This window comes from Nomascus leucogenys, chromosome 6 (genome assembly GCF_006542625.1).
Source record: "Nomascus leucogenys isolate Asia chromosome 6, Asia_NLE_v1, whole genome shotgun sequence".
In the NCBI taxonomy this organism is placed as follows: Eukaryota; Metazoa; Chordata; class Mammalia; order Primates; family Hylobatidae; genus Nomascus; species Nomascus leucogenys.
Window position 1 is genome coordinate 26,750,133 of NC_044386.1, and position 72,089 is coordinate 26,822,221.

At 35.3% G+C, this 72,089-nt stretch overlaps 1 pseudogene; it reads left to right on the forward strand.

Annotated features, from left to right (window-relative positions):
- The first annotated feature begins 71,260 nt into the window (after positions 1-71,260).
- The window catches only part of LOC100590230, a 1,554-nt pseudogene continuing 725 nt past the window's right edge, over positions 71,261-72,089 (forward strand).

Below are 72,089 nucleotides of genomic sequence, written 5' to 3' on the forward strand. Positions count from 1 at the left end.
ATCAATGTATTTTTTTTAGTTTCTATAAGATTATCATATTTACAATTTTCCATTATAACAATAATTAATGTTTTTATTTATTTAAACAAGGCGATTTTGCTGAAGACAACTGTATAAAAAACAGAGGAATTCGATTTTTTAAAATCATAGGACTATTCCTATAGAATATTGATTTTTACTCATTTCTAATTATAATACATGTAGGGGCTTTTCATTAACACATTAATATTAGTGTTTTTAAGAAGTAATTATTTTTATCAATAAAATGCAAAATATTCTTCTGTATATAATTGCATCTACTAGGGTATTTGCAGTAGTGTGGTATCTCGAAATATTTTTTTAGATATGAAAGACTAAGACAAGACTTGGTCAAGAAATTATGTATTTAGTCAAACCTTCTTCTCAAGGATATTTTTCATTTGGGCAATGAATGAAATCAGAATATTAGGTATTAAAAAGCCATCTTCTACATTGTTGCCTCAGTGTTGAATAAAATTCCAAATTTGACCCATTTTTGTGCTTAAAATATACTAAAATCTATTCATTCCTTGTATCATAATAAAGCACAACATCTTTCACTCATAGACTCACTACATATACATTGTCCCCTACCATATTATCATATCTACTATATCTCTTTTAGATATTAAAGACCCAGAAATAAAGAAAACAGTGATGGTCTCTATTTTAAAGAGCAGGTTAGTAAAATGGTTTCAAGTGTTATGAAAGCTATCAGATTTGAAAGACAAAAAGAAATTTGGAGTTGGTTAAAGAAGCCCTAACGTGAAGGATGAAAAACTATCTTGTTATTTGAAGAGTAAAACAAAATAGCTTTCTTCCAATCAGAGAGAAGAATAAATAAAAGCTTCAGTTAAAACTGGGCTCTTTGGGTTCAATGAGCAGAAAGCGGTTCTGTTTTCTTGGGACTTGGTGAACATTTTTGAAACAGAGCAAAGTGAAGTCGAAAAGACCATCTAGAAACCTTTCAAGATTATTTGTTCCATGGGATTGACCTTAGATCCTATATTTAATAGAGAGGTGTTGAGGCTTTTTTTTTTAAGACGGAATTTAGCCCTTTTTAAGCAAGGAAGGTATATGATCTGATTATATTTGAAAATATGAAACCAGCTATTCATGAATAAAAGATTGTACAGAGACAAGAAAACCTGTAGATAGACTGGTTAGGATAACAGTGAGATAGACTAAGTGACAGATACGGTGCTTTGAGCAAAAATGATGAAAGTGAAGATGGAGAAAATTACCTAAGTCATATCATATGATAGTGATATATTCAACTGCACTTGAGAATGGATTGCACAGAATAATGAAAGGAATAGATAATGATGTGATAGGTCTTTAACTTGATAAATTAATTCCATTACTGTGCTTTTCACTCAGTTGGCAGAACTGGGAAAGGAAAGTAAGGAGTATCACAGCATTCATTATTTTAAATGCAAAGAGTCTATATTGTGGGTTTTATGTTTTCTCTTCTGCGTGTTAGACCACGTTCTGACTGGCTGGATCAAAATTAAAATGGAAAGAAAGTTGGTTGTGTATCTTTGACACAGAAAATATTTTAATCGTAGTTATAAGGTAAAATCCAAATGCATAGGAGAACTTCCTAGCAGCTGAAAATGAGAACTCGGGACGCTGCTGAGTAGGTTGGGGAAAATTTAAAATGTTGGTTGTAGCTCTGGGGGAACAAGAGAGATAACTGAAAGCCGTATCTATCCAAACCGTGTGGGTTCTTCATCACAGATGGATATTTGCATCGCTTGTCTTAGATTAGTTAGTAAAACAAAAGGAAGATATCTCAGTCCCCACTTTCCAAGCAGCCCCCACACCAAAAGTCCAGAACATATCTGATGTTATCATCATCTCTATGAGCCAAGCATAGTGCCTACCATATAGCCCAAAACTGTTCAAACTGCAAGAACAAAGATCAGTGTCCATGCATACATTATTAGTAAAAAAAAAGAATAATATCTTTATATCATGTTCTACTGCTAGGCAAGTTGGCCAGTGCTTTGTAGGATCTTCCTGTTAAGCAAAGAAGAGATTTAAGGAACGTACTATTTTCACAGTTTTTAAGATAAAGCATCTGAAGGTCAGAGGTGATGTCCAAAGTTACAAAGCCTAGCTGCAAACTAGCGGAGTCAGGCTCAAATAGATATCTTCAGATTTCAAGTACATCAATCATCAAACTTTCCTCTATACAGTCCACCCCGCCCCCTGCCACCTAGGAGAATAAATAGTTATGCAGGATTGCATAACTTGACCTCATTAGGACAAGAAACTCTCTCTGTCTTACAGACACTCTTATCCAGGGGTTATATTCACTGTAGGCTGCTAAGGGCTGCATCAGCTCACCTCACAACCCAATCATTCATAAAAACTTTGAACTTAAAAAATGTCAGGGACTTCACTACCTTGAACACAGGTCATGGATATATTTCATTACTCAAAAATTGTTACTCAAAATTAAAATTCTGAATATGAATATCATCATCATTATCAGCATTATCAGGTTTTATTTCTTTAAATATGATTTATAGAAAAAACACTGCTTAATTTTCTTCCTTTAAAGTCATATATACCATTGAATTTTGAAGTAGCTCAGTTTTAGTCAAAAGCACACTAACACAATTATTTTTCATGGGGTGAGCATGGCCCTGTCTCTTTTACAAGTATGAAGCAAATTGCTATAAAATGCCACTGGCATCCCTCTAAGGTTAAAATTCTCATGAGGAATTGGAAGGTAAAAATTAGTCCAAATGTTTTAAGCTTAGAAAATTGAATGGAAACATAGAATGAAATTAAAGCCATTCCACCTTTTGCGATCATGTGAACATTATTTTTCAACTTTCTGATTTTTGAATTTTGAGGCAAACAGGATGTCAGTGTGATGGTTCTGAGTGAGCAAAGAGAGGAATGGTATCAAATGAGATGAGAAACAGCTAGAAGCCGAACTCCTTTTGTGTTCTGATAAGGAGCTTAAATTTTAGTCTAGGACCAAGTAGGCTAGTTAGAAAAAGTAGATTGAGATAATTTGATTGATTTGATAATTTGATTGTAACTACCCATTGGAGACATCAATAAGGGTTGCTTCTGTGAGTGGTCTGGAAAGTGTGAAATTCGGATTGTAGTGGGTTGGCCTGTGACAAAGTATATGGCAAGAGAAAAAGCAGGTATGGGAAACAATTGGATATACATTTTTTTATGAGTGAGTGTACAGACTGCCAAAAAATGTAGAAACTACTAGCGACGTAAGTCAAGGAAAAAATAAAATTCTGCATCTATTTGAGTGTGTGTGCTGAAACCAGAGATACTAAAACATGTACTGGGGGAATTACCTGCTATAGAGAAAGTATTGATTTAAAAAATACAAATTAGTCTACGAGAGGTGAGAAGATCTGAGATTTGAAGGTCAGGGAATATCATTAAAAAAAGGTACAGGCACAATGGAAAGAATTTCCTGATATACTTTCACACTGTTACCAGAATAAAATATAAAGTTTTTTCACCAGATATTCCATAATACCCATTTCACATCATAGTCTGAATAGAAACTTTGGAATCAGTCAATCCAGATTTCAAATCAAATTCAGGTAATAAGTACTGAATCTGTTGCAAATTGCTTCCAATTGATTTCATTCTTTTCTTTTTCTTCTTTCTGAACTCTTCTCTACCCCCAGCAGTGATGTCTAACTGGCCAGAGGTTTTCTTTCTGGGTCTGACTAAGGCCTATGCCCAGAGAAATCCTCAGGCTCTCTACTAATTCATATCTCATTTTTTAACCATTTCATTTGTTTAGAAAGAATTATAGAAAGTCGCTTAAAACTAATTACTGTAATGAGATTACAAGATTTTTCTGAGTTAATACATTACCCATTCAATGCTTAAAATATGCTTTCTAAAATCAAGGTCTTGTGTAAAAATATACAGATTTAAAGGCAAACGTTTCCTAATACACCAAAATTAGAAGGCTTCATTAGGAAGAAAGGTCATCTTCCCTCAGATGGCAATATGATGATGGATTTCTAAATTTGATTTATGTATAGATTTAATGCTTAAGTATACTCTGGAAAATAAGTGTTTGTAGAGTGATATAAAAAGGGGGGACGTTGTTGAAAAACACAAACCATTCTGAAGATAGTAATAAATCTACTGAGAATCATGTAGAAAATGTTTTTTTTTTTTTTTTTTTTTGAGGCGGAGTCTCGCTCTGTCGCCCAGGCTGGAGTGCAGTGACGCAATCTCGGCTCACTGCAAGCTCCGCCTCCTGGGTTCACGCCATTCTCCTGCCTCAGCCTCTCTGAGTAGCTGGGACTACAGGCGCCCGCCACCACGCCCGGCTAATTTTTTTTGTATTTTTAGTAGAGACGGGGTTTCACCGTGGTCTCGATCTCCTGACCTCGTGATCCGCCCGCCTCGGCCTCCCACAGTGCTGGGATTACAAGCGTGAGCCACCGCGCCCGGCCGAAAATGTTTTAAATATGATTAGATACTTGAGTAATGGATTTAAGGATTTCGTCATTAAATTTTACAAGATTAATGGGAAAATACATGAAAATCAAAAAAATATAATTAGAGAAATTTATCCATGGTTAAAAATGCATTTAGATATTCAGGCCAATATTTAATATCCCTTTAACAGAAATGCATATATAGGTTATATATATAGATATATATATATCTATATATATCCTACATAATTGTATACTATGTACTATAATTACTTATATATAATTATGGAATATATATATCCTCATATACAATTTATGTAAATATATAATCTATATTCACTTATATATGATTATGGAATATATATATATATATCTCCTACACAATTTTATACGAATACATAGTATATTTCTGTTATGTGTATGTGGTGTGTGTGTGTACACACACAATAAAAATAAATTTACATAATGTATGTGGACCATATTTTTCTTTCACTATCTTTCTTGTTAACATTTAGTATGTGTTTGTTTTAATTTGGCAAGAGCTTCAAGAAAGTATACCCTTTGTAAAAGTATAATGGGATATAATTCAATTACTTTATTTGGGGAATATCTAAAGATGAAAGTTAACATTTTTTCCAACAATAGCAGAATAATCATTAAGGAAACACAATTTCCTCAAGCAAGAGTTGGAAATTATAACCCATGGGATGGGCAAACTATATCAATTACATGTTGATCCTATTAGAGTTTAGCTTTGGGCATTATTTGAAAATTCTCTCTATTGCTATCAATATTTTATTGCAAATGTCCTCAAAACTTGTTCCTATTTATAATCATACTTGCATATGTGCCATTAACATCATATGATAAAGCTTTGAAAACCACTCTACCCTGATGTAAAACACAAAGTTTAAACATTAGATCAAAATTTTTTATTATACTCTATATACATTCATGAATTACAAAAAATAAAATGGTAAATTCTCTTTCTTGTCATTTTTTTTTTTTTTTTGGTCCCAGCCACAGGGCAAAAATCTAAGTATTTTTTTCTTCCCCCCACCCGGAGGAGAGGGGCTGCTTTATAAGCACCATAATAATTTATGATGTCATTTTATCTTAAATTATCTTAAAGTACAACAGTCAGATTTTTTTATTTAAATATCTGATTCTACACACACACAGACACACACACACATCATATGTCAGCTTGTGTTTTAAAATCTTAATAATTAAGAAAAAAGTTAATTTGTATTTGGGGCAAGAGAAAGTTATTCTTTAGAAAAGAACAACATGGAATTTTGGGAGGTGATAGAAATAATCTCTGTTGTAATTGTGATGGTGATCATACAGAACTGCATATTTTAGTTAGCACTCATCAAATTGTAGAATAAATCTGTAAACATTTGTATTTAAATTTTGCTTCAATAAATACAACTGAGAATAGTAATTTCACTAACACGATGAATGTTCTAATATCTCTGCTTATCATTGATAATATTTATTTTGGTAATATTTATATAAATTTCTGACACATTATAAGGAAGCTCATATTCATTTCAAAATGAATATTATAGTAAACTGAGGTAGATTAATAAAAATTATTAAAACCAATAATATTTATTTTTGTTGAGTATGTGAAGAAATATTTATGTTGGAAATGTAAATTCACATCATAGTTTTAGATAGAAATTGCACAGTTTCTGTCAAACTACAAAGACATACTTTAAAAAATTTTATGTTAAAGTATTAATGAAGCTATTACATATTTAATAAAAATATTTAGAAATGTGACCATAAAAGTACTTTTTATATTTTATGGTTCTCAATGACTAAGAATTCTATAGCATAAATAAAATATGCCCACAAAATGTAATTATTGTAATCTGTCTGTAAAACAAATTGTAGATCTTGTCAATAATGTATTGTAGTGTCATTTGGCTGCTTTAGCACCTGATCACAAGCTTACTTGCTTAAGACAACAGATATTTATTCTCTCACAGTTTCTACAGGCCACAAATCCAAAGTAAGTATCACTAGATCAAAATCAAGATGTCAGTAGGTACATACTCCCTGCAAAGGTTCAAAGGAGAGAATCAATTTCTTGGCTCTCCAAGCTTCCAGAAGGCTAATATTCAGCATTTCTAAGCTCGTGGCTACATCACCACAACCTTGAAGCCAGCATCTTCAAATCTCTGTCTACTCATCTTCCGATTGCCTTTTCCTCTCTGTGTGTCAAATTTCTCTGTGCCTCCATTTTATAAGGATACCTGTGATTGCATTTAAGGCCCAGATGGATAATTCAGTAGAACCATGCCACCTCAAGACTCTTCATTTAATTACTTCTGCAAAGACACTTTTTCCAAAGAAAGTAATATTTATAGGGTCTGGGGATTAGCATCTGATATCTCTGAGGGCCATTTTAGTAATAGGATACCTTTATGAATAAGATATATATAAATACCTATACAAAATTCTGGAAGAACCCATAATAATAAAAACTGTTAAAATATTTAACATTGCAAAAGGCAAATGTTTATACTGAGAAACTGTGTTAATAAGCCTATTTATAACACTAACATTTAAAGATTAATAGTTACATACTCTGGCATAAAATACCACGTGTATTAATATAGAGTTTAACTACAATGTGTATTAACATAGATTTCTTATGAGTGATAATATGCATGTGACAATATAGATTGATTAAACCCTTAGATTGTTTAATAAACTCAAAATACTAATTATACCCTTAAACTAAAATAACATTATAAAACAAGCAATTGTTAAATATTTTATTTATTGTATGTGCTTAGTATAATATTTTTAAAAGGCTTTCATGAGTTTATTAAAGATAGTCCTAGCAATTTTTGAGATTAAAAACATTTATGCTTATAAATGGTACTTTATACTACTAGAACACATTTTCCAAAGGGATATCTTTTTAACAAGCTGTCAGTGGTCATTAGAGAAATGCAAATCAAAACCATGATGAGATACCATCTCACTCCAGTTAGAATGGCGATCATTAAAAAAGTCAGGAAACAACAGATGCTGGAGAGGATGTGGAGAAATAGGAACACTTTTACATTATTGGTGGGAATGCAAATTTGTTCAACCATTGTGGAAGACAGTGTGGCGATTCCTCAAGGATCTAGAACTAGAAATATTATTTCACCCAGCAATCCCAATACTGGGTATATACACAAAGGATTATAAATCATTCTACTATAAAGACACATGCACACATATGTTTATTGAGGCACTATTCACAACAACAAATACTTGGAACCAACCCAAATGTCCACCAATGATAGACTGAATAAAGAAAATGTGCCACATATACACCATGGAATACTATACAGCCATAAAAAAGGATGAGTTCATGTCCTTTGCAGGGACATGGAAGAAGCTGGAAACCATCATTCTTAGCAAACCATCACAAGAACAGAAAACCAAACACTACGTGTTCTCACTCATAAGTGAGAGTTGAACAATGAGAACACATGGACACAGGCAGAGGAACATCACACACGGGCCTGTGGAAGGGTGAGGGTTAGGGGAGGGATAGCATTAAGAGAAATATCTAATGTAGGTGACGGGTTGATGGGTGCAGCAAACCACCATGGCATGTGTATACCCATGTAACAAAACTGCACATTCTGCACATGTACCCCTTGGAACTAAATGATAATAATAAAAAAGGTGTTTTAATAAAGTATTTTTATATTTAATTTCTATGATTTACTAAAGTCTCTGGAGAAATTAAAAAAAGAATACAAGTAATTTATTTTTTTTCTTATTAGGAAAAAATATTTTTCCAGATGAAATCATCGCATAACAATGACACACATTATTGCTATCAAAAAAAGATAGTTGTCTTTTCAGATTAATATTAATGAGAAAATTCCAAATTTTTCCCATGTAGAAATAATAAAGGAAAAATTAAACATATTATTACCATTATCAAAAATTTATTTTGTTTTTCTTGTTTTTTTAACTTTTAATTTTTATGGGTACATAGTAGGTATGTATATATTTGTAGAGTACAGGAGATATTTTGATTCAGGCATGCAATGTGTAATAATCCCATCAGTATAAGTGGGATATCCATCACCTCAAGCATTTATCATTTCTTTGTGTTACAAACATTCCAATCAAAATTTTTTAGTTATTTTAAAATGTAAAATAAACTGTTGTTGACTGTTATAACCTTATTTTGCTATCAAATACTATACATTATTCATTTGATCTAACTATACTTTTGAACCCATTAACCATCTCTCCCCACCTGCCCAATCCTCCACAGTCTCTGGTAACCATCATTCTAATCTCTGTCTCTATGAGTTCAATTGTTTTAATTTTTATCTCCCACAAATGAATAAGAACATTCAATGAAGTTTGTTTTTCTGTGCCTGACTTGTTTCACTTAACATAATAACCTTCAGTGTAATCCATGTTGTTGCAAATGACAGAATCTAATTCTTTTTATGGCTGAATAGTACTCCGTTGTTTATATGTACCACATTTTCTTTATCCATTCCTCTCTTGATGGACACAGGTTGCTTCCAAATCTTGGCTGTTGTGAATGGTGCTGCAATGAACATGGGAGTGCAGATACTTCTTTGATATACTGATTTCCTTATTTTGGGATATATACCTAGCAGTGGGATTGCTGGAACATATGGTAGTTTTATTTTTAGTTACTTAGAAATCTCCATACTGTTCTCCATAGTGACAGTACCAATTTGCATTCCCACCAACAGTGTATGAGGGTTTCCTTTTCTCCACATCTTCACCAACATTTGTTATTGCTTGTTTTTTATTTATTTATTTTGATAAAAGCCATTTTAACTGGGGTAAGAAGATACCTCACTGTAGTTTTGATTTGCATTACTCTGATGATCGAGGATTTTTGAACACCTTTTTATGTAGCTGCTTGCCATTTAAATGTCTTCTTTTGAGAAATGTCTATTTAGATCTTTCGATTACTTTTAATCAGATTACTAGTTCTTTAGAGTTGTTTGCACTCCATATATATTCTGGTTATTAATCTCTTGTTTGTAAGTAATAGTTTTCAAATATTTTATCTCATTCTGTGAGTTGTCTCTTCACTTTGTTGATTGTTTATTTTGTTTTGCAGAAGGTTTTAAGCTTGATGTACTTCCATTTGTCTGTTTTTGCTTTGGTTGTCCGTGCTATTGTGGCAATACTCAAGAAATCTTTGCCAGATAAATGTCCTTGAGGGTTTCCCCAATGTTGTCTTTCAGTAGATTCACAGTTTCAGGTATTATATTTACGTTTTTAATCCATTTTGTTTGGTTTTTGTATATGGTGAAAGACAGGGGTCTAGTTTCATTTGCCTGCATATGAATATCCAATTTTACCAGCATCATTTTTTGAAGAGACTGTCCTTTCCCCCACTTTGTGTTGTATGTTCTTGGAATCTACTTTTGTGATGTAGGTGCTTATTGCTAAAACTTTCCTCTTAATAATGCTTTTACTATATCCCATAGGATTTGGTATGTTTTGTTTCCATTTTAATTTGTTTCAAGAAATTTTTTTAATTTTCTTGTTAATTTCTTCATTTACCCACTGGTCATTCAGGAGAATATTGTTTACATTCTATGTGTTTCTATAGTATCCAACATTCTTCCTGTCATTGATTCCTAATTTTGTTTTATTATGACTAAATAAATGTTTGATGTTATTTCAATTTTTTCTGAATTTTTTAACATTTCTTTTGTGATCTAACATATGGTCTAGCCTGATGATCCACATGTGCTGACGGGAAGAATGTGCATTCTGCATCCATTGGAAAAAATGTTCTGTAAATATCTATTAGGTTCATTTGGTCTATAGTGCAGAATAAATCGCATTTTGGTGATTTTCTGTCTGGATGATCTGTCCAGTGCTGAAAGTGGGGTCTTGAAGGCTCCAGCTATTATTGTTTTAAGGTCTATCTGTCTCTCTTTAGCTCTAATAATACTTGCGTTATAAATCTAGGTGCACTAGTATTGGGGGCATATAATTACAATTGTTATATCCTTTTTGCTGAATTGACCCCTTCATCATTAAAATGACCTTCTTTGTCTCTTTATTGTTTCTGTCTTGACATCAATTTTATCTGATATAAGTATAGCTACTCCTGAACTTTTTTTTGTTTTTTTTAATTTGTATGGAATGTCTTTTTTCATGTCTTTATTTTTAGTATATGTGTATCTTCATAGGTGAATTGTGTTCTTTGCAAGCAACAGATAGTTGGGTCTTGTTTTATTTTCCCCAATGTAGTCACTCTATGTCTTTCGATTTAAGACTTTAGCACACTTATATTAAATGTTGTTATTTGTTTCCCGGTTGTTTTGTGGTCTTTTATTCCTTCCTTGCTTCCTGTCTTTTCTGCGAAGGTGATTTTCTATGGTGGTGTGCTTTAATTTCCTGCTTTTTATATTTTTGCGTGTGTATCTATTGTAATTTTTATTTTTGATTTGAAGTTGCCATGAGGCTTGCAAAGAACATCTTATAACCCATTGTTTTAAACTGTTGAAAACACTGATTGCAAAACACAAATAAACTAACAAACAGGCAAAGAGAAAACTTGTACAATTTCTATATTTTAAATCAACATTCCTCATTTTTTATTGTTCTATTTATATCTTATTGTCCATGTCTTCAAAAGTTGTTGTAGTTACTGTTTTTCCTAGATTAATCTTTAATCGTTCTACGCAAGATATGAGTAGTTAGCACAACATAACTATGGTTTATAATAATCTGTGTTTGTCTGTGTACTTAGTATTAACATTGAGTTTAGTACTTTCAGATGATTTTTTTTTTTTCTCAGTATCAACATTTTCTTTCAGTTTAAATAACTCCCTTTAGCATTTCCTGTAAGACAGGTCTGGTGTTGATGAAATCTCTCAGCTTTTTTTTTTTTTTTTTTGGTTTGTTTGTTTGGCAAATTCTTTATTTCTCCTTCATGTTTGAAGAATATTTTCACTGGATATGCTATTCTAGATTTTTCCTTTGGAAGTATAAATATGTCATGCCACTCTCTCCTGGCCTGTTAGTTTTTCACTGAGAAGCCTGCTGCCAGAAATACTGGAGCTCCTTTGCTTGTTATTTGTTTCTTTCTCTTGCTGCTTCTAGGATCATTTTGTTATCTTTCACATTTGGCAGATTGATTATTAAGTGTCTTAAGGTCTTCTTATTTGGGTTAAATCTGCTGTTTGTTCCATCACCTTATAGTACTTGAGTATCGGCATCTTTTTCTAGTTTTGGAATGTTCTCTGATAAACCTTTGAATAAAGTTTCTACCCTTATCTCTCTCTCTCTCTACCTATTTAAGGTCAATAAATCTTAGATTTGTCTTTTTGAGGCAATTTTCTAGATATTGAAGTTGTGCTTCATTCTTTCTTATTATTTTGTCTTCTTCGAGAAGCTTACGAATTCTTTTTTCTGTTTGACGAATTCTTCTACTGAGAAATTGTGATGCATTCTTCAGCATGTTAATTAAGTTTTTAAGCCCCAGAATTTCTGCTTGATTTTTAAAAATTATTTTAATTTATTTTTAAATTTATCTGATAGGATTTTGAATTTCTTCTCTGAAGTATCTTCTATTTTATTGAGCTTTTTCAAAACAATTATGTGTAATTCTCTGTCTTAAAGATTAAATATCTTTGTCAATCTAGGATTGATCACTGGTGCTTTATTTAGTTTGTTTGGTGAATTTATGTTTTCTTGGATGGTCTTGATGCTTTTGAATGTTTGTCAGTGTCTGGTCATTGAAAAGTTAGGTATTCATTGCAGCCTTTGCAGTATGGGCTTCTGTGTATCCTCTTTCTTGGAAAGGTTTTCCAAGTATTCAAAGGGAACTGACTGTTGTAATCTAAGACTTTGGTAACTACAACCATATCTGCATTAGGAGGTTCTCCAAGCCCAGCAATTCTGTGGCTCTGGCAGGCTTATAGAGAAGCTGCCATGATGGTCATGGCTAAGATACAAGAAATGTCTCTGGATTACTAGGCAGAGAATTTTGTTCTCTTCTCTTACTTTCCCCCAAACAAAGGAAGTCTCTGTCTCCTTGCTGAGCTGCATAGAGTTGAGGGGAAGTTGAATAAAGCATCCCTGTGGCCACCACCACTGGGACTGTGTTGGGTCAGACCCAAAGCCAGCACAGCCCTGGGTCTCACTCAAGGTCAGCAGTGACCACCACCTAGCCACCACCTATGTTCGATTAAGGTTCTAGAGTTCTTCAGTTTGTAGGTGGTGAATCCAGCCAGGATTGTGTCTTTCTCTTCAGGGCAGTGAGCTCTCAGCCCTGGGCAGGTCCAGAAATGCCTTCCAGGAGCCAGGGCCTAGAGTTGGAAAGCTTAGGAATATACTTGGTGCTCTATTCTACTGCTTCTGAGCTGACACCCAAGCCACAAGACAAAGTCCTTCTGACTATTTCCTTTCCTTTTCTCAAGCAAAATGTCTCTCCTCGTGACGATAACCACCTCAGACCCATGGTGACTACTGTTCGGCTGCTGTCAATGTTCACTCAAGGCCCACGGGTTTTTCAGTCAGCTTGTGATGACTGTTACCAGGCCTGGGTCTTTCCCTCTAGAGAACTGGGAGCCCCTCTGGCACAGAGAAAGTCCAGAAATGCTGTCCAAGAGGCAAGCCTTGGAATTGGGGACCCTAGAAGCCTGCTTGGGGCTCTGTCTCACTGTGGTCAAGTTGGTATCCAAGCTGCAAGACAAAGTCTCTTTAATCTTTTGTCTCCTTCCCTCAAGCAGAAGAGGTCTCTCTCTATAGCCATCATAGCTCAGAATGTGCTTACTCACATCTGAAGCCAGCATGACACTGGATCTCACTGTAGGCCCACGGTGAGTCCTGCCTGGCTACTGCTGGTGTTTATTCACAGCCCAGCGGGCACTTCAGTCAGCAGCTGATAAATCTTTCCAGAACTGGGTTCTTCCCTTCAAGACAGTAGGTTCTCTTCTGACCCAGGTTGTGTTTAGAAATGTCATCTGGGAGCTAGGGCCTGAAACAAGGGCCTCGTGATTCTGCCTGGTGCCCTATTCTTCTGTGGCTGAGCTAAAACCCAAGCTCCAGGACAAATTCCTTTTTTAGTCTTTCCTCTCTTCTCCTCAAGAAAAAGGAAGCGTCTCCCACAGAGTTGTTAGCTGCACTACCTGATGTTTGGGGAGGGATTGCATAAGAACTCCCTTGGCTGCCCAAGCTGGTGTCTCACTAGGTGGAATGTAGACCAAGCCCACTGACTCTGAGCCCAGCACAGCACCAGGATTTGCCCAGAAATTGCCATCTCTCTGGGCTAGACTGCCTTTCAAGTTTATTTAGAACCCCATATCTCCGTAGCCCACTGTGCTGTGTCTAACCAGAGCTCAGGTTCTGACCACTGGATTGAAAGATTCCCCTCTGGCTGGGGCTGGTCTAAACGCTCCTGCATGGGCACCAGCTAAATTCTCCCCTGTGTGTCTTTCTACTGTGACTAGCAGTGCTGGGTTCCAATATAAAGACCCACAATGACTGTGCTCTCCCACCCCCAAGGACACAGATTTTCTCTCCATGCCACATGGCCACTGCAAAGGGATTGCAGAGAGGTGTCCTCAGCAATTCAAGACTGACTCTCCTACCCTTTCAGTGCCTCTTTCCTTCATATGATGTTAAAACCAGGTACTGTGATTGCTCATGTGATTTTGGTTCTTACCTAGGTGTTGGCTCATGTGTATAGTTGTTCAATGTGGTGTTTCTGGATGAAGCATAAATGCTAGAGGGCTCTAGTCAGCCATCTTGTTTCATCTCCCTCCCAAACTTTTATTTTAGTTAATTAGGGATAAACCTGTGGTGTCCAACAGAGCCTGTCTCGGAAGGCTTACAAATTCGGAAGGTAGGAGAGAGTGCATAACTTTAATACAACAATATAAGTGAGTGTAATCTTAATGCAAATAAGGTGAAATCAACAGCAATAAATGACAGCGAAAGTCAGTATAGAATGCTCTTTGAATTGTAAAGTTGTATGGAAATTCAGGGGCTCTGTGTTTAATTCTAATGGAATGTAGGAATTTCAATGATGATATCTCTGGTATATAATTAGCAATTACAACATCTCATAATTAGCAATTAGAGTCATCCCATGTTTCTCTTTCTCTCTTATCTCTATCTTTATCTTCTCTTTCTTTATACTTTTTTAACATCATCATGCAAACCATGATAAGATCTTTTTTTTAATAAAATCTTAAAGTTTTAATGAATAAAGTGAAAAATTATACTACTGTCTTAATGTTACTTTACTCACTTACTGGCTTTGATTTTATCCTGTAAAGCCTTTATTTTGTGAGCTAGATGATCCCAAAATATATCAGATCTGACTCACTGAATTTCAATACATTTTAACTATGCTGAATGTTGAGGAGAAATATAATAACTTTTATTTCTTGCCCTAAGAGAGCTTTGTTGGTCCTTTTAAAAGATATGCTGAGTTGACAAAACAGGATTATCATAACATATAATTTTTTAAGACAACCAGGAAGTACCTATTGTGGCCTGAGGTCTACCTGGGGTAAACGCTACCAAGACAAGTGATGTGCAGCTCACTTTTTAAAAATGTCAAAATGCCTGAGTTACAGCAGAAGGGTAAAAATATACATATATTTATAGTTTTACTAAAACTTGTTTTCTATTCCAAAATATACTCACTGAGCCTGAGGAAGGCCTATCAGCATGCTTTCCCACAGCTGCTTACTTTATCTCGGTGTCACAGTTTACCAAAACAAAAATAAAGACAAAAGAAGGAAGAACTTTGAATTGATTTTATTTTTTCCTTACATGTCACTATCTGTGGGTGAGTCCTCTTAGGGAATAACCATTCCATAATATCTCATTCTAATTTTATATTGACTTATTATTTACCCATTTGTTTTCTTTTAATATGAATGTTCAATAAAAGTGGAAAGAATCCTTTTCACCAAACATGCTGACTTTAAAAATGTTCTCGTAGTAAACTAAAGATCAGTAGAAATGTTTCCTCTCTATATATTACAGCTATTGGGGCCGTAGCCTCTCCAGTCAGTCTGCTAGAGAGAAATCAATTGTGTACTCATTTTTTAGAGCCTTATAATCCAGGGAAAGTTGCTTAATCTCTCCAAGCTACAGTTTCTTCGTCTGAAAAATGGGCATAAGCAGAGGTAACAATATATAGAAATAATAAGAAAAGAGAGTATTTCTTATTTATCTGAAACGTAGTAGTATGTGCTGCTATCTAGATCTATCCATTCATCCATCTGTCATCTATCTATCTATCTATCTATCTATCTATCATCTATCTATCTATCTATCACCTATCTATATGTATGCATGAATGTATTTGCATGTGTACATATAGTATATGTGTATACACACATACATCTTTCATATCTATATCCATCTATTTTTATTTCTATTATATTTATGTCAATAATCTATCTAAATGTCTTTTTTAAAAATTGATGAGCTTATGGCTATTGTAACTTAGATTTGGTATACATACTTATTCAGAAGCATCTAGACAACTTCAGAGATAGCCACAGATCTGATATTTCTTAGCTAGTTCATTAAATGGATGCAAGTGGGATTATTTAATCAGGCAATTGGGGAAATTGCATAAATTTTCTCCAGTCTTCTGCAGGGAGAATATCATTAAGCCAACCAAATATATATATAAACATAGACTGTACTGACAACAGATACAAGGATCAGGGTTAAGATATGGTAAAATTTTAAATAGACAGTGTATCTCAAATATCCTTAATCAGTTTGTGCTGCATTCACGAATTGTTTCCTTTACTTCAATATCATCATTCAAAAATACATGGTAAACTAATTTCTGCCAAATATAAAATATAGCTTAGATTTTTATTCACTGTAGAAGTATTTACATTTTCATAGAATATTTACAGTTTAATAGATGATTGTAAAATATTGCTAGAACTTTACTCTGATGGTGATATTTGAGACAACATGATGGGTAGAAATTGTTGTAGAGGAGGGGAGATAGGTAGCTTGCTGGCACCTCCCTATCAAGTAATCCTTGTCAAGTAAAGTAAGCTTAAAACAATTTATGGATTAGAACTAATTTGTTCTGTGACAAAATTTTAGAAATGCAGATTTACTGCTATAAATCAGTATGGACATTCTCTGAGTTGGTATCCCTTGTGGCCAATAATAAAAGTCCTGCCACTATTCAGTGTGCTCGGATTTGCTGAACGATTACTTAATTTATTCGACATTTTTTCCTTAAGTAAAAAAATATCAGTTAGCAAGATAATTAGCTGCTGTATCATAGATGTATATTCCAAGTTTACACCTTTTTCTTCAGCCCATAACTCTTGCTTGTATTCTGATTTTCATTGTTTTGCTTAGAACACTATCTTTTTTTATATTGCTATAAAAATAAATATAAAAAATTCCCCTTTTATTTGAATTATATTATCAGATTCTGTATTGTGTTTCTTTATCTAATGACTAACCTTCTGACTCTTACCTACAAGACTATTTTCCCTAGCTCTACTAAGGTTTACAATTGAAAAATAAAAATTATATATACTTACAGCATACAATGTGGTTTTCTGATATATGTATACATTGTGAAATGACTAAGTCCACAAATTAACATATCCATAATCTCATATACTTATCAGCTTTTGTTGTGAGAACATGTAAGATTTACAAGGTTAACTTTTAAGTGTATATTTAATCATATTTAATCATTTCTTCCAGTTGCTAATACATTTTAATCCCTCTTTACTTGTCTGCAGGAGAGGTGATTTCTTTACACAGTATCAAAGGCCCTCTGATAAGAACTAAAGTCACATTTTCAGAAGAAGCACTTACAATTTTGATGCCTTCAATGCCACATCAACTGACATTTCTACATTTAGTTTTTCCCACATTGTCACACACATCTCATGTCATCTATTGGATTCATTGCCTGTCTCTTTCACTGCTTGGGAAATTTATACCCATTGTTAAAGTTAAATATCACCAAAGCTGTAAAGCCTCCCTAAATTATCTGAGTTCCCAAAGCATACTGAATATACATTTTTAGCAATTATGCTTATAAGCATTTTGTTATCTTTACAAATACCTAGATTCTGTTTTCTAAATTCCCTGAATAACATGACACAAAACATCTATTTCCTCAGCCCTAGTAATGAAAATAGGTTTCAAATTGATATATGTAACTTGTTCACTGATTGAAAACAGTGTTGTTTCTTAAAAAGAAGTTACAATGGTCCAAAGTCCCTCCAAAAGATCAATGACACATCTCTGTTTCTTCGTAAGTGCCCATGTTTCTTTTTGTTGGTGGGCTCAGGTCTTCCTGTCCTCATCCTCTTATCTAGGGAGATGTTTCTCCATAGATTTGTTAATCACTGACAAGTGGCAGTTATATAGTCTGTCACTGATGGGTTTTTATTGTTGCATCAATCAATTCTTAAACCCTTTCTTCTTGTGTCCTTTGCAGAAGAACTACTTAAACCAACCTTTTAGACACATTTGTCTAGTACTGCTGTTCTCTGCCCTGAAATATGGCCAATCTGGAAGACATAAACAGAGGCATTTGGGGTTTCTGTGTTGGAGAAATGGCTGTGCTCCATACTTCTTTTCTTTTTTTCTTTTTTTTCAGGATTTTTGCTTTCTTTAATGACCTGGAAAATATCTGCGTATTCATCCCCCACCTCCCACCTCCTGATAAACCAAAGCTGCTGCTCCCTTAATAACTTTACCTCCCAACCCCTCTTTTTTTTTTCTTTTTTTTTTTATTATTATACTTCAGGTTTTAGGGTACATGTGCACAATGTGCAGGTTTGTTACATATGTATCCATGTGCCATGCTGGTTTGCTGCACCCATAAACTCGTCATTTAGCATTAGGTATATCTCCTAATGCTGTCCCTCCCCCCTCCCCCCAACCCACAACAGTCCCCGGAGTGTGATGTTCCCCTTCCTGTGTCCATGAGTTCTCATTGTTCAATTTCCACCTATGAGTGAGAACATGCGGTGTTTGGTTTTTTGTCCCTGCGACAGTTTACTGAGAATGATGTTTTCCAGTTTCATCCATGTCCCTACAAAGGACATGAACTCATCATTTTTTATGGCTGCATATGGCTGGGTCAAATGGTATTTCTAGTTCTAGATCTCTGAGGAATTGCCACACTGACTTCCACAATGGTTGAACTAGTTTACAGTCCCACCAACAGTGTAAAAGTGTTCCTATTTCTCCACATCCTCTCCAGCATCTGTTGTTACCTGACTTTTTAATGATGGCCATTCTAACTGGTGTGAGATGGTATCTCACTGTGGTTTTGATTTGCATTTCTCTGACGGCCAGTGATGATGAGCATTTTTTCATGTGTTTTGTGGCTGCATAAATATCTTCTTTTGAGAAGTGTCTGTTCATTTCCTTTGCCCACTTTTTGATAGGGTTGTTTGCATTTTTCTTGTAAATTTGTTTGAGTTCATTGTAGATTCTGGATATTAGCCCTTTGTCAGATGAGTAGGTTGTGAAAATTTTCTCCCGTTTTGTAGGTTGCTTGTTCACTCTGATGGTAGTTTCTTTTGCTGTGCAGAAGCTCTTTAGTTTAATTAGATCCCATTTGTCACTTTTGGCTTTTGTTGCCATTGCTTTTGGTCATTTAGACATGAAGTCCTTGCCCATGCCTATGTCCTGAATGGTATTACCTAGGTTTTCTTGTAGGGTTTTTATGGTTTTAGGTCTAACATGTAAGTCTTTAATCCATCTTGAATTAATTTTTGTATAAGGTGTAAGGAAGGGATCCAGTTTCAGCTTTCTACATATGGCTAGCCAGTTTTCCCAGCACCATTTATTAAATAGGGAATCCTTTCAGATGAGAATTATTTCCTGTTATTCACAGATGAAGCAATGACAATACCAAAGGAGAAATGAAAAATATCTGCTAAAAGTCATGTCTGACATCTGTAGAGTTGAATAGCTTTAGCTTAGTTCGAATAAATGCTTTATAGAATTCAGAATTACAGGCTACTTTTTAGAGCTTATGTTTACACCATTAACATTCAGGACATAAAATGAGGTTCAACTATTACCTTCTATATGGCCTAAAAAATAATGCGTTATCTAAACTGTAAACCCCTATTTGTTTTGTATCATACTTTTATCATGCTTCCACTGTCACCCAATATATGTAACTGATCATGTGGAGTTTAATGTTTATTTCCAGGTGTCATAGTTTTAGTTTATGTAAATATGTCTAATAATTCTTTATTCGCTCAAATATGTGTTTATGAACTTTATTAATATTGTTGTTCATAGCTCCTGTTCAGTGTTATATAATAATTTGTTGTATAAATATAGTGCGATTCTGAAAACTTTGTTGTTTCTAATCTCATGCTATTGTATACATTACTGTGAAAAATAATCCAGTTTGTGTTTTCTGGGGGTATTTGTACAAAATTTTCTCTAGAATATATACCCATAAGTTGAATTATTGTGTACAAGATTAATAAATTTTCAACTTTAATAAGCACTACAAAACCTCTATCTTAAACCATCTTAGTGTAACATATCCTGAAATCCCTGTAAAATTGTATGTAATTATCAAAACAAACTCCTAGAACTAAATTAATAAATACAGCATTGCCTATATATTAGCTATCAATAATCAGAAAATGAAATAAACATATATAATAAAAGCATATTTATAACAAGTGAAATTCTTAAGTATAAATCAAATAAAACATATACAGGATATGTATACTAAAAATGAAAACACTGACAAAAATTACCCTAAATAAATGGTGAGATGTAGTACGAACACAGATTGTAAAGCTCAATGTTAAGATATCAATTCTTCCCAAATTGATCTATAGACAACAAAATTTTGATCAGAACTCTAGCAGAATTTGTTGTAAAAATAGACAAGAGATCAAAAACCACATCAATGGAACAGAAATGGGGTCTAAAAATAAACCTATAAAATTACGACTTCTTTTTGACAAAGTTACAAGGATATTCAAGGGAGAAAGTATGATCTTTTCAATAAATGGTGCTGGAGAAACTGGAAATTAATATACAGTAACAGAACCTTGACCTAAACTTCACATCTTATAAAAATTAACTGTAAGTGAAATATAGATGTCAATAAAAATATAAAATTATGATATTTTAAGAAGAAAACAGAAAAAAATCTTCATACCTTGGATTAGGCAACAAATTCTTAGACATAACTCTAAAAGTATACTGATGAAAAGTTAAATTTAATCAAAACTTAAAGGTTTTTGCTCTGTGAAAGACATAGCTGAGAGACTGAAAAGACGAGCTATATATTCAGAGTAAATTGCACATATGACAAAAGATGTGTTTCCATATGTGTAAACACCTCCTAAAATCAAAACTAAGAAAACTTAGAGCTAATTTTAAAAATGAGAAAAACTTTTACATATACACTTCAAGAAAAAGGATATATAGCTAACTAATGAGAACATGAATAAATGCTCAGTATCATTACCATAGAGAAAGGCAAATTAAATCTACAATGATTCATCACTCACAAAGATGTAGAGTAACTGGAGCTCTTTTTTATTACCAACAGGAATGCAATATGGTAAAGCCACCGTGGAGAACAGCTGGGCAGGTTCTTGTAGACTTCAGCATACACTTACCACGTAACCCAGCATTCTATTTCTAGCTTTTACACAGATAAACAGATAAATATTTATTTTCACTATACAGTGTGTCTAAGTGTTGAGAGCACTTCTATTCATAATTGTCTAAGGATGAAAACTACCCAAACATCTTTCAATGAATCTATTGTCCTTAAATGAATTGATTCTACAAAATGTGGCATAGACACACAATGGAATGCTGCTCAACAGTGAAAAAGTAATGAATTATTGCTACATACAACAGCTTGAATGAATCTCAAAATTATTATGCTGCAAGTAGCCAATCTTATGGGCTACATGCTGCATAACTGCATTTATAAGACATTCCAGAACATTAAAACATATGGAGTTGGAGAACATACTAAAATTTATAAAACAGATCACAAACAGTCATTTTTTCTGCATGTACCTTAAATACTATTTTTTTAAAAAATTAAATATTAAAAATAAGGTGGCATGAAAATTTTTTATGAATATATGTGATCACACTTATGTGGGTTTTTAATATTTTCTAAAAATAAAGAAGTTGAGGGGGAGGCTCAGGTTGTTAAAATTAATAAAATATTCAGGCTATATGATGTTTGAATGTGATACATTTAAAATAAAACAATATAAATGTAAAAAGTAAAGAAGTAAGGCATATAAAAATAGCGGGAATAACCAGAGAGACAGACAGGGAGAAGTGGGAGGGGTTAGAATGTTGAAAGGAAAGTCAGAAAATATTAACACATACCCACATCCACATAAATTGGTCAACCTCATTTTTGAGTGTATGAAATCCTAAGCACAGAGCACATACAGGATTCAACAACACACTGCAAGTGTATAATTAAGTTGGCTTTTGGTATTAAGAAAAAAATGGAGAGATATTTTGAACAGGTTGTATAAATTATCGTATATTTAAATTTATAAAAGTGTTATATTTCCATAGTTTATTCTATTTAGAAAGCGTTATATTCCCAAACTTAAATTGTGTTGATTTTTTTGGTAATTTAAAAATTTGCTTTTATATTAAAGAAATATTTTTGTTTCTCAGTAAACTTCTGTGTCTTTACCAAACACATAATTTTGTATCCCAGAAATGAATTCAACCTAGAGTAGTTAATATAAGAGAATCTATAAGCAGCCTTGGAAGCTTTAGTTATAAAAACTATACTAGGAAAAACTAATTACTCTTATATTGGCGTATCTTTTTCAGTGAAATAGATAAGAGTCATGTGTTTACATAGGATTCTTCAGTGCACAGGTTTTAAATTTTACTTAAAAATTAGACGAGATTAACAAATTATGTTCAACATATTATACAATAGTATGAAAATGACTTTAAAATAAAATATCAAAAATAAGATAGTCAAAATGTTTTAAAAAGATGACACGACACTTTCACATGCATTTACACAATTCATGCATGCACTCAGTAACTCAATGTATGTAAAAAATATAGAAACAATGTTACCTGCTAACATTGTTTATATATCAGGCCTAAGCCTTGATAGAATTTTATAAAATATTTTACATTTTCATTTGAATAAAATGTTATAAACACATAAGAGTTGAAAACAGTAAGCACAAAACATAACAATCTAAGGTTTTGTCAAGAGCCACATAAAAGCATTGAAAATCAATTTGGCAATCTTTCTGCAGGGTGGGTATTTAGACAGAGTGCTTCCAGTGGCTGGAAATCATTAGAAAGCCAAGGCAAGGTGCCCATGGTCATGCAGAAGGGTCCCTGAAGGAGCCACGACTCTGCAGTGTGTTCTCTTGGATGATGACAGAGGCCAATTATTTAATGATACAGGGACTGATGTGGTCATTCGATAAAGTTCAGTGCTTTAGATATGATTGAGACAGAATCAGTGACTCTTAATATTATTCATACTCAAGAGGAGATCCTTTTGTTTGTGTGGTTTAAATACTTTCTGCAAGCAAATTCTTTTTTTTTCTTTTTGACAGAATGATAAGTTTTCTTTATAAGTCAGTATGAACTGAGTAGGAATTACATATTGGCAAAAATCAGCTGAGCCAAAAATCAAACCAGCACATCAAATTGCTCTCCAAACTGAACTAAACCAAAGGGTGTGTTGCTTGAGTCTGACCACAGAGAATGACCGCCTAAGATCACCCACGTCAGGTGTTCTTCCCTTGGAGAAGGAGTCACTGGCAGTGTCAGGCATCCTGGAGGAGCCACCCCATAGACTGTGGGGTGATGGTGCAGCCCTACTTATCACCTTCCTAAGACCAGCGATGTCAGAATGTTCAGTGACACTTTACTCATCTCAAGGGTCTAGACATAGGCTCTGGGCAAAAACAACTCCCACATCTCTTTGCTCTCTAACAACAAAGTTGATCTATTTCATTCAAAACTTGGTAGTCCTTGGAGCTCAGCACACCACACCCGAGACACACAACAATAGCACCAGCACCACACACAGATGAGCACTGGGCTGAGCATCTGATGTGGGTATCTAATGCAAACCAAGCCTAAGTCAGGCACTACTGTTCCCATTTTCAAATGGGAAAACTGAGGCACAAGGCGGTTGTGCAGTTTGCCAAAGGGCGTGCAGCCAGAGAATTAGTGAGAAGGAATTTGAACCCGGGCTTCCACTGTGGCTATAAACCATTACACTAAACACTCTCCTGCCATAACTAGTGACTGATCTGATCTGATCTAGAACATATGCCTCTGTGACTACAATCACAGTTCCTAAATGCATTTTTGGCTATAGTCCCTTTTCCATTTATGCTGCAGATGTTTACTGAGGGCATGCTACCTGTCACCACTGTCCTGGTGCTAGGGACATGATCAGTGGTGAGCAAACTTACTCTCCTCACAGAATTTTTTTTTTTAATTGTACTTTAAGTTTTAGGGTACATGCGCACAACGTGCAGGTTTGTTACATATGTATCCATGTGCCACGTTGCTGTGCTGCACCCATTATCTAGTCATTTATATGAGGTGTATCTCCTAATGCTATCCCTCCCCCAACCCTACAACAGGCTCTGGTGTGTGATGTTCCCCATCCTGTGTCCAAGTGTTATCATTGTTCAATTCCCACCTATGAGTGAGAACATGCGGCGTTTGGTGTTTTGTCCTTGTGATAGTTTGCTGAGAATGATGGTTTCCAGCTTCAACCATGTCCCTACAAAGGACATGAACTCATCCTTTTTTATGGCTGCATAGTATTCCATCGTGCATATGTGCCACATTTTCTTAATCTGTCTGTCATTGTCGGACATTTGGGTTGGTTCCAAGTCTTTGCTATTGTGAATAGTGCCACAATGAACATACATGTGCATGTGTCTTTATAGTAGCATGATTTATAATCCTTTGGGTATATACCCAGTAACAGGATTGCTGGGTCAAATGGTATTTTTAGTTCTAAGTCCCTGAGGAATCATCACACTGACTTCCACAATGGTTGAACTAGTTTACAGTCCCACCAACAGTGTAAAAGTGTTCCTATTTCTCCACATCCTCTCCAGCACCTGTTGATTCCTGACTTTTTTAATGATAGCCATTCTAACTGGTGTGAGATGGTATCTCGTTGTGGTTTTGATTTGCATTGTTCTGATGGCCAGTGATGATGAGCATTTTTTCATGTGTCTGTTGGCTACATAAATGTCTTCTTTTGAGAAGTGTCTGTTCATATCCTTCGCCCACTTGATGGGGTTGTTTTTCTCTTGTAAATTTGTTTGAGTTCTTTGTAGATTCTGGATATTAGCCCTTTGTCAGATGAGTAGATTGCAAAAATTTTCTCCCATTCTGTAGGTTGCCTGTTCACTCTGATGGTAGTTTCTTTTGCTGTGCAGAAGCTCTTTAGTTTAATTAGATCCCATTTGTCACTTTTGGCTTTTGTTGCCATTGCTTTTGGTCTTTTAGACATGAAGTCCTTGCCCATGCCTATGTCCTGAATGGTATTGCCTAGGTTTTCTTCTAGGGTTTTTATGGTTTGAGGCCTAACATTGCAGTCTTTAATCCATCTTGAATTAACTTTTGTGTAAGGTGTAAGGAAGAGATCCAGTTTCAGCTTTCTACATATGGCTAGCCAGTTTTCCCAGCACCATTTATTAAATCGGAAATCCTTTCCTCATTTCTTGTTTTTGTCAGGTTTGTCAAAGATCAGATAGTTTTAGGTGTATAGCATTATTTCTGAGGGCTCTATTCTGTTCCATTGATCTATATCTCTGTTTTGGTATGCTGTTTTGGTTACTGTAGCCTTGTAGTATAGTTTGAAGTCAGGTAGCGTGATGTCTCCAGCTTTGTTCTTTTGGCTTAGGATTGACTTGGCGATGTGGGCTCTTTTTTAGTTCCATGTGAACTTTAAAGTAGTTTTTTCCAATTCTGTGAAGAAAGTCATTGGTAGCTTGATGGAGATGGCATTGAATCTATAAATTACCTTGAGCAGTATGGCCATTTTCACAATATTGATTCTTCCTACCCATGAGCATGGAATATTCTTCCATTTGTTTATATCCTCTTTTATTTCATTGAGCAGTGGTTTGTAATTCTCCTTAAAGAGGTCCTTCACATCTCTTGTAAGTTGGATTCCTAGGTATTATATTCTCTTTGAAGCAATTGTGAATGGGAGTTCACTCATGATTTGGCTCTCTGTTTGTCTATTATTGGTGTATAAGAATGCTTGTGATTTTTGCACATTGATTTTGTAACCTGAGACTTTGCTAAAGTTGCTTATCAGCTTAAGGAGATTTTGGGCTGAGACGATGGGGTTTCTAGACATACAATCATGTCATCTGCCAACAGGGACAATTTGACTTCCTCTTTTCCTAATTGAATACCCTTTATTTCCTTCTCCTGCCTGATTGCCCTGGCAAGAACTTCCAACACTATTTTGAATAGGAGTGGTGAGAGAGGGCATGCCTGCCTTGTGCCAGTTTTCAAAGGGAATGCTTCCAGTTTTTGCCCATTCAGTATGATATTGGCTGTGGGTTTGTCATAAATAGCTCTTATTATTTTGAGATACATCCCTTCAATACCTAATTTATTGAGAGCTTTTAGCATGAAGGGCTGTTGAATTTTGTCCAAGGCCTTATCTGCATCTATTGAGATAATCATGTGGTTTTTGTCTTTGGTTCTGTTTACATGCTGGATTACATTTGTTGATTTGCCTATGTTGAACCAGCCTTGCATCCCAGGGATGAAGCCCACTTGATCATGGTGGATAAGTTTCTTGATGTGCTGTTGGATTTGGTTTGCCAGTAGTTTATTGAGGATTTTTGTATAGATGTTCATCAGGGATATTGGTCTAAAATTCTCTTTTTTTGTGTGTCTCTGCCAGGCTTTGGTATCAGGATGATGCTGGCCTCATAAAATGAGTTAGGGAGGATTCCCTCTTTTTCTATTGATCGTAATAGTTTCAGAAGGAATGGTACCATCTCCTCCTTGTACCTCTGGTAGAATTCAGCTGTGAATCCGTCTGGTCCTGGACTTTTTTTGGTTGGTAAGCTATTAATTATTGCCTCAATTTCAGAGCCTGTTATTGGTCTATTCAGAGATTCAGTTTCTTCCTGATTTAGTCTTGGGAGGGTGTATGTGTCAAGGAATTTATCCATTTCTGCTAGATTTTCTAGTTTATTTGCATAGAGGTGTTTATAGTATTCTCTGAGGGTAGTTTGTATTTCTGTGGGATCGGTGGTGATATCCCCTTTATCATTTTTTATTGCATCTATTTGATTCTTCTCTCTTTTCTTCTTTATTAATCTTGCTAGGGGTCTATCAATTTTGTTGATTTTTTCAAAAATCAGATCCTGGATTCATTGATTTTTTGAAGGGTTTTTTGTGTCCTATCTCCTTCAGTTCTCCTCTGATGTTAGTTATTTCTTGGCTTCTGCTAGCTTTTGAATGTGTTTGCTCTTGCTTCTCTAGTTTTTAATTGTGATGTTAGGGTGTCATTTTAGATCTCTCCTGCTTTCTCTTGTGGGCATTTAGTGCTATAAATTTCCCTCTACACACCGCTTTAAATGTGTCACAGAGATTCTGCTATGTTGTGTCTTTGTTCTTATTGGTTTCAAAGAACATCTTTATTTCTGCCTTCATTTCATTATGTACCCAGTAGTCATTCAGGAGCAGGTTGTTCAGTTTCCATGTAGTTGAGTGGTTTTGAGTGAGTTTCTTAATCCTGAGTTCTAGTTTGATTGCACTGTGGTCTGAGAGACAATTTGTTGTAATTTCTGTTCTTTTAAATTTGCCGAGGAGAGCTTTACTTCCAAGTATGTGGTCAATTTTGGTATAAGTGCGGTGTGGTGCTGAGAAGAATGTATATTCTGTTGATTTGGGGTGGAGAGTTCTGTAGTTGTCTATTAGGTCTGCTTGGTGCAGAGCTGAGTTCAATTCCTGGTATCCTTGTTAACTTTCTGTCTCATGGATCTGTCTAATGTTGACAGTGGGGTGTTAACGTTTCCCATTATTATTGTGTGGGAGTCTAAGTCTCTTTGTAGGTCTCTAAGGACTTGCTTTATGAATCTGGGTGCTCCTGTATTGGGTGCATATATATATTTATTATAGGTAGCTCTTCTTGTTGAATTGATCCCTTTACCATTATGTAATGGCCTTCTTTGTCTCTTTTGATCTTTGTTGGTTTAAAGTCTGTTTTATCAGAAACTAGGATTGCATCCCCTGCCTTTTTTTCTTTTCCATTTTCTTGGTAGATCTTCCTCCATCCCTTTATTTTGAGCTTGTGTGTGTCTCTGCACATGAGATGGGTCTCCTGAATACAGCACACTGATGGGCCTTGACTCTTTATCCAATTTGCCAGTCTGTGTCTTTTAATTGGAGCATTTAGCCCATTTACATTTAAGGTTATTATTGTTATGTGTGAATTTGATCCTGTCTTTATGATGTTAGCTTGTGATTTTGCTCGTTAGTTGATGCAGTTTCTTCCTAGCCTCGATGGCCTTTACAATTTGGCATGTTTTTGCAGTGGCTGGTACCAGTTGTTCCTTTCCATGTTTCGTGCTTCCTTCAGGAGCTCTTTTAGGGCAGGCCTGGTGGTGACAAAATCTCTCAGCATTTGCTTGTCTATAAAGTATTTTATTTCTCCTTCACTTATGAAGCTTAGTTTGGCTGGATATGAAATTCTGGGTTGAAAATTCTTTTCTTTAAGAATGTTGAATATCGGCCCCCACTCTCTTCTCGCTTGTAGAGTTTCTGCCTGGAGATCAGCTGTTAGTCTGATGGGCTTCCCTTTGTGGGTAACCTGACCTTTCTCTCTGGCTGCCCTTAATATTTTTTCCTTCATTTCAACTTTGGTGAATCTGACAATTATGTGTCTTGGAGTTGGTCTTCTCGAGGAGTGTCTTTGTGGCGTTCTCTGTATTTCCTGAATTTGAATGTTGGCCTGCCTTGCTAGATTGGTGAAGTTCTCCTTGATAACATCCTGCAGAGTGTTTTCCAACTAGGTTCCATTCTCCCCGTCAATTTCAGGTACACCAATCAGATGTAGATTTGGTCTTTTCCATAGTCCCATATTTCTTGGAGGCTTTCTTCATTTCTTTTTATTCTTTTTTCTCTAAACTTCTCTTCTTGCTTCATTTCATTCATTTAATCTTCCATCACTGATACCCTTTCTTCCAGTTGATCGAATCGGTTACTGAAGCTTGTGCAGCCATCACATATTTCTCATGCCATGGTTTTCAGCTCCATCAGGTCCTTTAAGGACTTCTCTTCATTGGTTATTCTAGTTAGCCATTTGTCTAATCTTCTTTCAAGGTTTTTAACTTCTTTGCCATGGGTTCAAACTTCCTCCTTTAGCTCAGAAAAGTTTGACCATCTGAAGCCTTCTTCTCTCAACTCGTCAAAGTCATTCTCCGTCCAGCTTTGTTCCATTGCTGGTGAGGAGCTGTGTTCCTTTGGAGGAGGAGAGGCGCTCTGATTTTTAGACTTTTCAGTTTTTCTGCTCTGTTTTTTCCCCATCTTTGTGGTTTTATCTACCTTTGGCCTTTGATGATGGTGACGTACAGATGGGGTTTTGGTGTGAATCTTCTTTCTGTTTGTTAGTTTTCCTTCTAACAGTCAGTACCCTCAGCTGCAGGTCTGTTGGAGTTTGCTGGAGGTCCACTCCAGACCCTGTTTACCTGGGTATCAGCAGCGGAGGCTGCAGAACAGTGAATATTGGTGAACCGCAAATGTTGCTACCTGATTTTTTCTCTGGAAATTTTGTCTCAGAGTGGTACCCGGCCATGTGAGGTGTCAGTCTGCCCCTACTTGGGGGTGCCTCCCAGTTAGGCTACTCGGGGTTCATGGACCCACTTGAGGAGGCAGTCTGTCAATTCTCAGAACTCAAGCTGCATGCTGGGAGAACTACTACTGTCTTCCAATCTGTCAGACAGGGATATTTAAGTCTGCAGAGGTTTCTGCTGCCTTTTGTTTGGCTATGCCCTGCCCACAGAGTTGGAGTCTACAAAGGCAGGCAGGCAGGCCTCCTTGAGCTGCAGTGGGCTCCACCCAGTCCTAGCTTCCCAGCCTCTTTGTTTACCTACTCAAGCCTCAGTGATGCGGGCGCCCCTCCCCCAGCCTGGCCGCTGCCTTACAGTTGGATCTCAGACTGCTGTGCTAGCAATGAGAGAGGCTCCGTGGGCATAGGACCCTCCAAGCCAGGTGTGGGATATAATCTCCTGGTGTGCCATTTGCTAAGACCATCGGAAAAGCGCAGTATTAGGGTGGGAGTGACCCGATTTTCCAGGTGCAGTCTGTCACCCCTTCCTTGGCTAGGAAAGGGAATTCCCTGACCCCTTGTGCTTCCTGGGTGAGGCGATGCCTCACCCTGCTTCGGCTCATGCTCGGTGCACTGCACCCTCTGTCCTACAATCCCCAGTGAGATGAACCCGGTATCTCAGTTGAAAATGCAGAAATCATCCGTCTTCTGCATCGCTCACGCTGGGAGCTGTAGACTGGAGGTGTTCCTATTTGGCCATCTTTGAACCATCCCCTCTGCAAGCAAATTCTTAAGGAATTCCTGGTATGAAGAATGTCTTGTTTAATCAGGAAATCAATTGACAATTGAACTTTTGTCTTTTTAAAACTTTATGGCTGCATTTCATTATCAAGGAAGCTCTGAGGTAATGTTATGCCTTGAACAGAATGATTTTATTAAATTCCATTGCCATTACACCACCTCCTCCTTTGAGGTACTTATTGAACATTTCTTTTAAGAAACTGTCCATTGTATCTTTTTTGCCTACTCGTTTTCAAGAAAAAAAATGTAAATATTTACCACCATTTTGCATATTTTAAGTCATAGAATTGATAAATTTTGTTGTGTTTCTAACACATACTCCCTCTGATTAATCATGTGTACTTTTAAACCATGGCTATGACAAACAGTCTAATTGAGTTTTTGTGCTGAATAAATACATAAATGAGTGCACAATTAGTGAATAAATGGGTAAATAAATGAAAAGTAGACCAAGTATGTAAATTATAGAAAATTACAATAGAAATTGATATTCTAAATAACTTTCATTCCTTTAGCCAGGGAACATATTTTTACTTTAAAATAAAGTGAATATTCACTGGAACTTACTGATAATATAACATTATATGAAATAAAATTATTTTCCTACAGATTGACAAGTTAAAGTTAATAACAATATTCAGTGTATATTCGCTCTCTCTCATATATCTGTGTAGAGTATATGTGGAGTGAGCATATATTATACATATTATATATACATGGTGTATGTGTGCATAAGTATGTGTGCATATTGCATATTAAGGTATATGTGTGTGTATATATATCCACTTTACTCACATATACATGCACATACTCATATTTTTAAGTAAAATTGGAACGGTATAGATTGGCAACATGCTTTTATCCTCTTTCTAATTCATAAACTATTATTAAGCTTTCTCATATATTAAGCTATATATAAAATTTTACATAATGGTTGTACTATATTCAATAATGGGGTTATACAATGATTAATTTGGGCGTTCAGATGTTATATGTTTCCTATGATCTTACTCTGTGACTTCTATAGCATATTTAATTACTAAATATCCTTTTGATTCAGGGGAACTTTTGTGGGCTTTGCATAGAATTAAATTATGCCACTAATAGATTTCGGTTTCAGGTATTTCATCTTTTTTCTGTCTTTACTCATAACTTTAATAAACAGTACCAAAAATTAATCCAGTTTGGGCTTGTTCAATTCATCTTTTTCCCCTACATCTTAAACCCTATTCTGATAAATCAATAGTCAGGAACTTTTGTTTTGACATATCTCTAGGAAGCTAAATTAATCATATTTAGATTCAAATTAATGTGGCTGAAATTATGAATAATTTGATTTTTAAAATATTAAACCTTGTGGAATCATGTTAAAGTGTTACACACAGAGTAAAAACATTCTCTAAATACACTGATATATTGATAAATTGACAGACATACCCAGCTTGTCTCCCTGTCTCTTTTTCTCTCCTCCTTTCCTTTTATCTCTCTCTGTTTCTCATTCTCTTTCTCTCTCTCCCAGCATGTATGTGTGTGGATTTTAACTGGCCTCTTTGATATTTCACAATATAGAACAAAGAGTGAATGAATAATCTTACAATGTAGTGAGAAACAATACATAACATCTTTAAATAAAACTCTTGCTATTATTGGCTATTTAACTTCCAGTAAAGCATAATACATAATAGTTAGAAATAACTATAATATTCAAATATTCATTTATTTAAATGAAGTGTGACTAGAATTAAGAAAATATAGTTAGTAGTTTGCTACTACCCATTAATATGTTTATGAATAAATCATAACCCCCAAATTATGTTGTATATTTGAAATATAAATAAAATTATATATATGATCATTTTCTGAATTTGAGAATAAGAGCTGACAAAAGAAATTCCTAGTCCACAATTCCAGTCTTATGTTTAGAAAAAGAAAAATGCATTGCAGTTAAGAGACTTGTTCAAGCAAACCTAAAACATAGTTAATCTGGGGATTCTGGGTCTCTGATCCTTTTTACTAAGCTTACTCTGCTAAAGGGCATTTCCAGGGGTAAAGAGCTGTTATTTTTTAGTGTAAACTGCTTGTGCTCTGGATTAAACCTCTGAATTGGTTGAGTCAGTGAATTTTACGGCACTGTGGTGGTTCCTTTCCCACTAGTGCAACTTCCTATTCTTTCAGTTCCCAAACACGGCAGACCTGTGCCTGCGCTTGTCTAGTTGAGGTTCTCAGGCTTAGTATAAGACTCTTCAGGTCAAACTGTCAGCGCAACTGGAAAACAGTCATAATCTGACCCTTTTCCCAATTATTTCACTAACGACAGCAAACTCCACACTTTTGCAGGTATTTTCAGGTCAGAATCAGACAAAAGAATTTAAAAACAGTTTGAGAAAATAAATTAGAGATTTTGAATTCTCCAAACCTCTGAAGAGACATTTCATTACAATAAAATAATATGAATAAAATATTTTGGTGTTCTTCACAGGCCATTAGCACAAGCTCTGCCTTGAGTAGGTGTTGAAGAGAGACAAAGCATTAAGTATGCTTTTGCCCCCAAGTACATTACAATTTTTAAAGAAAGAGATCTAAAAAGAGAATTTTCTCACATGGAAATAAGAATTATCTATGCACTGTATAAGCAAAAAGTGGCATACAGTTTATGTATTGAAGAGATGAGAGTAATTGAAATAAGCTTATTGAAAAATACATTTTAATACAATATATAAATGTGGTTTTCCCAGATAGTGATATAACCAATGAATATTTTCTCAATATGTGTAAATAAATGTTACAGTTTTACCCATCTTCCTTTCATATTTCAACTACAAATTAGTAGTGATCAGACCTTTCTAAAGAATAAATATTTATATTATACTATTTTATAATTAAATATAATTTCATATAGTTATGAAGTAAACATTTATTCTGTGATGTTTAAATGATAGTGACAACAATTCATCGAAGTATTACTACATCATTTACTACATGTTGTTTTCCAAACTAAGCACATTATGTATGTCTCCTCAATAAACCTTAACACACCTCTTTTGATTGAAGACTGAGTCTCAGATTACGTAATTTATCCAAGGTCAAGAGATGATAGGTTGCTGAAACAGAGTTTGAATTCAGATCTGTATAACTGCAACATCTTGTCCTTAAAATGATGCTATAATTCATTCACATGTATAATGGCATTATCTATGTGAAACTGTGTCATTACTGGAGGGCTAAAATATACTTGAAAGCATATGTTAAAATAGGAAAATGGTATTTTAAAAATCTCTACATTAAATCAGGAACTGTACCAAAAAATGAAAATAAAATATTACTATTCCTTCCATGTTACTTCCTAAGGATATTATGTGTAACAATGCTAGACAGGATTGTAAATCATATACAGAGATTAACTAAGGCTCACCAATCATTCAATGTCATACAGCATTCACTTGACTGTAGATAAGGTCTTCTAAGTAACAAGACTTACTGTGTTATTATATAGATATATGAAGTTCCACATTATTATACAGAATAAGGCAGACAGCAGATGTTCCCAGTTATACATGGTGACATTAACATGACAAAATTCACATCAGCCCCGAAACTCATCTAAAATTCCATTACCTCATTATTGATTAATTGCTCCAACTTTAAATTTACTTGGGATGAAGCTGACTTACATGTCTACTTTGTCTATTTATTCCAGAATGTTCTACCTGTAAAATGAAGGAATCCGATTATTTTCTTTCAAAAAAGAGAATAAGTATACTGACTGGCACAGCTGCCCTTGATAAAAACAACACATGTGCACAATGGGCTTATTCATCCTAACAAAGACAAATTACACATGTAACAATTATGCATGTAAATAGCTCCCCATGACTAAAATAATGGAAACACTTTAAATTTTACCAAGGTGTTTTGTACCCTTTTTCTATTTTTCTTTCTATACTTTTGATCCAAACAGAAAAACTATAAGGAGGAAACACCACTGTGTCTTAAATGCTATATAAGTGTTTTGAAAATTCCTAAGGGGAAAAATTGAAGTACCCCTGAGGTATTGTTTTATTTGTTTGTTTTTGAAGATGGTACGGTAAGTGAAGTGTTGAAGATGGTATGGTAACACTTGTTGGACTTCTTTTCATTTCTAACTTGAGATAATACAACTGTACATACTTTTCCCTGATCACAAAACTATTAGATTGACCCATATGAATACAGACATGTGTCCTGTGTTATACTGGGCATACATCTATTACTGCATTTTTCAAAATAATTTGTTCTCATAAGTTAATGAATAATCAAATGCTATATGATTGAAGAAGACTGATGGGGAAGGGGTTTATTAATCAGAAGATACTCTTTTATATTGACAGATGGAGTAAGCTTCAAAGTCATAAGAAATATTAAATGCACTTTGAAAGGTATACATTAACCAGATAGTTGAAAATGAGGAACTAGAATGTCTCAGCAAGGTGAATTACTCATTTAAAGTGTGTTGTTCAGAAAAGAATAAATCATATTCAACAGAAGATGCATGTTTCATTGTTACCATAGCAAAGAATTTTGCTTGATATGAGTGGGCATATTCCACAGAATTCAAAGGTGGAACAAATAATTTAAATTGGTCATTGTGGAGACAAAATAGTATGGTCAGCTGTCATTTATTGTGTGCTCACTTGGCTATGGCACATTTCTATTTCTTTTAATGTTTTAGCTAATTTAATTCTTCTAGGCATCCTAGGAGACACATAACCGTATTTCACAAAAGAGGTAGTAGAGAAAACCAACACCAGTGCTCTTATTGTCTGCACTATGACCACTACCTCCAGTACTACCACCACTATCACCCTGGCCTCCTACTACCCTATCCACTATCATTACTACTATGACCACATCCACAACTACACTGCTCAATACTACTGCCATGATGACTAGCACTTCCACCCCAGCCCACTCCAACACCAACACCAGTATGACTTAAGCCATCATCAACTCTTCTTTGGGCACAACAGCTGTGCCCTAATTGGTCCTCCACCTGCTATTAATACTCTTTCAAGTTATTTTCTACATATAAACCAAAGAAATCTTCTAAAATGTAAAACTGATCATATAAATGTCTTATTTAAAAATCTAGTGACTTCCTATACTATTTAACAATAAATTCAAATTCCCCACCATGCTCTACAAAACCTATACGATCTAGCTTTTGCTCACTTCTCCAAATTACATCTGGTCATCCTCACCTTCCTTTACCTTATCAAATAAGTTCGCTTTTCCACTTGGTCTCAAATACACAAAGCTCACCTTACCTCAGGAACTTTCAAACTCATACTGCTCTGCCTGGAGTAATTTCTTCCCAACTTTTCCATGATTCTCTTTTGCACTTTATCCAGGGGTCTGTTAAAGATTTATGTCGGACAGAATTCTTCCCTAAACAAGCACAAAAATGATGCCCTTGTCCCCGACCACTTGGCCTTCCTTTCCTCTTAATCCATGACCCTTTTAAATTTTCTATATAGCATTATAATACCATTATTATATTATAATAGTATTATACATTGTGAGCTATTAGAGTGGGCTAGGCCATGGAGGTTTAGCAATGAACAAATGAAAATAAAAGAAAAAAGATGCAAACTCTACCTTCACAAAGAATATATTCTAATCTCCAGAGAGAAAACAAGAACCAAAAATAGTATTTAAAAATTCATGATGTGTTAGAAATGAAAACAATTTCTATATGGCATTTCAATTTATAAGAAATACTTTAAGTTTTCTTGGACCTATTGGGTCACTGGGACAAGATCATAGAACTATTTGTGTTATGTATTTTAATTTGACTTACTTCTTTTGCTTTGGAGTTCACTCAAAAGTGAAAGAGTTTGGGGTCACTAAGGAAATGAATCTGAGCAGCACATTCCAGTGTGATATTTGTTGTTTCCAAAGGCCAAACTTTGCTCCCCACTTTTAAAAATTAGTGCTACAGGATGTAAGAACCAATAAATTATCCTTTATCTGGAGTGGGATTCCTAAAACATTCCAACAGTTGAACACCCAGAAATTCAAAGGTGTAATATATCTGTCAGTCTCTGTCTTCTGTAGATTTTAGCAAAATATATAGGGCACCCACTACTTGTTAACTTGTTAACCTCATTTTATAATTAGCATGATACAATCACAGTAATAGGTGATCATGGTACTCCATAGAATTATATATATATATAACTTCTACAGACAAAGCTGACATGTTACCTCACAATTTACACATTTCTGTGATTATATGGCAAAAAAAACAAGGTCTTGTCATCTAAAAACTTTTTAAAATACTGTATTTGACTGTAGAAAAATAAATTCCTAGATAAATATCTGTATACCAAGTGCCAGATATATTTACTCAAACACACTGAAACATAGCCAAGCACATATGGAGGAGGAGCTAAATATGTTTAAGAATATCAAATAAAATTATGTAATTCTGTCTTTTGTAAGGGCAAAAGAAGAATAACAATAAATGATACACACTTTGCACATGTTTGATAGTGGCACTATTGGCTACAGTTTTCTCAGACATTTAGGAGGAGTTTTGGTAGAAAAAGAGAGATTCCATAGCTTCCACTTGACTCTCTCTAACCATGAATTAGAAAGGGAATGTGTAGATACTGTAAGTTGAGAAGCAAAATAATTCTAGCTCTATATTCAGTAACTGAGTACATAAGCACAATGTTTAGGATCAAGTGGATGCACCTTGAATTGGACTTGATTAAAAGTTACATTAATTGCCAGAACCCTGTGAAACATCTCTATGGGCTGATTGACAGTGATACAACAGCTTCTCACATATTTGTGTTAGCTAGGGAGAGTTTCCAGTAATAATTGATTTTTCTAAGTAGTTCTCAATCTCCCATGTGTAATTACTATGACAATTGACCTTAGATATCTTTAAAGGCCGGAAGGAGTATTTACAGCAGACCTCTCATGTTCTCACGTGGTTCTTCCTAATGATAATATCCTTAAGTTTCATTCGGAAAGCTTTAGGACTACATAATAGTTGAAATCTAAGAACTGGGTGAGACACCATGGTGATAGTTCAAGTCTGGAATATCTTCACAATGTAACTGTATATAAAGCCCCTTCCTCAATTATACATTTGATGCATAGTAGGGCCTTTGAAGTTAGCCTGGTAGTTTTTGAAAATCTGTAATCTATTCTTCCCAAAGTCTTTGAATACTTGTTATTTCAAACTTATTTAGCTTTTGTTTGCTCTGGGATAGGGCTTTCAATCAACCACACATACATTACTATAACTACTAGTAATGTATGAGCAACCATAGGGGTCAGCAAACTACAACCTGAAGGTCAAACTCAGCCCACTACCTGTTTCTATAAATAAAGTTTTGTTGGACCATAGGGCCAGCCATTTATGTATTATCTATAACTCTTTTCTGGCTACAATGGCAATGTTGAATAGTTATGACAGGAATCATTTAGTCCCTAAAGCTTAAATATTTACTATCTGGCCTTTTGCAGAGAAGAATTACCCACCCCTTAAATAGTGCATCAAATTCAGAATGTCCAGTATAAATACGCATATCTCTTCTCTTGCTATGTGGTGTCCTTAAGACTCTAAAATCCCCAGGATTTCTTCCCATAGACATTCTTGACATTTTTAGTAATATCATCTAGCAAAATCTTGCAATTGTTTTGCCATAGACATAATAATTCATATGTCTGCTCCACTTCAACCACTTCCAAGCAAACAGAAGCTAATTTGAGTCTAAAACTGGGGGCCATTAAATGAGGCCATAGTGAGGGCTGAAGAATAAGGACATGCCCAAAAGTCCCTTCCCAAGGTGGGTTATTATAGAGCATTTAAGCAACATAGAAGCAGACACATGGGAGAGTGGGAGAGGAATAACTATTGGTGGCAACAGAAATTCAGTGAGGTTTGGGGGTGGGCTCTACTGTGAATGGTCTACCTCCTATATCACTCCATTCCTATTCTCCAGGTCACACACTTTTACAATAATTCCCTGAGTTTCAAATAAAAGGGTTGGTGAAGCTGACAATTCAAATAACATTATAATTCAGCCATCTTTGGATCTGATTTGGGGCTACTTGCGGCACAGCTATGGACAACTCCTACTTATCTGATCATCCCAAGAGTTGAGAAATTAGGGAAGGCAGTTATTATCTTTCTCTAAGGCTGAGTACAGTTAGAAGAAATCAGCGTATCCCACAGAGCTTGTATTCCTTATGCCAATGTCATAACTCTAGAAATTCTAAGTATAGATGTACTACATCAGTGACCATGGTTGAAAATTTAAATAATCCTTTCATTACTGTCTGCCAGGGACAGCAAGACTCACATCCTTTCAATACAAGATGAATTCTTTTGCCCTGGCAATATAATCAGACCAGATAACTAGACCTGAATTTTCATTTCCTTGAGGGTCCATTGCCTGTAATTATGTTTGGCACCAATTTTTAACATGATGAAGATTCTTTAAAAAACAAAAACAAAACAAAACAGGGTCTCACACTGTTGCCCAGGCTGGAGTGCAGTGGCAAGATCTGGGCTCACTGCAACCTCTGCCTCCCCAGTTCAAGTGATTATCCTGCCTCAGCCTCCTGAGTAGCTGGGATTACATGCGTGCACCACCACACCCAGCTAATTTTTGTATTTTTGTAAAGATGGGATTTTGCCATGTTGCCCAGGCTGGTCTCCAACTCCTGACCTCAAAGTCATCCGCCCTCCTGGGCATCCCAAAGTGCTAGGATTATAGGCATAAGCCACCGCACCTGGACTACCACAAAATTTCTTTAACAAAATTTTAAAAATAATGAAAAAAAGAGGAAACTAATTGAAGCAAAAATGGAGTCTACTAAAAGACATTTGGATCTTTGGGTGGGCCATGAAGTCAGTCACAAATTCCAACATGGGAATGTTCCAGTGAGGATCCTACAACTGGCAAGGCTACAACTGGAGTCAACACAGCTCACCCTCATGATGCTAGCACTGGAGGTCAAAACGTTTTTCATGTCTGGCCTTGAAGTCCAGGTCATTCTGCCTTCACTCTTACCAGACAAGATGGATATGTATGGAATTTGCCTCCTATATTGTTCTTTTCTGGATGAGAGTCCCATATTTAGAATTTGAAAGACAAGGTCACTGCAAAATATTTTAGCTATTAAAAAAAAAGGCCACGAAAGCAAATTTCTGACTTCTGCTTCAGTGAAAAATGTCATGACATGAGAATTTTTTCAAACATAAATAAGAAGTGTTCAAAACTTGCTGTGTAACTAAAGGCATGACAAATTTTTCCCACGCCTTTTGAAAAAAGAATGGAGCAATAAAACAGAATTTTGACGTCTTTATAATTGTTTTAGTGTATTTACTCTAGAAACAATAATGTGTTTGCTACTCTTGGATGAATCATAAAAACTCCACATCTGTTCCTTAAAGAATTTGACATGATCTGGTTCAGTAATTTTCACACAGTGATTGTTGTTCTTCTTTAAAACATCAGCGAACGTATTGAAATGCAGAAGGCATCGACTCTCTTTCTATGTTACAGAGTCACTTTGATTTCACATTTATTAGAAATAAGTGCCATATTTCTAATTTCTGTATCAGGCTGTATTTACATCCATACAGTTTAAGTACTAATTAAGAAGCTTTTATGTAATTCCAAGGCAAACCTGCTTAACTCACAGTTAATTCTGTACATATATTCACAAATATATATGTGTATGTACATATTTTTCTTTCTTTAAACATAATGACCAGCTAAAATGTGTGTTATTGATCAAAAACTTTAACTTTAATCAATTTTAATAGAGGACACAATTATCATATAAAATAATTGGAGTTAAGGAGAGTGGACAATTCAGGATGAGCACATTATTTTCTTCTTAAAAAGTGCTCTTTCTGTAATGGGCTTGTTGGAAATAGAAACCTAAAAAAAAATAGGCCTAAAAAAAATGGTTGCTATTTATTCCTTTTCTTACCAATTTAATGTGCACTGCAGTATCTAGTCCTTGAATTCTTAGAGTAATTAACTTATTCATATGTAGTGATATTTTGCTAATGGAACAAAGCAATTCACCTTAAAAAGCAAAAATTGTTTTCCGTTGTAATTGTAGATGCGTATGTTTATTAACTTAGCTATGAGCCTCAGCTTAGAATATCAGCTCTGACCTATGAGTTGATCAGGACAGGTATATATGGCTTTTGTTTCTTAGTAACTATTTCTCTATTGAATATATTCCCTTCTTTCATGTTTGTATTTTTTGCCTGAGAAAAAAACAATTGGCTGATAATGTACCTAGTACTAGTTATAGGACAAGTATAATTAGTTAAACCTGAAATTCAATTTTAAAAATGTTTATCATTAGCACAGTTCTTAACAGACCATTAGATTTAAAGGTAGACTATGCATATATGTACATGTATTGTACATAGTAAAAAGATCCACTCCTGTCCACTTCCATCACATACACCTGCATCTGGATCACTAAATTAACATCTCCTTTAAGTTGAACCATATGTAATGACTGATTTTTAATGTTTTTAACGTATATAAAAATCAGTTTCTTGTGGTTTGATGTAATAAATCTAAAGCCATAATCATTCCATAGTTGTATCATGGTCATCACCTCAAATCAAAAGTGACATCTTTTTCTACTCAAGTTTTGGCTGCTGTAACTGCAGCATTTAGTAACAATTAAAATGTATGTTTTATAAAATGGAAAACTTAAAAATGTCTCTTTGAAAACAGTTTCCATGTATTTACTGTCTATTCCACATATTCATTTTTATTGAAAAAGACACATTTCTGTCATTCACCTGATCATCGCCTCCTTCATTTGCTGTGAGTAAATAAAATGTACTAAGGACATCCTTTGTGTTGGAGTTAGCCCCCAAATAAATAATATCCCTGGAAGGCAGTACAATTTTAGGAGAAATGTGCTTGCAAAAGAAGTAGAAGCAAGACAAGGGAAGTGTAAAATTGAGATTAGTCTAACTTTGATAGTATTTCCTTTCTAGCATGAAACATGAGAAAATAAATTTAGGATAAGTCCCAACAAATAGCTTACACTTAATTCAATCTAGGGACAATTTTCTGTACAGCTGCATTTCAAATATTGCATTTTCTTCCCAGTAGTTTATTCCATTTATATAATTGGTTCAACTATGTCAAAATAATGTTTTCTAACGGGTCTCACTATTTGTTTCTCTTTTACCCATGGAAAAAAAGTGAGATATTATGCATACTTATTCTGGTTATTAATGTAGAAAATAGTTTGAGAGCAGCTGTCATGATACTCTGAAATCTACATCCCTTTTTCTCCCCTCATCTGTTACCAACTAAAAGACTGTTTTCTTGCTCTTGCTGCTGGCCCTTTTTTGCTCACTCAGGACCTTTGCTTACATGTTGACTGAGCATCTTCTTACATAGTTTTGTGTTTTTGTCCTCTGCTTTGTGGTGGGATGAACTGGTCATCATTGATTATAGAGCATCCCATTAAGAACCTAGCCATGGCGCTGGCCAGTGTGAATAATTCTTCTTCTCATTGCTGTATTCCAGCTCATGCTGGCCTAATCACAGAGAATCAACTTTTAAATGCATAGTGAAGTATGTGTAAGAAGCTTCCCAGAAAGTGGCCTTAGACATGATTAACTCCAAATATTTCCATTACTTGTATAATTTTCTGTGTACATGAATGATGTTATTGATAAAGATTACTTTTTTTATAATTACCATGATTTAGTTTGCACATGAAAATGACAGTACTGTGATATTGGTCTGTTTATACTGTATATTTTGGACATTATACCATGTGTATGAGTTATCTTACTATTTTTTTTTGAATAAAGACACTCAGAAGCTATTTTATTTTATTTTTTTTCCTTTTTTAAATTTTATTATTATTATACTTTAAGTTTTAGGGTACATGTGCACAATGTGCAGGTTTGTTACATATGTATCCATGTGCCATGTTGGTGTGCTGCACCCATTAACTCATCATTTAGCATTAGGTATATCTCCTAACGCTATCCATCCCCCCATCCCCCACCCCACAGCAGTCCCCAGAGTGTGATGTTTCCCTTCCTGTGTCCATGTGTTCTCATTGTTCAATTCCCACCTATGAGTGAGAACATGTGGTGTTTGGTTTTTTGTCCTTGCAATAGTTTACTGAGAGTGATGATTTCCAGTGTGATGCATACCAAAGCCCTCAATGTCCTGTTAAGAAACTGTTTCACAATGGAAATGGTATGCACGCTTTCTCCATTTTCACTGTAGCTTATTTTATCCCAAGGAGGGAAATTAGCTATTTACAGATGAATTGTAATAATTTCAAGTCATCAGATTATTGTATGCCTGTTAAGAGAATTTCATATATGAAAAAAAATAAGACATTCAGAAACTACTAAGAGATATACATTAAAGCAGAGGTCAATACAACTATATAAAAAGAAAGTAAACCTTGGCTGAGTGCAGGGTCCCACGCCTGTAATCCCAACACTTGGGGAGGCCAAGGTGGTAGGATCACTTGAGCTCAAGAGTTTAAGACCAGCCTGGGCAACAGAGATTTTTGTCTCTAAAAAAAAATTAAAATTAAACAATTAACCAAGCATGATGATGCACAGCTGTAGTCTCAACTACTCAGGAGGTTGAGGCAGGAGGATTGTTTGAGCCCAGGGGGTGGAGGTTTCATTGAATGGAGATTGTGCCTAGGCACTCCAGCCTCGGTGAAAGAATGAGACCCTGTCTCAAAAACAACAACAACGACCAAACAACAACAAAAAAAGAAAGTAAACCCATTTCATCAAATTGGCAGAGTTCATTGCAGTGTAATCAGGAAACTATTTTCTCAGTTGCCAACACCTTCAAACACATTATATTATTGTCCTATAGATATTTGGTTACTTTAAGCATCTTTTTTTAAGAGTGTATATACATATATATATATAAAATATATGTGTATATATATATACTCTTAAATATATATTAAATAAATATAAATTAAATAAATATTAAATAAATACATATATAACAAAACAGCAAAACCCTACCCCAGTTTAATTCAACTGTGTATATATACTCTTAAATATATATTAAATAAATATAAATTAAATAAATATTAAATATATATGTGTATATATATATATCTATATATATGACAAAAGAGCAAAATCCTATTCCAGTTTAATTCAACAACCTCACATGCCATTTCAAGTTTTTTAGGCCCTTGTGATGTGGGAGCTGGGAAGGGAAGGGCATGGTCGCTGGCTAGAGCTCCATCCTTGGGCCTATGCCTACGGACCTAGGTGAGGACAGGCATTTCTGTGTTCCTGCCCAAACGTTGCATTTCCCAAGACCACCCTGGCCTGCCATGCCATCTTCCTGTGCCAGAGGCCATGGACCGGTGGAATGACTCAGAGTTTGGCCAGGGCGGTCAGAGGAGAGCCCGGCTATTGAGCAGCCCAACTCCAGGGGAAACCACCTGCCCACTCCATCTCCCCTCTGGCTCCCCAATCTGCTAAGAGCTACTCCCACTCAATAAAACCTTGCACTCATTATCCAGGCCCACGTGTGACCCCATTCTTCCAGTAAAACAAGACAAGAAACTGCGGGATACAGAAAGCCCTCTGTCCTTGCGATAAGGCAGGGGGTCTAATTGAGCTGGCTAACTACAAGCCATCTATGGAAGACTAAACTAAAAGATCACCCTGAAACACACTCCCACTGGGGCTTCAGGAGCTGTAAACATTCACCCCTAGACACTGCCATGGGGTCAGAGCCCCACAACCTGCCCATCTGCATGATCCCCTTGGGGTTTGAGCAGGGGGGCATTGAAGAAGAGAGCCACTTCCCCATTACACATGTCCTGTGAGGGTGATAAGGGAACTTTTCCTGTTTCACTTGGTTCCTGTTTACTCTTTGGTTGGAGACCTTAAGTCAAGCAGTGCTATGTGTGGCTTTAGCTTGCACTTTGTCCCTGTTTATTTCATTCCTCTACTCTTCCTGTAGCTATCTCCCCCACGGCCAATGGATTGGAGGAAATGGAATTAGAGAAAATCATGCAAATTCTGAAATCACTGGTGCTGCTGTGGTCTGAACATATGTACTATTCCATTTTATTTTATTTATTTTTTTTTAGGGTAGGCAGGGAAGCGTTGTCTCTTTTTCTGTCGCACCCCTTCATAAAATTGAACTCTGCTACCATTTCTGTTTATTCCCTTCAGCTTTTTTTTTTTTTTTTGTTTGGACAGAGTCTCACTTTGTTGCCTAGGCTGCAGTGCAGTGGTGCGATCCCAGCTCACTGCAACCTCTGCCTCCCGAGTTCAAGCGATTCTCCTGCCTCAGCCTCCCGAGTAGCTGGGACTATGGGCATGTGCCTCCATACCAGGCTAACTTTTTGCATTTTTAGTAAAGACGGGGTTTCACCATGTTAGCCAGGATGGTCTTGATCTCCTGACCACGTGATCTGCCCTCCCCCGCCTCCCAAAGTGCTGGGATTACAAGCTTGAGTCACCATGCCTGGCCTCCAGCTTTTCTTTTCTCTTTCTTCACCAGACCAGTCATTCTCTGGGCAAAAGTTGCCAAGATAACTTTTCATGTATGAATCTAAGTGATGTCCACACAAGGCACAAAAATGGCATCATGACTCTTTGCCAAATTAAATGATAGAAATGAAAACTAACTTATCTCTGTCCTTCCTCCTTACCCTGAAATCACAAGTGGTTACCTGATATTGCTAAAGCTTTTATTTTTTTCCTTCAAAAGGCAACTATTTTAATTATGATTATGGTTGATAGTCATAAAGAACATTTGGACTCCATGATCTATACACCCCTTGATGTTCTCAGCTCAGTGTGCAATAAAATACCTGCATTCTCATAAACTTTTACTCTTCTATTACCTTAGGTACTAGGAGAACACTAAAGAAAAGACTCTAAATTAAAAAAAAATTCAGAGAAGGACTCTTAAGGGTGATTATCACTAAGTTGTGTTCAGAAAATAAACAAGATCAACCAGGTTAAAAAAAAACAAAACTAGTAGAAACAAATAAAGGAAACTATATCCTGAATTCTAGTCTAAAAATTGAAGAATTTCAAGTCATTCTTTATCGCACTTTCTTAATTGTCAAAATAACTGTAATATCTACTCAGGCTGCAATTTTATAGGTGATAAGCAACTACCTTAAGCCATGTGACTTTCTGGAAATTTGCCAGTGATGCTATTCTATTTTGAAGAAAAATTATACACAAATTGCCTATATGTTAAATACAAACAAAATATTTTGCATATCAGTATCAATTATATTGAAGGGACGTAACATTCAGTTCAATTGATAACTCTTCTGCCTGGAGCTTTATAATAGTAGATTTAACAATTTTTCTTTTCCTTTAAGAGCATAGAAAAGAAAGTTAATAATTCAATTTTAACTACGAATAAACAAATAACTCACACGTGTTTTTTAAAAATAAGATCCTGTAAAATGCTCAGAAAATTTTATTTAATCTCTTAATAAGTGGTCCATGAGGTAGTTACTAGAATATAAAGCTACTTTATGTATCAGTCAATCTCACAGATACATTTAACATTAATCTAGTTTTCACTCAGGTATATAGAAGGATTTTCTTCATAAAATGTGTTAATCATTATTAGAAGTTTTAGGCATTTAGACTGAAAAATAATTTGGCTACTCTGTGGTATAAATCATTCATGTATGGTAAGCATATATTGCCACATTACTATAATACCAAGTCATCATTATCCACAAGGCAAGATAAAAACATATCCTGAATTCTGAGCATTTGATAAGAGTCATAATTTCCTAGAAAATAAAAACTGTTAAAAGCAAAATAATAGCTGTTTATACTCATGTCCTTATAAATCAAAATTCATTTATTTGCTTCGAGTGAGACCATAGGATAGAACTTGTTTTAAAAACAGATTGTCTTATACATTGGATTTTAATGTATGCTTTCAATTTTGGTAAGGACTTATGAATTAAAAATAGTTTTAAGAGATCAAAAAGAAAAAAATAAACAGTAATTTGAAGTCTTAAGCAATACCAATATAATTGCTTATTTCATAACAAATTGCTATGAAAAATTGATTTGAATTAACTACCTGAAACATTCAATATGAATTAAACTCTAGAAAAATAAAAATGTTCAAATTTGTCCTTTATTTCCATAATGTGCTTTTTAATGTTGGGTTCATGATTCTAACATAAAGCACTAGCTATGAATAGGCCATTTATAAATCACGTAGAAATATTCTCATTCACCGTACTCAATTAATTTTCTCCTTTATTTTCCAGACTCTCAAGTAGAGAGATTAATAACATAACAAAATTAATAACATACAAAAGCACAGTTCTTTATTGCATATCTTTTCTAACTAAAGGCAAATATATGTAAAACTTGTGGAGGTTTTTTTTTTGCAAAATGATACATAAATTTGTTGGAGTGTTTTCAATTCTAGATACACAGATAGTTTTTGTTCAGTATTTCATCTTTAAAGAAGATAAATGCCTATATTGTAAGAAGAGACATATATTGTGAGCTTTTTATCTATAATGAATAATAAAAAACTAATAATAATATAAAAGGTGACCATAAATAAGTATAATCTGAGAATGCATTAATATATAGGTATGTGTACATATATAGTACATACATACTGTGTATATATAGATTAGACATTTCATGGTAGATATCCTAAAATATTTATTGTAAAGCGGTGGAATTTTGTCGTTTCTTGCCCAGGAATATTTACTTTTGTATGAATGTTTTCACGTTATTAGATGATTGATAACAGCATGTTGGGTAGCTATTTTGAATAAGAAATTCATTGTGTTTAAATGCGAGATGATAACTTAGATACAAGGTAGAATGTTGTATTAGTCAGGGTTCTCTTGAGGGACAGAACTAATGGAACTCATATATTACATATATAATATATTGATCATAATATGATCAATATTCATAAATATGCATTAAAATCAATAAATCTTATGTCACATGATAAAGGAGAAAAGACATAAAATGAAGATTTCTTAGTATAAGTGTATATATGCACTAACATGTTTATGACAAAAGGTGGAAATACCCATGATGGTTACAATCCTCTTTTCTGCAGCTGGTCACATGGTCATAGCTGGTATTGGTGACTACCTTCTTCTACTCCTCATTCTGTATTCCCTTTGCTTTCAGCAAGCACCTCAGCAGGTCATGGTTTTTTACTTGGTGGAGCGACCCAAACCTTCATTTATGGTACTAGTAAGAGATGCCCTAAGGGATCTCCTATATTCCAAGTATACTCTTCCTTACCTCCGTTGTGGAGTAGTAGACTGATTTCATCTTGATAGTCAGGGTCAATCACCCTAGCCAACACTGTAACTCCCTTTTCAACCTGTTGATTTAAAGGTAAGAAGAGCCCAAAGTGTCCAGGTGGCAATGCTAACGTCTAGTTTAATGGAATTGTTGTGTCTCCTGGTGGCAGCCTTCCTCCCTCTGGAACTAAGACCTCTAAGCCAGCAGAATGTAATGTTGTAGGAAGAGGAAGCAAAAATTTTGCTAGTGGAGCATTAGAGGTGATGGTGAGTGGTGTCACTTCGACTTCCACCCCTTGATTCCCAGACCCCTGAATCCTGGCTATGAGAGAAACAGTAGCATATATTGGATGCTGATTCAGAACATACATGGTCTTCTGGAGAACTTTGCCCCAGACCTGCAAAGTGTTGTCACCTAGCTGGCATTGTAATTGTGACTTCCAAAGGCCATTCCATCTTTCTATCAATCCAGCTGGTTCAGGATTATGGGGAACATGGTAGACTACCGAATTCCATGAGCATGAGCCCACTGCCACACTTCTTTAGCTATAAAGTAAGTGCCTTGGTCAGAGGCAATGCGGTGGGGAATACCATGACAGTGAATAAGGCATTCTATGAGTCCACGGATGGTAGTCTTGGCAAAAGTATTGCCATTCTCCAAGATCCATCTGCCTTCTGCAGGGGCCAAATGAAAGAGTTAAATGGGGATGTGGTGGGAATCACAACACCTGTGTCTTTCAAGTCTTTGATTGTGGCATTAATTTCTGCAGTCCCTCCGGGGATGCGATATTGTTTTTGACTTACTATTTTTCTAGGTAAAGGCAGTTCTAATGGCTTCCATTTGGCCTTTCCCACCATAATAACCCTCACCCTGCCAGTCAGGGAGCCAATGTGGGGATTCTGCCAGCTGTTAGGTATGTCTATTTCTGGCAGTGGGGAAATGAGCATAGGATGAGTCCAGGGACCCACTGGCACCACTGTAAGTCAAACCTGAGCTAAAACTCCATTAATTACCTGACCTCCATAAGCCCCTAATTTAACTGGGGGACCGCAATTACGTTTTGGGTCCCCTGGAATCAATGTCAGCTCAGAGCCAGTGTCCAGCAGTCCCTGAAATATCTGATCATTGCCCTTTCCCCAATGCACAGTTACCGTGGTAAAAGGCCAGAGGTCTACTTGGGAAAGGATGGGAGAAAGATTCACTGCATAAATTATCAGGAATGTAGTGGAGTCCTTCCTCAAGGGGACCCAGCCTCCCCTTCATTCAAGGGCTTCTGAGTCTGTACACTAGCTCAAGTCTGGAAATTGATTGAGGGGCCATGAGTCTTTGTTTTTATAATTCAAATTAGCCTTTTTTGCATTCAACCTAGAAGTTTTCTGTTTATATAAATTAAGTAGGAATGCAGTAGGCTTTCTATTAATTTCACTTCTAGGAACCCCATGATTAATTAGCCAATGCCAGAGCTCTACAAGAGTCAGACTACTCTGATTGCTGCTTTGACTCTGCTGTCCATTATGGTAGCTATGCCCACCTTGCCTTTCGTGGTTGAGTGCCACCACTTGGCCCCTGCCACCTTGGGATCCAATTATTCCCATTGTATTTAAATTTTACAGTTGAGTGACTGCAGTTCCCACTGTTAGATCTGACATACAGAGAAAAGTAATTACAGGGCTCTTCAAAGATGCAGGTGCTGCCCTCACAAGTCTATTTCACAAGGCATTGGTCAAGGGTATATTTTCTGGACCCTCCCAGTAGGTCTAAAGTGACTAATCCACTCCACCATCTCAATATTCCTAAGCCTTTGGATTCCTTCCTCTACATTAAATCAAGGGAGATCAGGCATTTTCAGTTCACTCACAGTGGACCATGTTTTAATCTATATTTCAACTAACCAAGCAAATAAACTATTAGAACCTTTTTTTTTAACTCTCTGAACTGCACATTAAGTGCAGAGTCCCTACTTAGTGGGCCCAAATCAACAAATTCAGTCTGATCCAACTCTATATTCCTTCTACCATTATTCTGCACCCTTAATGTCCATTCCCAGGCCTGTTCTCCAGATTTCTGTATAAATCACAAAACTCAAGCAGTTCTTTTCGAGTGTAGTGCACCTCCCCATGGGTCATGCTCTCAACCTCACCTCTAGGGGCCTGCCAGGACTTTAGTTATAAGTCTAGTAGCAAACAGGGATGTTGGCGGTAGCTCCTGAGGAGAATCAACATTATCTTGCCTGGCAACTGCCTTGGGAAGCCATCAGTGTTGCCTCAGGCAGCTCAGGGTTTATCTCCTCAGACAAAAGCAGAAAGGCTGTTGGCACCATGGGTTGGGGAGGGGTTGTTGCAACTAATGGGGATGGGAAAGCTGTTTCTTCTGGCAAAAAATGTTCATCAGAGTTTACAAACTCAGTGTCCTCAGCTTCATCCAGGTTCCCCTCTACATCCCCATTCCAAGTAGAAGGGTCCCATTTTTTTCACATGAATACCCTCACTTTAACAGTAGACACCTGGCAAGGCTGTGCAGGCACCTTTAGTTGCAAGTCAGCCACTCTTATAATAAGAGCTTGTGTCTGTTTTTTCCAGAATTTCAGCTCTTTCTCTGCAGGAGATAAGACTCTCACTCAGGGCAATCTTACCAGATTTGAGGCTCAGTATCTGCTTCTGAAGCCAGGAGATAGAACCCCTGAGTTCATCACTGTCTTTCATCACTTTGTCCACTGAACTTGGCAGAAACCAACCAGCTTCATTATGCTCCTTGGTTCTCCACATATGGTCAAAACATTAAGTATAGAGTCACTAAACTTCTTGCCTCTCATGAGCAATCAATCAGGAGTGTCAAATACATTTATTTTGTATAACTCTCTAAATATTTCATGCCAAAGACTATCAGTGTTCTCTGTACTATTAGCAGTAGAGTCCTTAGCATTTTTAAGTCTAATCATATTAAGCAGCAACTCCAGAAACCCCAAAACCAATGATGAACTCCATCCTTAATATTCTGTTCCTCTAGAACCACTCCTGATACCAAACTCTGTATTAGTCAAGGTTCTCTAGAGGGACAGAACTAATGGAATACATATATATATATATATATATATATATATACACACATATATGTATGTATATACACACACACACATACACACACACACACACATACATATATATATATATATATATATATATGGGAGTTTATTAAGTATTAACTCACATGATCACAAGGTCCCACAATAAGCTGTCTGCAGGCTGAAGAGCAAGGAGAGGCTGTCTGAGTTCCAAAACTGAAGAACTTGGAGTACGACGTTCAAGGGCAAGAATCTTCCAGCATGGGAGAAAGATGTAGGCCAGTCCCTCTTTTCACATTTCTCTGCCTGCTTTTTATTCTAGCCAAGCTGGCAGCTGATTAGACTGTGCTCACCCAGATTAAGGGTAGGTCTCCCTTTCCCATCCCACGGACTCAAATGTTAATCTCCTTTGACAACACCCTCACAAACACACCCGGGATCAATAATTTGTATCCTTCAGCCCTATCAAGCTGACACTCAGTATTAACATCATAGATGTTAAGTTGTGGAAAAATGATGTGAAGAGTAGCAACTGACAACTTTATTCTGCAAAGGAGATTAAAACCTGTTGTATGACACAGTTTATTTGTACTTCACTGGCTCTTTTTTATTGAATTTGGTTCATTTTCCTTTGTATTTCTCTTATTATTTCACCTGCTTGACATTTCTATTTGTTGTTATCTGTAAAAAATATTATTCGTTAAATATATCAAAAAAGCATTTTCAGGTATAGAGTTGAAATGAGACTATGTTCCTTCTTCAGCTTTTTCATAATAAATTGTCTTTTCATCTTAATTATTTTGGATAATGCATAACAGTATATGCATTATTTCAACTCAACTTTGTGGAATAATATATCTGACATATAAACTATACCGAAATTTATAGCAAGAAATAGCAGAGTTCATTTTACTCAAGAAAGCCACAGCATTTCAATTTAAAGATACCTAATCGAATCTTAATGTAACTGTGCTTTAATTTAATTTCTGTTTTAGACTATCTTTAATCAAAATCCAATTGAAACTGTACTTGGGAAGAATTTTTGTTGTGAGTCATTTTATATAAGTATTTGAGACATCATACCATTTTTCCTGAATAATTCATTGCCTTATATTAGTAAATATAAATTTGACATAAAAGTGAAATATGAACTTTCATTAGGTAGTAAAATTATATAGCTATTTACTTAAAATTATTGACTAGCAATACATTAAGAATGCATTACATAACATTTAGGAAAATAATTTTAAAGTAATTATATCTCAATTCATGTATGCCTATTATTTATAAATTTTTAAATATTATACATCATAAATAAGCATGTCATTTAAAGTATAAATTATTCATACTGATGAAATGACAACATTGGCAAAATAACACACCATGCTCCTAATGAAGTGAATGAGTAAAATTAGACCCTTTGTTGTCCAGAAGTCCTGGGCATGGCATATAAATTTCTTGAAAAATGTCTATGGGATATTCTTTCTTTTATTCTTTTTAAAAACATCCTCATTAACATTCTGTGACTTATGTCTTTCCCTTGTTCTCTTGCTCAAGGATGTAATCTATTTGAAAAATAAAAACACTTTCATGCTTGCAATATTACTTTAAATCATTTCTATTATACCAATTAGTCACTAAATCTTGAAAAATCATTAATAGCATTTTTTTACCTATGTCAATTTTTATTGATATTGCCAACATGATGGCTGAAAACTTTTAATCGGAATGTAACTGCATTATTGCAATAGATATGTAACTAGTCATTTGCTTTCCATGTCTGCAAATTAAATAGGTTTATACTTTGTTTACAAGAAAAAGTTCAAGGCCTTGACATGGCATTCCAGGTGTCAGGAATATACCATTCAGGCCGTGGGCTGTGGTTCATGCCTGTAATCCCAGCACTCTGAGAGGCCGAAGTGAGTGGATCAATTGAGATCAGGAGTTCGAGACCAGCCTGACCAACATGGTGAAACCCCATCTCTACTAAAAATACGGGTGATGTGGTGGGTGCCTGTAATCCCTGCTACTCCAGAGGCTGAGGCAGGAAAATCGCTTGAACCTGGGAGGCTGAGATTGCAGTGAGCCGAGGTTGCACCATTGCACTCCAGCCTGGACAACAAGAGCAAAACTCCATCTCCAAAAAGAAATATACCATTCAAATTATTGTTATTCTTCCTCATAAGTGCTCTAGTATTCTGCAAGTTTCATTGTACTAAGTGCAGTCCAGTCTCACTTCCACAACTCTACTTATTTTCTCCATTGTAAAAACTCAGACATGTTTATCCCTCTGTATGTGTGTGTGTGTGTGTGCGTGTGTGTGTGTAGTATTCATCTACCTAGAACCTCGACCTACATTTTCATTATAATCAAAATGCTATCCTAAAGCATCAAGAATTCCTAACTACAGCCCTTTTCCTGCAGCTAATTAGGTTATGGATGTGCCTAACATCAGGCAACAATTTAATTCTTCTCTCCACACTCTAGATGTTATCTTTACTCATCTTTCTTAACATCTTGCTCCATCAAATTTTCTCTTATAACTCTTGTACACTCAGTGTTGCTATTCTTTTGCACTATATCTCTTAAACAATAAATATGGTTCAGCCAATGACATACTTACAATAACAACAGTAATAAGGAAAACAATAAAACAATAACAATTCTAAAACTTCATATTTTCCATGGGTCTGTATCTCTCTGTGCTTACGCAGCCATATTCTAAAAAAATATATATGCTGTCTCTAGTTTATGCATCATATATTTTTAAGCTATCATAGTTAATTTTGTACCTAAGAAGTAAACCTAATCGTTAGGTTTAAAAGACAACAACAAAACATATATTTTAAATATTCCTTTTACTGGAACTTTATGATCATTTGACATTTTTGCAGATTTCCTCCTTGAAATCCTTTTGTTTAAATGATATTAATTATTGTCTTCTTTTTGGTTCTTTTTTAATGATTTTAGATTATCTTCTTAAGAATTTTTATTCTCCTGCCATATAGAATCTATGGTCTTACATAGAATAACATCAAAACTCCAACTGCTTCACTCTAAATGTTCTAGATAAGTGACCTTTTCTAGACTTCAGACTTCACTGGCTAATTACACAGCTTTCATTAAAATCTTAATTGCCTGGCCGGGAGCAGTGGCTCAGGCCTGTAATACCAGCACTTTGGGAGGCTGAGGCGGGTGGATCACGAGGTCAGGAGATTGAGACCATTCTGGATAACACGGTGAAACCCCGTCTCTACTAAAAAATACAAAAATTAGCCGGGCGCAGTGGCGGGCGCCTGTAGTCCCAGCTACTCCAGAGGGTGAGGCAGGAGAATGGCGTGAACCCGGGAGGCGGAGCTTGCAGTGAGCCAAGATGGCGCCACTGCACTCCAGCCAGGGAGAAAGAGCAAGACTCTGTCTAAAAAAAAAAAAACAAAAAAAATCTTAATTGCCTGCTTAATTTTATTCTAATTCTAACCATATTTCCCTATTTAGATTTTTTAAAAGTTGCTTTTAACTCATAATGTACAAAGTCTGAATTTACTAACTTTCCTGCCAGCCTTGTCCCCTATGTATTCCTAATATGACCATCCTAAGTATAAATAGAAGACTATTAAGCATCATAGACTTTTTTATCTTTTTTGCATGAATTTGAAGGGTCCCATTTTCATCTAGAAGGCTTCCACTATTTTCTGATCTATTCCTTCTGCCTAAATTCATGAAGTTATCATTTCTCATCTTTTACAATATCCTCTTAGTTTTTCACTCTCACTCAATCCCAACTCTTGTCTGAAGTAAATATCCATATCCTTCACTCTACCCAGACTGATTCCTACTGGTTTCCTATAAGCTGGCAATAAAGCTGACATTTCTACATCACACAAGCCCCTTCTAGGTTTGCATTATTTCCACCTTTCCCAACCCAATCCTTATGATTTTCCACACTCACCCTTCATACTTGGTTATAGAAATATTTGCAGCCTACCCGACTGACTTTGCACATGCTGGACTTGCGCTTTCTTCTCCTTGATTTAATAAATATACTCATCCTTTAAAAGTCAATTCAAATACCAACCTCCGTAGGGAGCTTCCACTGTACTTTCAAGCAGAAGAGTCTTTTTCCTGTACTCCCAAGGCACCTTATTTGTCTCTATTAGAACAATTTTAGGTGACATTTATTGAGCAATGACTCTGGAGTGGAAATTGGGCCCCAAGGAAAGGTCAAATAACTAGTAACATTTGGGACAGTTTTCAGTTTGGATCCCTGACCAAAACTCCACTCCCACCCCAAACACACACACAAATACAATCACCACTAAGGAATTCTGATGCTTACTTACTGCATTTGCTATACATTTTTTTACTTGTTTGGGCTTTAATGATCTGAAATATTGGGACTGGATTATAATTATCCTTGTTCTATCAGCACCTAGCACCGTTACTGAAGCCTAAGGGAAGAATATTAAATGTTTTCTCATTGATTGAAGAATGGATGGATGAATATGTATGTTCGTGGTATATGCTAAACTAGTACTATTTTGATGACGGAAATACTGATATTCACTGAATGAATGAGTACACTAATAAGCAAATGATCCAGTGGAGGCAATGAAATCAATGAGAGAATGTACTTTGATGTCTTTCTCATTTGATTTTTTGCAGTATTTATAGTTTGTCATCACTTAGTCCTGGGTAAGGCCTTGCATGGGCATTTAAGTACTGTAAATGGGTAGATTTTTCTGTCTAACTAGGTAACAGCCTTGATAAAGGCTGAAATAGTGAATTATACAATTCTGTCCACAATGCTTAGAAAAAGGTTACATACATTAATACCTATTGAATGACTGACATATAATCAGATATCTGTTATTTATTAGTTTTCATTGAATCTGATGAATTTGAAAAATCTATAGCATTTCATGTTTCCTTGGGTGAGGTAAATTGTTATTACAGTAAATTATAACCACATAGGAACCAGAAGAAGGACAAAACATAATTTCTTTTCTTATTGTATTGTTGACATCTGTTCTCAGTCATTGGTCTATACTGTTTTGCTTTATTTTCCTCCTCAGGGAGGAATATACCAGTGTAATTTATTAAAGCAGTCAAATAATCTTAATATGCCCTTAGTGTATTTGATGTATCATACATGGGTGATGCTTTAAATAGCACCAGAGAGTTAATCAGATGTTTCAGATTTATAAAGGGAAAAATTAAGAAGATAATGAACTGATAAATCAGTAATAGACCTCTTATGAAGACTGAGACATTTGACTCTCTTCATTAAGATTTGTATTTCCTTAAAATAAAATTATTTCTTAAAGTGGAATCATCGGATATTTGATGTGACCTATTTCCCCAAACAACATTTAAATGACACATAAGTGGGTATAGAAACTATAGAAAAAGAGAAAACTAAAATACTTCATCTTATAAGACACTGTACAAATCATAAACAAAAATATGTTATTGATTACTTTCTTTAAAATGTCCATGTCGGTATACATAAATCACTAAAGGTTAAAAGAAACGCTGTGCTCTCTAAAACCACATTATATACCTGATCAAAATAAAGTGACTCTTCGGGAGGTGGAGCTTGCAGTGAGCCGAGATCGCGCCACTGCACTCCAACCTGGGTGACAGAGTGAGACTCTGTCTCAAAAAAAAAAAAAAAAAATATATATATATATATATGTATATATAAAGAAACCAAGATTTACCTGATCAAAATAAAGTGACTCTTTCTTTTATTAAAAATATATAAAAAGTAACTAAGATTTAATCTACACACATGATGAAGTAATTTCAATTATCTTCTTGATGTTTAATTATGCTAAAATCAGAACATCTTATGAATTGCTATTTTGATATATTGACATTTCTTAAAAAATAGCAATAAGTAAAGAGGATAATTTTATGTAGTTTTTTAATTTGATTACAAAGAAATACCTAAAAGATAATTCAGAATACATAGAATTCTGAGTAGTCAAGAAAGATAATTTTTAAAGTAATAAATTTATGTCCTAAGATTTCAGCAAATATATTCCAACAGTGATTCATGAGCATTGATTGCAAACGTTCATGTGAGCAAGACTTAAAGAAAAAAAGAGATTTTAATATTTATTAATATTAATCTGAAAAGCAAATGAAATTCAGTGAAAAAAACATAAAACATGTAAAAAATAAGCTTACAGAAATAAAACTGAAATTAATTGAATATTTTAAAGGAAATATAATTAATAAAATTATTCAGTTATACACTCATTAATACTAATATTAGTAAGTTATAAACCTAGTTGCCAGAGAGTTAAAACCTGTCAGTGGTTTTGGACTGGAAAAATGTTGAGAACAACAAAATTTATTCTTCGCTTTGTCTAGAGAAAAGACATGAAGGTGAAGGAATGACCTATTACTTGGGAAAATGTTATAACACTGACGAATCAGTAGGTTGAGCTACTACTATTATTAGCTTATATGTTCTATGAAAAAGAGTAGACAGGCAATCTTTCGTGAGTCAATTTCATGATGATTGCCCTGGGTATTACAATTAGCATCTTAATTTAAATCTACCTGTTTTGATTAATTTTAACACAAACTTTACTCCACTATTCCCTACCCCTTCCTTTGTACTATTGTTGCTATAAAAATTTCATATTTGTACAATTGAAAACTATTAAGATGTTATATTTATTTCTTTAAGGCCTTTTTTAATCACATAAGAGAAGAAAAGAGTTATAAATAAAATACATTTATCTTGTTTTCTTATTTGCTGATGTAATTACATTTACCTGTGTTCTTTATTTACAGACATGGCAATGAGTTACTATCTAGTGTCTTTCATTCAACCTGAAAAATTCACTTTGTATTTCTTGCAGGGCTGTTTGGGTAGTAATAAATATTTTGTTTCTGGTTTGTTTAAAGTTGTCCTACTTTCTTCTTCATTGTTGAAGGGCAGTTTTAGTGGATATAAAATTTTAGGTTGTCAATGATTTTTATTGTTTTAGATATTTAATATGACAACTTATTGCCTTCTGGCTTCCATGATTTCTTATAAAAAGCAACTGTTAACCCTTGAGAATACCTCGTGCTTGATGAGTCTTTTTTCTCATACTATTTTCAAGATCCACTCTGTTCTTGGTTTTCAAGAGTTTGACTATAATGGATCTAGGTGTGCATCTCTTTATCTTACTTGCAGATCACTGAGATTCTTGGATATGCGGATTAATGGGGTTTTAAAAATCAAATTTGGAGGGTTTTCAGTAATTATTTCTTAAATGGATTTTCTGCCCTGTTCTGTCCCTCCCATCGAACTATTTGTTGCCATGCTTGATAGTGTCCTACAGGTCTCTGAGACTCTTTATTTTCCTTCATTCCTTTTTTGTTGTTGTTCCTCAGATTGAATAGTCTTCATTTACTTATCTATGAGTTTACTTATCCCTTCTTCTGCCAGAATAAATCTGTTGTTGAGATCCTATAGTAAATTTTTAATTCAATTATTTTATTTTCCAACTCTAAAATTATATTTGAGTCTCATTTCTTATACTTTTTTCTCTTTATTGAAATTCTTTATTTGATGAGATATTATTGCTAGACTTCCATTTAATTATTTATGCATGGTTGCCTATAGTTTTTGAAACATATTTTTAATAGCTGATTTAAAATATTTGTTTGAGCTGGGTGCTGTGGCTTACGCCTGTAATCCCAGCACTTTGGGAGGCTGGGGCGGACGGATCACTTGAGGTCTGGAGTTCGATGCCAGCCTGGCCAACATGGTGAAACCCCACCTCTACTAAAAATACAAAAATTAGCCAGGCATGGAGGTGCATGCCTGTAGTCCCAGCTACTCAGGAGACTGAAGCAGGAGAATTACTTGAACCCAGTAGCTGGATGTTACAGTGAGCTGAGATCACACCACCACACTCCACCTTAAGTGACAGCATGAAACTCTGTCTCAGAAAAAAAAAAAAAAAAAAAAAAAGTTTGGTAAATTCATCATCTGGCCTGCTCAGGGTTACTTTCTGTTGGAATTTTTTTTTTTTTTTTTTTTTTTTTTTTTTGCTATGAGCTATACTTTCCTATTCATTACGTATATCATACTATTTTGTTGAAAACTGAACATTGGCCAGATACAGTGGCTCACACCTGTAACCCTAGCATTTTGGGAGGCCAAGGCAGAAGGATTCCTTGAACTCAGGAGTTCAAGACCAGCCTGGACAACACAGAGAGACCTCATCTCTACAAAGATTAATAAAATTAGCTGGGCTGGGTGATGTGCACCTGTAGTCTTGGCTACTCTGGTGGCTGAGGTGGGAAGATCACTTAAGCACAGTATGTGAAAGGTGATCATGCCACTGCACTCCTACCTGGGTAATGGAGTGAGACCCTGTCTCACAAAAACAAACAAACAAACAAACAAATAAATAAATAAATAAAAGAAAAAAGAAAACTGAACATTATAAATAATATAATGGGGGTACTCTGGAAATCAACCTTATTACCCAGATTTGTTGATTCTGTGTTTTTTGTTGTAGTTCTTGCTGCTACTACCATTTGTTTGTTTTTTACCTTAAGTTCTGGGATACATGTGCAGAATGTGTAGGTTTGTTACATAGGTATACATGTGTCATGGTGGTTTGCTGCACCTATTGACCTGTCCTCTAAGTTTCTTCCCCTCTCCCCCACCACCCCACTCCCAGACAGGCCCCAGTGTGTGATGTTCCCCTCCCTGTGTCCATGCGTTCTCATTATTCAGCTCCCACTTATGAGTGAGAACATGTGGTGTTTCTGTTCCTGTGTTAGTTTGCTGAGGATGATAGCTTCCAGCTTCATCCATGTCTCTGCAAAGGACATTGATCTCATTCCTTTTTATGGCTGCATAGTATTCCATGCTGTACATGTACCACATTTTCTTTATGCAGTCTACCATTGATGGGCATTGGGTTGGTTCCATGACTCAGCTATTGTAAATAGTGCTGCAATAAACATATGTGTGCATGTGTCTTTACAGTAGAATGATTTATATTCCTTTGGGTATATACCCAGTAATAGGATTGCTGGGTCAAATGGTATTTCTGGTTCTAGATCTTTGAAGACTTGCCATACTGTCTTCCACAATGGTTGAACTAATTTTCATTCCCACCAATAGTGTAAAAGTGGTCTTATTTCTCCACAGCCTTACCAGCATCCATCGCTTCTTGACTTTTTAATAATTGCCATTCTGACTGCAGTGAGACTGTATCTTATTGTGGTTTTGATTTGCATTTGTCTAATGATCAGTGATATTGAGCTTTTTTTTGTATGTTTGTAGGCTGCATAAATGCCTTCTTTTGAGAAGTGTCTGTTTATTTCCTTTGCCCACTTTTTGATGTTTATTTTTCTTGTAAATCTTTTTAAGTTCATTTTAAGCTCTGCATATTAGACCTTTGTCAGACGGATAGATTGCAAACATTTTGTCCTATTCTGTAGGTTGCCTGTTCACTCCGATAACAGTTTCTTTTGTTGTGCAAAAGCCTTTTAGTTTAATTAGATCTCACTTGTCAATTTTGGCTTTTGTTGCAATTGCTTTTGGTGTTTTAGTCATGAAGACTTTGTCCATGCCTATGTACTGACTAGTATTGCCTTGGTTTTCTTCTAGGGTTTTTATAGTTCTAGGTTTTACATTTAAGTCTCCAATCCATCTTGAGTTAATTTTTGTATAACGTGTAAGGAAGGGGTCCAGTTTCAGTTTTCTGTATGTGGCTATTCAGTTTTCCCAGCCCCGTTTGTTAAATAGGTGATTCTTTCTCCATTGCTTGTTTTTGTCAAGTTTGTCAAAGATCAGACAGCTGTAGATGTGTGGTGTTATTTCTGAGGTCTCTATTCTGTTCCATTGGTCTATATTTCTGTTTTGGTACAAGTACCATGCTCCCTAACTCATTTTATGAGTAAACTGGTAAGAGATACAACAATAAAAGAAAACTTCAGGCAAATATCCCTGAGGAACATTGATGCAAAAATCCTTAATAAAATACTGGTAAATCATATCTAGCAACACATCAAAAAGCTCATTCACCACAATCAAGTCAGCTTCATCCCTGAAATGCAAGGCTGGTTCAACATATGCAAATCAATAAATGTAATCCATCACATAAACAGAACTAAAGACAAAAACCACATAGTTATCTAAATAGACGCAGAAAAGGCCTTTGATAAAATTCAACAACCATTCATGTTAAAAACTCTCAATAAAATAAGTGTTGATGGAACATACCTCAAAATAATAAGAGCCATTTATGACAAATCCACAGCCAATATCATGCTGAATGGGCAAAAGCTGGAAACATTCCCCTTGAAATCTGGCACAAGACAATGATGACCTCTCACACCACTCCTATTCAACATAATATTGGAAGTTCTGGTCATGGCAGTCAGGCAAGAGAAAGAAAGCATATTCAAATTGGAAGAGGGGAAGTTAAATTGTCTCTGTTTGCAGATGACATGATTTTATATTTAGAAAACCCATCATTCTCAGCCCCAAAACTCCTTAAACTGATAAGCAATTTCAACAAAGTTTCAAGATACAAAATCCATGAGCAAAAGTCACAAGCATTGCTTTACAGCAACAATAGCCAAGCAGAGAGCCCAATCATAATGAACTCCCTTTCACCATTGCTACAAAAAGAATAAAATACCTAGGAATGCAGCCAAAGAGGGATGTGAAGGACACAAACCACTGCTAAAGGAAATAAGAGAGGACACAAACAAATGGAAAAACATTCTGTCTTCCTGGATAGGAAGAATAAATATCATGAAAATGGCCATACTGCCCTAAGTAATTTATAGATTCAATGCTATTCCTATCAAATTACCATTGACATTTTTCACAGAATTATTTAAAAAAACTTTAAATTTCATATGAAATAAAAGAAGACCCCATATAGCCAAGACAATCCTAAGGAAAAAGAACAAAGCTAGAGGCATCACACTACCTGACTTCAAACTATACTACAAGGCTAAAGTAAACAAAACAGCATGGTACTGGTACCAAAATAGTGACTATCTTTGACTGATAGTTTAAGTCCGTGTTTTTTGTTGTATGCAACCCCAGAAGCCTCTGTCCATCTAGCCTTGTTGTCAGCTAATAACAAAAAGACATAGTCCTTAATGCCTTGAGACAATAGCAATCTCATCATTTGCCAAAAGCTTTATATTTATATTGATGTAGATATTCACAGCTTCACATGTGTACCATAATCCAGATGTGGTACCATAATCTCTATTTCTTTTACACTCACTTATATTTCCTTTGTGTGTGTCCCATACTTTATTTTGTAGAATTAGAAAGTATAGGTGAAAGGTAGTCTTCTGGACCTTACCAGTGTGGAGGAGTAGATTTCTAATGACAGATTTACTCTAGCATTCCAATCTACCTAAGATTTGAATTTCTTCCTTACATTAAACTAGTAAAGATCTATCATCTTCAATTTACCAACAGTGGGCAATATGTTTATACGTGTTTCACCCAACCAATCAACTAAGCTGCTAGCACTTTTTCTAATTTACTGTCCTGCAACATTAAATGGAGAGTTTCTACTTAGTGGATTTATATCAATAAATTTAGCTTAATCCAACTTTATGTTTCTTACATCATTCAATCCTATATTTATAATATCTATTCCCACATGTTTTCTGGATTTCTGTTTTTATAATTAGAAAACTCAAGTAGTACGTTTGGAGTACAATGCAATTGCTCATGGGTCACACTTTGTACCTCACCTTTAGGGGCCTACTGGGACTTGAGTCTAGTTATGATTCTAGAAGCAAAGAAAGTTGGTGGGCATGAATTCTAAAGATAATCAGTATTGTCCTGCTTAGCACCTGCCTCAGGGGAGACCATTATTGTTTCCTTAGGCAATTCTGGGTTAATTCCTGAGACAGAGATGAAGATTGTTAACACTGTGGGTAGAGAGACCACTACCAATGGGAATGGAGTAAACACTGCCACTGGGGGTGGTGAAGCCACCTCTGCTGGCAAAAAAAGTTTCATCAGAATTTAGAAACTCAATGTTCTAGTTTAATTAGGATCTTCTCACACATCTACATCTCAAATTATAGGATTCCATCCTTTTCCAACCAAATGGCTTCTAACCATGGTATGATATTCCCTCATTATCTATTTAGTTAATCAATGTCTTTAACATATTTTAAATATTTTTAGCAAATTGATTTAGTGTTATTTGTTTATAGTGAGAAAGTTGGTTTAATTAGGTCACATACCATTATTGGAAATTGGGAGCTTTTATTTTACTGCCTCTTTGCTGATCTTTCTCTACTCTCAAATTATAAATCCTTCTATGACAGACAAGATACACTCCAAACTCTAAAAATTATTTATTCTAGTTTTATTTATCATTTATGTATTCATTACATACTCCCATCATTGAGATCTTAGATATTCCACAGTACACCAAGGGACCTAATTTCTCTCTTGTAGAAGTTTGTCTGTCAAATGTAATACACACTGGGGGAGTTGTGGCAACAGGTGAGAAGTCAGCATTGGCAGTCAGGGCAAGATATGTAATCTATCTTCTGTCAAATAGCAGAACTAGATTTTTCTGCAAATATAACTCCTCTAATTCTGCTTATTCATTTAAAGTTCCATCACTTTTAGCTTTCTTTGTGCTCTGGCTCATACTAATTGTAAATCAACCTCAGATCATATATGCTCACTTTATGTAATTTCTTGAAATCATTCCTAATGACTTCAATATTCTTCTTAATTCTTTCAGAACTAACAACCTTTAATTTTATTGCTACCATCATTCTGTATTGGCTTCTTATTAATATTGTTCTATACTAGATGATATTGTGGCACGGTATTTTTTTTTCTCTTTCCACCAAACAAGAAATTCAGTATGATAAAGTTATAATACTAAACTATGATTCTAACACTCTCTCCTTAAAAAGTGAAACTCTTCAATCTTCTAATTTCCAAAATTAATGAAAGTGTGTTTTATTTATTCCATCTATTATTATTTTCAATACATTTTATGTCTTTGTTTAATTAATATTTCTATCTCAACAAACTATCACTTTGTCTTGATTTAAAAACCAGTCTTTTTTATATCCTTTGTACTTAAAACATTGACATGTACCAGATGTTATGTAAAGTATTTTTTACACTGTTAGCACTTTTTATTCTCTACACATACGAAGAATTGTGTGTCCTGGCTATTCAGTAGGTGCTGCTTTTTAATAATTTTCTGTGTCTATATTAAGTTGTCTGAAAAAAGTGTTTAGGAAATGCACATGCTCACAGTGCATACTATTGGGTGCCAAGTCCAGCCTTAGATATTATGGGTTGATTTTGGTTTGCACGGTTTTTGTTTGCTTTGGGGGTTATTTATGCACTGACATCTGCTAGTAATTTATTAAGAAATTGGTAACTAGGTGGCAGATCATGCTGACCTTTTAGTATGTGATTCTTATTAAGTAAACATATACTTATGTTATTTATCGGGTAAAGATAAATTCAATTTTATGTAATTCCACAACTTGATGAAATATTAAAAAGCCATAATTCATCAAGCTATAATTCCGTATAGAATATAATATTACATGTGAGAAAACACAATTCATTTTGTGCATATAGTAGGTAAAGGGTTTATTGAATAATGCAGGTTAAATAATAATACTGAGTTTTATTTGACCATTGCCTCACAGTCTTCATACCCTATTACAGGTTATGAAGTTCCCAAGTGAAATTCAAATTGAATGCCAATAATAAAATTTGAATTTGAGAGGAAGGCAACTGATTTTTTACTTCTCTCCTTTTTGCTCTTTCTGATATGAAAAATAGCTTATGCATGCTGGGCTTAATACTTAGGTGATGGGTTGAGAGATACAGCAAACCACAATGGCACACGTTTACCTATGTAACAAACCTGCCCATCCTGCACATGTATCTCAGAACTTAACATAATAATATATATATTCAAAACATATCTACATATTTAGAGAAAACTAACTGTTCCAGATGTATCAATCATCCATTTCTGACCGGGGCACCTTCAGAGAATATTATTAGGTAGCCTAGTTGTGTATATTGCAATAGTAATGAGATATATTTTTGATAAGTTAGAAGTGAACCAAAAGATTAAAATAAATTAGATCAACTGAGGCAATTTGAAATTCTATAATAAACAATAATAATGAGAGAGCCAAATCATGAGTGAACTCCCATTCACTATTGCTTCACAGAGAATAAAATACCTAGGAATGCAACCTACAAGGGATGTGAAGGAACTCTTCAAGGAGAACTGCAAACCACTGCTCAATGAAATAAAAGAGGACACAAACAAATGGAAGAACATTCCATGCTCGTGGATAGGAAGAATCAATATCGTGAAAATGGCCATACTGCCCTAGGTAATTTATAGATTCAATGCCATCCCCATCAAGCTACCAATGACTTTCTTCACAGAATTGGAAAAAACTACTTTAAAGTTCATGTGAACCAAAAAACAGCCCGCATTGCCAAGTCAATCCTACCTGACTTCAAACTATACTACAAGGCTACAGTAAACAAAACAGCATGGTACTGGTACCAAAACAGAGATATAGACCAGTGGAACAGAACAGAGCCCTCAGAAATAATACAACACATCTACAACCATCTGATCTTTGACAAACCTGACAAAAACAAGAAATGGGGAAAGGATTCCAGATTTAATAAATGGTGCTGGGAAAACTGGCTAGCCATATGTAGAAAGCTGAAACTGGATCCCTTCCTTACAGCTTATACAAAAATTAATTCAAGATGGATTAAAGACTTAAATATTAGTCCTAAAACCATAAAAACCCTAGAAGAAAACTTATGCAATATCATTCAGGACATAGGCATGGGCAAGGACTTCATGTCTAAAACACCAAAAGCTATGGCAACAAAAGCCAAAAGTGACAAATGGGATCTAATTAAACTAAAGAGCTTCTGCACAGCCAAAGAAACTACCATCAGAGTGAACAGGCAACCTACAGAATGGGAGAAAATTTTTGCAACCTACTCATATGACAAAGGGCTAATATCCAGAATCTACAATGACCTCAAACACATTTACAAGAAAAAAACAAACAACCCCATCAACAAGTAGGCAAAGGATGTGAACAGATACTTCTCAAAAGAAGACATTTATGCAGCCAACAGACACATGAAAAAATCCTCATCATCACTGGCCATTAGAGCAATGCAAATCAAAACCACAATGAGATACAATCTCACTTCAGTTAGAATGGCGATCATTAAAAAGTCAGGAAACAACAGGTGCTGGAGTGGATGTGGAGAAATAGGAACACTTCTACACTGTTGGTGGGACTGTAAACTAGTTCAACCATTGTGGATGACAGTGTGTCGACTCCTCAGGGATCTAGAACTAGAAATACCATTTGACCCAGCCATCTCATTACTGGGTATATACCCAAAGGATTATAAATCATGCTGCTATAAAGACACATGCACACGTATGTTTATAGTGGCACTATTCACAATAGCAAAGACTTGGAACCAACCCAAATGTCCATCAATGGTAGACTGGATTAAGAAAATGGGGCACATATACATCATGGAATACTATGTAGCCATAAAAAAGGATGAGTTCATGTCCTTTGTAGGGACATGGATGAAGCTGGAAACCATCATTCTGAGCAAACTATCACAAGGACAGAAAACCAAACACCGCATGTTCTCACTCATAGGTGGGAATTGAACAATGAGAACACTTGGACACAGGAAGGGGAACATCACACACCAGGGCCTGTTGTAGGGTTGGGGGAGGGGGGGAAGGGATAGCATTAGGAGATACACCTAATGTAAATGAAGAGTTAATGGGTGCAGCACACCAACATGGCACATGTATACATATGTAACAAACCTGCACGTTGTGCACATGTACCCTAGAACTTAAAGTATATTAATAATAATAAAAAAGAAAATGTGGATATTTGATTCCCCTGAATTATCAAAATGTAAACACTGATTAGAAGTATGCTTACTGAAGAAAAACAAACATACTGGTATCAATGATTTACTCTAATCTTTTCAGCTCTTCCCTAATTTCCCATTTTTCTAAAACATCCCCTTTTAATTGCAGTCTTACAATTAATAATAATAAATTGAGCTTATTGATTATTGGCACGAATTAAAAACATTAATTAGTCACCAGAGTCTGGATGAACATAGAGCTATCTCCTAAATACCTAGTGGATATATTGGTGAATTCTGACAGCTAGAAAAATCATCATTAAACTATTTCTATGTCACATCACTTTTACTCTGGGGAAAAAATACTTTTTAAATTACACGTGTAGTTGTATCAGTCTTTGCTCATCATGACAGATTAACTTCAAAGTCTATTGCAGAACAGTTCTCTGGGTGGCCTTGACCTGACCCAGTTTCCCTCCTTCCTGTTTTGCTTATAGTTCTGAAGAATAACTGTGGAATGTGCTAGTAATGCAATTTGATAAAAAATCTTTGAAAATGGGGAGGAACTGGTTGGAACAATCCAGGTTTTGTTCCATCCCCCCCTAGAAACACGATATCCTTCAATGCTTTCTCCCAGTAGTTCATAAAACTTCAAGGAGTACTTCAGCTATGGTGCAAGTGGGCTTTACGTAGATGAGACCTGTACCTCATGCGCAGATTTTTTGAGCATGGGGGTGGAAGGTCATAGTGAATCCTAGGCTTCTATTGTCCCTTGCTGCCTGTCCATGAGTAATAAACCTGCTTCATGTAACTATTTCACTGGACTTAGACAGGTTGGTAACCAGCACATGATGAATCTTTTTCACATATATCATGTGGAGAGTCTTTTAGACCTAGAATATAAGGAGGGCTTTTAAAACTTAAAATGTAAGAGGCTCATGCCTCCATCACATATAGGTATCACCGTATCTGGAGTTGGATGTTGATGGCAAAAATTATTTCATAAAAATGCTATCTAACAGTAGAAATAAAGCCACTTAATTTTCCAGAGAGGATATATTCACAATTTTTTGCAGGCTTATTATTTATTGTATTTCAAAGCCAGAGTTCCCAATCACAGTTTACTTAGCACAGAAAGTTTATCAATTTTTAAGTAATTAATAGTTCTACTTCATTTGATGGTCTCTCCCTTCCCTGTACATGCTCATTATTATGGTTGTCAATTATCTTCTTAACCGATGATTTTAATAAAGGTAGCTCTACCATTAGCAAATTGCTCAGAAGCTGCTAATAGCTCTCCAGAGAGCACTTGTCTCACCCTATATCTCCCACCTTATCAAAAGGTCACATTAATTATATCACCCTTACGGAGAGGAAATCAACATGTTAGTCAGATGGGCTCACAATTGTGCTGCAGGTAGAACATGAGGATTAAATCAGGTTTATTTAGTGTCCCAAAGTAGCCCATTTACATTTAGCTCTTATAAATGCAATTAACACAAATGAAACAATAAATCACACTTAAATTTAAGAGTTTACTTTTTGTCAAAAGGCTAATTTGCTATTCTTTTAATGTTTATAGTTACTAGTAAAATATTATAAGTCATCAGATGTTGGTTAAGAATCGTTTTTAAAAATCTTCGTAAAGTGGCTCCAGAAGAGTAAGGGTTTTATTGTGCTTGTAGAGCTCTTTCATTTATCATTTCAATTTTGCACTAATTATGAACATAAATTGATTTTTGATAACCTTATCTTACTCTTATATGCTCTACATTCTTGGGATCACAGCTTAAGAACTAATTATGAGAAAAGCTAGGACACAGGCCAGGGAAACTGTATGAATTTGAATACCTCTAATTAATATTAATATGTATTACTTGGATAAGTAAATATTTTCTATCCCCTTTTTTTATCAAGTGAGTTCTATATGCCTAGGAGCCAATTTCCTATTCAACGTTCTTCTGCCATTAATACATTATCTTTCACACAAGAAACAATTATCCATTTGTTCATTTCACGAAGTATAGTCTTTAAATACTTTTTAGTGATTTAAATTGAGAATAATGCCACAATTTATAATTATTTTTTCATTACTTTGGGCAAATTGTTGACTGTGTACTTAAGTCATGGTCCCAGCAAAACAGATGGTGCACACATTTTAGGATAATTTAAGGATTAAAAAAAAAAAACATCATTTACACAATTAGAAGTAGACATAGGAAAATAATAAAAGATAATACAGTGGTAACAGGTTTTGGGTATCTTAGCCCCTAAAGATGTTAGGGGTGGAATAGGGCAAAAAGTAGTTTCAGAATGGAAAGTAGAGTTAATAGAAAGTCTCCCTTAAGAGGACCTGTGACTATTGGCTGGAACACAACCCATCCCAGTAACTTGGCCAGGAGACAGTCAAGGGGTAAACATCTTCATCTCACTCTCCTCTTTCCTGCCAATGTTGGATTCCTTTGTGGCAACACTTCTTAGAAGCAGAAGTGAAAGCAGACCATTGATGTAATACACATAGATCAGCTTCCTGGGGTAAATAACAGGGTAGAGAATGGTCGATAATTAATCGGAAGAGTTAAAATGAAGATGGTGATTTTAGAGACTGAATTCATCAATTTCTAATTGTCAGCTGGGATGAAATAGGATCTAGAACTGGAAAAATCTGATATGTGCAAAGTGTGGAAATAGGCAAAGGTATATGCATTCTTAAAAGAAAAAAAAGAAAAGGAGTGAAAAACTAAGAAAGCTACAATTTAAGAAGGAGTTTTAGACTCCCAAAAGATTGATATGTTTGGGAGAGAAGCAGTTTGGAAGCTCTGAGTAAGCAAGTGTAAAATGTAATATCAAGCCCACCAACTTGGAATCAGGGCTCCTAAGGCAAATCTCTCTCAAGAGCATCAGTCCTATGCTCTACTACTGGGGAAACCTGTCAAGTTACTAAACAGCTCTGAACCTATTTATTTTCCTGATGTATAAATTAGTATCTAACAGGGTAAAGCCACAATTAGGACTGAGACATAAGAAGAAGCAAATGAGAATTCTGAATTTAAAGTCCAAGTATAACAGCTAATCTTGATATATATACATATATATGTGTATATATATGTATATATGTGTGTATATATGTATATATATGTGTGTATATATATATATGTGTGTGTATACATATGTATATATATATTTAATTTTAAGTTTATATTTCTTTTCTATACACCGGTCTAGACTGTGGTCTTCCAATATCCGTTGCAAATTTTAAAATCGTAATTATTATTTATCTCAAAATCTAATAATTACAGGGCATAGCTACCCTAATTTTCACTTCCTTGTAATTAACAATTATATCCTGGATTAAAAGATATATAATTAGTTTCTGATTGATTAGAGAGAATCTTCTCTATATGATATCTTGAACCCAATTATAACTGTGTTTTTATTCATAGTAAAATAATTTAATAATGTCTTTATCACTACAGTGAGCCATTTAACTTAAAGTACTCATTTCTCCCATAGCCACATGGAAAATCTGTTAGATTAATTCCTGTAAAGGCTTGTTTAACTAAGTTAAATTTTAAATATATTATTTTTGATGAGATATACAAGCAAAGGAACTAAAAAATAATTCCTGTACAAAAGTGGCTTTTCCACCAGGATCCCACTGAACCTGAAATAATTACCACTAGGATAATTCCTAGGGGTTAAATTACTATCTCTTAGAGAATCTTTTAACCTCAATATGTATTATTGAAGAATAGGTGCTCCAGTTAGACACATTCATGCTAAATTGATAATGATGTGTCAATACTATTACCTAATAGTTCTTTCAATGTCATTACAAATGTCTTCTATTTTTGGACATGGAAAATGTATGTCTAGTTTGAGGGATGTTAATAGGAATTGATGTTTCACAGATTGGTGGCAACTGATAATACACAAACTTTTTATAAATAAGGCCTCAGAATGAATAAACAATATCAAAGCATATATAGTCACAATGTATTCTGTTTATCAGAAAAATATTATGTAATGTATTGGCCATGAAGAGAGCATGTGTCATGAAAGCTGATTTTTGATAAGGGGCCTAGATTTTAACTGGTGCTTTTGCCTACACACTCAATATAACAATAATAACATTCAGACAAAAAAGTGGTACCACGTTTTTCAAAGAGGAATTCCACACTGAGAGATGAACCAATCCTCATTGACTCCTGTTATTTGCAAAATACATTCTTGGATTTTACTGGGAAGGGAATACTTGGAAGCTCAGTACAGACTTTAAGAGAAAGTATTTTTGATATACAATACTTTGTTTCCAGCATCAAAACTCATTATTAGCTTTGACCTTGGGTCATAATTTTTCAGATTTTTGTGGAGAGGATGGTGATAGTATACTTATGTTATTACTATATGAAATAAATGAACATCCATTCTAATAGTAATAATAGCTATAACACTCACTGCTTCAGTCAAGCCCTTTAAATAAATATATATGTAAATATATATTTCATATATATATATTTTGTAGAGACTGAATTCATCAACTTCAGTCTCTGTTAGCATTCATTGTTCTAATTAAGGAAAAATTAGTATATAAAGAATAATCCAGATAATAATAGCTAATATCTAGAGAGCACTCATCTATGAGAACTAAAAATAATAATCCGAGTCCCAATACCCCACTTCGGGTTTTCTGTTTAAAATGACATTCTCCTGGTAGCGCAAGCCAGGAAACTTCTGTGAGACCTAGCGCTCCACTCTGGTTCTTCGTAGCCAGGTCCAGGCATTTCAATTAACTTCCGGAAGATGGCAGACCCTCCAGGAATGCCAGAGCAAGAAACTGATGTCAGACAACAGAGTGAGAGTTCAAAGATTCTTTGTAGCAGACACTGTGAATGAAGAACTTGAGGTTGCTAAGAGACTAAAAGCAAAATAAATTGTTTTAATTAAAAGCCCAGATCTTAGCTGGAGGAAGAGGAAAGGGTGTCTTCAATTGTGGTTTGGAAGGAGGTGTTCACTTAACAAGAGAACCTAAAGTTGTGGGGCAGCTGGCTAAACAGATGATTGGGTATGTTTGGGGCAATAAACCAAACTCTAAAAGAAGATGTGAACGTTAACAAGCTGATGGTTACTGAAACCTTGGACATTTCCAGAAAAACTTGCCTGGTGATTCTGATGGACCGGTCCTGCAATGGCCCCATGCTGGTGGGCAGGCCCCAGGGGGCACTGACATTGAAGAGGTGGCTGCTACAAATTCAGAATTTATTTTTAAGGAGCAAATTTTTCAAGGGATAAAAGACAGCCAAGTTCAAAGTTCAGCAGATGTCAGAAAATTTAGGCTTCCTTGGGTCTTTGAAAATCCAGGTTGCAGATCAAATTAAGAAACTGTATAATCTCTTCCTAAAAATTGATGCTACTCAGGTGATAGTGAATCCCTTTGGTGAAACTTGAGAAAGAAAAGTTGTCTGTTTTAATTCCAAGGTAAACTTTCATGACAGCACAGAATTCTGACAACAGGACCTATCTGCTGTGGATGACAAATTGGAGAATGAGCCTGATATGGTTTGGTTCTGTGACTTCACTCAAATCTCATCTCAAATTGTAATCCCCATGTG